A 71,289-nucleotide genomic window follows, 5' to 3' on the forward strand; every position below is an offset into this window, starting at 1 on the left:
TGGATTCAGAAGTACCCAAATTCAAGGGGCAGCTAGATAGCGCAGTGGATAGAGCACCGGCCCTGGATTCAGGAGTACCTGAGTTCAAATCCGGCCTCAGACACTAAATACTTACTAGCTGTGTGACCCTGGGCAACTTGCTTAACCCCAATTGCCTCACTAAAAAAAAAAAAGGAAGTACCCGAGTTCAAATCCAGCCTCAAGACACTTGACAGTTACTAGCTTGTGTGACCCTGGGCAAGTCACTTAATCCTCATTGCCCCTCCAAAAAAAAAAGAAAAAGAAAAGAAAAGAAAAAGAAAAAAAAAAAGAAAAAACAAGTGAGTAAACTGAGACAAAAAAGGGTAAGTAACTTGCCCAGGGTCACACAGCTAGGAAGTGTCTTGAGGCTGGATTTGAATTCAGGTCTTCCTGACTCCAAGTCCAGGGATCTATCACCTGTACCACCTAGCTGCCCCAAGCATCACTTGTCTTATTTATAAATCAGTTTAATAATCTTTACATAGTCTACCTCCAAAGTAGCTTGGCATAGAGGATAGGGTTTTTGTTGTTACTGTTGTTCATTCTTTTCAATCATGTCCAACTCTTCGTGATCCCATTTGGGGTTTTCTTGGCAAAGATGCTGCAGTGGTTTTCCATTTCCTTCTCCAGCTCATTTTACAGATGAGGAAACTGAGGCAAACAGGATGAAGTGACTCGTCCAGGGTCACACAGCTAGTAAATGTCTGAGGCCAGATTTGAACTCAGAAAGATGAGTGTTCCTAACTTCAGACCCAGCATTCTATCCACTGCAATGCCCCCCAGCCATTCAGAGCATAGAGTACTAGCTTGAAATCCTAAAGACTTGGGTTTTAGTTCTTCCTCAGCCAGTGACACTGGGAAAATTCCCTAATCTCTCAGTCTGTTTCCCCATCTGCAAAACAGGGACAACCATAATAGACCCTACCTACCTCATCGGGTTGTGAAGATCAAATGAAAAAGGCTTCATAAACCTTAGAGCTTTAAGTCAAGCTTAGTTATTATCATCACACAGAGAAGAGAAGGAATGCTAGGCCTGGAATGGCTATGTGACTCCAGACAAGTCACTTAATTTCTTCATGCCTCAGGCTACCAACTCCCCAGGATTTATCTACTGAGCTGCAGACTAATTGCAATCTGCACTCCATCACACAGACAAAATTACAACTTCCATTTAAGAAGGGTACCCGGGCCAGCCTTGTCTCATTCTTCTTCAGGCTCCACAACCCCCACCCCCACCCCCATACTCCCTCCCCTTCCCAGCTTTTTTTTTAAATGTGCTTTCTCTTTTAGAATGTAAACTTCCAGGGGGCCACTAGGTGGCGCAGTGGATAAAGCACCGCCCCTGGATTCAGGAGGACTTGAGTTCTAATGCGACCTCAGACATTTGACACTAGCTGTGTGATCCTGGGCAGGTCACTTAACCCTCATTGCCCCGACAAAAAAAAAAAAAAAGTAAGCTTTCCGAGGACAGGGACTCTGCTTTTCTTTGCATTCCCGGTGCTTAGCACAATGCCTGACACTCAGTCAACTTTCATAAGTGCTTGTTAACTGATTGCATCACAGATCCTTCTTTATCTTTGAAAAGAATCCCTGAATAAAGTGGTATTTCAACCCAATTTATTGTTTAGGGCGGGGCTCTGAAACTTTTTCCACTCCTGACCCCTTTCCGCCTGAGAAATTGTTCCTTGACCCTGGGTGTATAGGCATATAAAATAGGTTTACAGAATCTTATACTGTTGCCAAATTTTTTGTCACTGTTAGTGGCCCCTTGTGGGTAGGAGATCCACAGTTTAAGAAGCTAGGCCTGAAGGTATTTGAAACTTTATCCTTAAAGGGGCAGGGGGGGGGGGGGAGAAACCAACTATGGAAGATCAGATAGTTCAAAGTTGATCTAGGTAATATAAACATACCATAAAGTAATGTTACCCAAGACCTGTGTAATAAATAGCCTAATTTGGCCTTTGCCATAGAGAACAAAGAGAGTGGAGTCGAGAGGAGCTTTTGAAAGGGGTTCTTAAGCTTTTTTAGGGCAGCTAGGTGGCACAGTGGATAGAGGCCCAGGCCTGGAGTCAGGAAGATTCATCTTCATGAGTTCAAATCTGGCCTCAGACACTTAGCAGCTTGGGTGACCCTGGACAAGTCGCTTAACCCTGTTTCCTTCAGTTTCCTCATCTGTAAAAATGAGCTGGAGAAGGAAATGGCAAACCATTCCACTGTCTTTGCCAAGAAAACCCCAAAAGGGGTCACGAAGAGTTGGACATGACTGAAATAACGAAAAAGCTTTTTTATGTCAGACCCCTCTGAATGTCTAGTGAAGCCTATAGACCCCTTCTCAGATTAATGCTTTTAAATATATAAAAGAATATATAGGTGGATTTCAGAGAAACCTGGAAGGACTTGCATGAACTGATGATGAGTGAGATGAGCACAACCAGGAGAACATGGTACACAGTCTCATCAACATTATGTGTTGATCAACTGTGATAGACTTGATTCTTCTCAGCAATACAATGGGACAAGATAGTTCCAAAGGACTCATGATGGAAAAGGCTTTCCAAATCCAGAAAAAAAAGAACTGTGGAATATGGATGCAGATTGAACCATACTATTTCTTTTGGTTTTGGTGCTGTTGTTTTTCTTTTCTGAGGTTTTTCCTTTTTGCTCTGATTCTTCTCTTATAATATTACTAATGCAGAAATATGTTTAATGTTATTGTACATATATAACCTATATCAGATTACTTGCTGTCTTGGGGAAGGGGGGAGGGAGGGAGAAAAATTTGAAACTAGAAATCTTATAAAAACAAATGTTGGGGGGCGACTAGGTGGCACAGTGGATAAGCACCGGCCCTGGATTCAGGAGTACCTGAGTTCAAATCCAGCCTCAGACACTTGACACGTACTAGCTGTGTGACCCTGGGCAAGTCACTTAAGCCCCATTGCCCCACCAAAAAAAAAAAATGTTGAAAACTATCTTTACATGTAACTGGAAAATAATAAAAATACTTTTACAATTTAAAAAAAAAGAATATATAGGATTAGCTGTGTGATCCTGAGCAAGTCACTTAACCGTCATTGCCCCACAAAAACAAAAACAAAAATATAGGATTATAAAGGAAATCAATCATGTTGAAATAAAGATGTAATTTTTTTCCCTTTGAAGTTCACAGAAATCTAGACACAGATCTCTGGGGTCTGTGCACCCCAAATTAGGAGACCCTGAGTTAAATTAATGCCAAGAAAAGCTCTGTATGGGCATAGGCTCAAAGACCAAGCAAATCAGGCCACGGATTCATAGACTTTGAATTTGGAAAAGCCATTTACTCCAACCCCTTCATTTTACAAATGAGGAAACTGAGTCCCAGATAGGTGATGTGGCCTTGAATGGACTTGCCCGAGGTTACCTAAGTAGTAACTAGCAGAGATGACCGTCTAGCTCATCAGCCTGCTTACTCACCTGGTAGTATCTGGAATCTCTAATCCTGGACTTTACTCCTGACCAGTCCTTTCAAAGACCTTCCCTTGAACCCTGCTTTAGTGGCTATTGTCTTCAGAACCTTGAATCTGGCCCTTCCAGCACCCCTAATCATCTGCCTAGCTCTGCCTTATGGCTTGTTTCTAGGGTGACCCAGACTTTGAACTTTTCAAGGGCTTCTCATCTGGAACTTTCCCACCACGGCCCCACCCCAACTCCCTAGATTGCAGGGAGGGTGAATCAGTACTGTGCCCCTTGCCTCTTGACAGTCCTTGGCGGTGGGGTGGGGGGCTGGGGGGGGCCTCTAGACTCTTTCCCCTAAAACTCACCATTCTTCAGGACTCAGTCTATGACATGAATGTCCATGAGCTCCTATAAGAATGCTTTTCCCTGGGGCAGCTAGGTGGCACAGTGGATAAAGCACGGGCCCTGGATTCAGGAGTACCTGAGTTCAGATCCGGCCTTAGACACTTGACACTTACAGCTGTGTGACCCTGGGCAAGTCACTTAACCCCCATTGACCCGCAAAAAAAAAAAAGAAAGAAAGAAAAGAAAAAGAATGCTTTTCCCCAAACTCCCAGACAGATCTAGATCTACCCCCCTTGCCTTGCTGGGAAAGAGGCCCAGGCCCAGCCTGTCAACTGAGGGCCCCAACCTCAGACAAGGCAGGGAGAGAGAAGAGTGGAGTTTAGGTCTCTGAGCTGGGATCTCGAGCCCAGCATGGGGGCACACTCAGAGACACAGGCGAGTTACACAATCGCATACGCCATTACACAGAGGTTATGTGCATTTGCACACATTATAGGACCCTGGATTAAAGCTGCAGGGAACCTTAGACATCGACTGGTCCAGTCTGTTCATTTTACAAATGAGGAAGCCTGGAGAGGCAAGATAACCTGCTCACAGTCATAGTCACACAAACCAACCCCAGGCAACCACACTCCGCCACACCCAGAGAAATGTCATATAAAACCCAGTGACCCTCTGGGGTCCAGGATTGCGGTGCAGGCAGCCTTAGCCAGTTTTCAGACAGGAATGTGTATGGGGGGGGGGGGAGAAGGGTTGGGTTGGGAGCGGAGGGGGGGGGGGAGGGAGTCAGGGATGAAGGTGTGGATATGGGCTCCTCTCTAGACTAGGATAGGGAAGCACAGAATAGAAATGCACCGATGGGGTCAATGTTTCTGATTTTTTAGAATTCTTGATTATAAACAATTCTAGACCTTTAGAACAAAACTTGAAATGAATACCAAATGTTTCTGATTTTTCTGACTTTTCTATTCCAATTAAATGCTTTCGCTGCTTTAAGGAAAAAAAAAGACATTAGTGAGATATGCCTCTAAAAAGATGCCACACACAAACCATCTGAAGGTTTGTTTAAGTCTCATCTAAAGTTATCAGGTAAAGGGTATTATGTGAAAAGCTCTAGATTTGAAGTCAGAGAACCAGTGTTCCAATCCCTGCTCTGCCACTTGGGGCAGTTCCCCACCCCAGTCTCTGTGCGCCTCATCTGTAAAATGGGTGGTTTGAAGTAAATGGTCTCTAGAATCCCTTTCAGCTTTGAATCCTAGGATCCTCCGTGTACTGGGAAAATAACCCAGGCCTTCTGAACCCACCCCCTCTTAGGGAGGGTGAGGGTAGGAACAAAGATGGTGCATGACCTTAGGGCAAAGGAGCTTTGGGTTGGGAACCTGCTGAAGCTGACTCACCTGTGACCTCAGGTAAGCAGCCACCTCTAACCTAGGAGGAATTCTTTCTCACCTTCCACCTAAAGGGAGCACAAGGGTGTGATGAGGTGATAGTATTTGAGAAAGGGAAAGATCCTGAAATCATCCAAGGAGATCCGAGGACAGTCCCCTTCCTCACCCCTCCACCCCCTTTTGGTTATTCAGTCATTTTTCAGTTCTGTCTGACTCTTCATGACCCCATTTAGGGTTTTCTTAGCAGAGATACTGGAGTGATTTGCCATTTCTTTCTCAAACTCATTTTACAGATGAGGAAACTGAGACAACAGGGTTAAGCGACTTGCCCAGAGTCACATAGCTAGGAAGTGTCTGAGGCTGGATTTGAATTCCGGAAGATGAGTCCTCCTTACTCCAGGCCTAGAGCTCTATCTATCTAGTTGTGCCCCAACCCCACTACCTACCAAACACAGACACACACATACTCACTCACACAACCAGGCTCATGGGATTATGGAATCATAGATCTAGGGTTGGAAGCAACCCCAGAAGGCCATTGAGTCCACCCCTCCTCATTTAAGGGATAGGGAAACTGAGTCACAGAGTGGTTAAAATGACTTGTCCATGACAAGAGAGCCAGTAAGTATCTGAGACAGGATTCAAGCTCGGATCTCCAGTCACTATGCCACCTTGCTGCCTAAGTGACTTGTCTTAGGTCACACAACAGGTGGGTGGTTTGAGGAAAGATAATAAACTGTGGTGGGAGGAGTGCCGGCTTTGGCTTTGGGAGACTTGAATTTGAACATCTGCTACCTTTGTGTCCATTGGCAAGTGTCCCAATCTCACTGAGCCTCACTTTCCTTATCAGTGAAATGCAAGTGGTAACACCCACCTCACTGAGGAGTTCAAGTAATCCCTTCCTTAGAGGTCATCTAGGCTATTATGCAGATGAAGAAACTGAGGTGCAGAGAGATCAAGTGATTTAGAGGCTGCTAGATGGTACAGTGGATATACACCTAGCCTCAGTTTCCTCAAATGTAAAATGGGGAGAATAATAGTACCTATCTCCAGGGCAGCTAGGTGGCATGGTGGATAGTGCCAGGCCTAGAATCAGGAAGACCTGAGTACAAATCCAGCCTCCAATACTTAACTAGCTGTGTGACCCTGAGCAAGTCACTTGATCTCTAATAGCCTCAGCTTCCTCACAATAGCACCTACCTCCAGGGTTGTAATGAAGATTGTGAGATAATATTTGTAAAGTGCTTAGCATTTCACCCAGCCCATTGTAGGCATTTAATAAATGTTTGTTCCCTTCCTTTTTCCCATTTGCCTAAGATTACATGGCTAGGAAGTAGCAGAACTGGGATATGAATCTAGTTTACCCAACCCCAAACTCAGACCTCTTTCCTCTCCACCAAGCTGCCATTCAAAGTGCTTTAGATGAGGGGTTGGACTAGATGGTTCTAAATTCCCTGAAAATTCTAGATCTGTGATCCTAAAAGGTATATAAGTATGAGCGGTTATCCCTGGGATCCATCAGAGTACAAACTGTCTTCTCGAAAATGTTTATCTCCATAATGTCTGAGTGCTCTGCACATAGGTGCTCAATTTGTGTGTGTGCTTCATCGTTTCAGTCATGTATGACTTTTTGTGACCCCATTTGGGGTTTTCTTGGCAAGGATATCAGTTGGTTTGCCATTTCCTTCTCCAGTTCATTTTAAGGATGAGGAAACTGAGGCAAATAGGGTCAAGTGACTTGCCCAGGGTCAGTGTCTGAGGCTAGATTTGAACTCAGGAAGATGAATCTTCTTGACTCCAGGCCTGGTACTCTATCCACTGCAGCACCACCTAGCTGCCCAGCCCCTCTAAGACACCTCAATTATGTGCAGTGCTTGAAATAACTCACTATTCCCAAACCAGCCTGTTCTCCATTATACCAGAGTCTAAAGAGTATTTGTGTGTCTCCAGAGGTGACCTGTGTATTGTGTGTGTTTGTGTGTGACTGTGAGGTAAGGGCATGTGGAGGCTGCAGGAATGCCATCCATCACACTCACCAAAGCGCCCATTTATGTAGCGCTACATTCTACAGAGACCAGAGGCCTCACTCTCCTACAGAGATAATCCAACAACTCTCCAGGCTCTCCCCAAGGAATGGGTCTATCTGGTCAGGGACAGCATTCTCTTCTTCTTAAAGGGGATGTCTATTTTACCAGTTTGCTCACTGGACTACTCCAAATTTCCCCAGATTGATAGGTTTTGTTTTGTTTTGTTTTGGCAATTGGGGTGAAGTGACTTGCCCAGGGTCACACAGCTAGTGTTAAGTGTCTGAGGCCAGATTTGAACTCAGGTCCTCCTGACTCCAGGGCTGGTGCTCTATCCACTGCGCCACCTAGCTGCCCCTCCCCAGATTGATAAGTAACCACACTGTTGGTATCAAGGCAGAAATACTGAAGCTCCCCCAACTTCTAGATGGTCTGGACTACCCACGCCCCAGCTCTTCCCTCTCACCAGTCCCACAAGGAAGTGGTAGCCAGTGGGTAAATTCTGGGATTTGTGCAGGTTTCCCCTGTGACATCTCTGAGAATGGGTCCCCAGACGGGGAAGAGTTTAGGCTCACAAGGGTTGGGGAGGGTTCTGTCAGATTCCCTGGGGCCCAGCCAGTTTTACTTCTCTTGTCCTTCCACTCATCCTTGGAAAAGCATCTTGGCTCTCAGTCCCCATTTAGATTGTTCCGGGTTAAAGGGCAAGTGTTGTAATAAGATCACAGAAACCTGGGCAGAAAGGGACCCTGAAGCCCCCAGCTGGGAATTTCTGCTAGAGGCTGTTTGGGCCTGTCCTTGGGAAGGGGGTGGGGGTGGGGGTGGGGGTAAATTCTCTCTTACAGCTAGGACTAGTTCAACAGGCAATAGGGAATCTCTTCTTTCCCTTCCCACTGGCTCTGCAGGCTAGACCAGAAGACCGCAGGGGAGGATGGGAGAAAATCAGAACACAACAGACCAATAGGATCACCAAAGAAAGGGGGAAAAATGGAGTCATAGTGTAGATCTTAGCAAATGAAATGCAGAGAGGAAAACAGCTAGGAGGGCTGCCTGGCCCTCTACATTACCACATTTGCTTATGTCACGCAATATTTACATGTTAATGAATTTACTGCTACCATTTGTAATAAATAAGTCTGTTTATTCTCTCTTTACTTGATTCTCATATATGTTTCTCCTCTTTCTCTTCTCAGGAATATGCTCATGAACCACTGGCCCTCCCAGGGTCCTAAGCAAGAAGGGATTGGGGAGCACTAGTTTCTTGGGCCTCCTGGAAAGGGACATCCCTCCCTCCCCAGTAGAGTGGGGTAAGGTGGGGCACAGTGGTTCAGGGGCCAGCTGGAGTTGCCAGCAAGAAAGATGAGGTTAGACACACACACAAGGACTAGCTAGGTCCTCAAATTAGGGAAAGGATGTAGATTGGGATGAGGACTGAGGCCCCAAACACGGACACCAGGGAGAGGCTGAGGTTTGTGGGTGTTTTTTTCTTCCCTGCGAGGTTTCCTACTGATTCCTGTGGGATAAAAGGGCTATCCTATGAGAAGGCAGGGGAATAAATGAAATGACCCTGGAAATTCTAAGACAGCATTCTCTTCTGAAAGGGGAATTCTATTTTATAAAGTTGACCTCTATACTACTCCAAACTCCTAAATTAGGGGTCACAGTGTGCCCTCACATGTGATTGGAGGATGGGCCATGGAAATAGGGCTTGGGAGACAAAAATCTGACCCTTTCTAAGACTCTGGAAAGTGGGATTTCTCTGCAGTTTAAAGAGGGATCTTCACAATACAAAGGAGAAGTAGGGACCACTCACTCCAATCCCGCTACAGACTCCAACATTTCTCCTCGAGAGCAAAATAACCCATCCCTTCCTGAAAGAGAGGTCCACACCTATGTCTCATACACATGACCAGTGTGATGTGGCCAAAAGAAGCTCCGCCCTTCATGCTTCCTTCCCACCTGGCCTTCTCCATCCTAGTCCCTCCAGGTGAACCAGGCCCTGTCAGCTGGAAAAGGCAGGTGCTCAGATGGTCTGGAGAAGTTGAGGAGGAAAACCTAAGCCCCCGCTGCTGAGACAGCAGGGAATATTGGGCCCAGAGCATGAGGTTAACTAGATTTTCCAAGTTGGTAGAGATCTTCAGCAGAAATTAGATAGGAGATCTAGCTTTCCTTTCTCAAGGCCAATCCCAATACCTCCCAGGTGAGGTTGGGGAAGAACAGTGCTCAGGGGTCTGGGAGATATAGTTGGGGAGTCTTCGGCAGTGAGTTGCTGTGTACTTGGGGGAGGGCAGGGGAGAGAGAGAGAGAGAGAGAGAGAGAGAGAGAGAGAGAGAGAGAGAGAGAGAGAGAGAGAGAGAGGGAAAGGGAGAGGGAGAGGGACGGGTTAAGCCCTGGGAATCTTTCACAATCGATTCCATTCTGGTCTCCAGGAACATCCAGAAAGAGGATGGTGCCCATTTTCCCCTGGGCCCTGGTATCATGTGCTTCAGTCTTCCCCAGGCTTTGAGGGTAGCACCAGGCAGAACTAACTCCTAGGCAGGTCTGGACCAATGGCCACTTCATTTAGATGGTGCCACAATAATTCTCCCATCCCTGGATCCCAGGATTAAGTGACTCATCAGTAGGAAGGGGGAGATCTATGCTAGCCCTGAGGAGAACAAGGGACTAAATAAACACATGGCAGGGGAACCTTGGTGCTCACCTAAGCATCAGCTTTTCTCATTTATGGACTGATGGGCACCTTGGGAGGAGGGGCTTCTCCCGTTCCCCCCCCCACCCTCCTAAGCATAGTTTGGTCCCTTAGAGAAGGGTGGAGAGGGCACCAGGTAGGCCAATAGCTAACAGGCATGGGAAAGGTGGGCAGCACCTGGGCACCAGGGTGCCCCATAAACATACCTCACCCTGACAGTCAGTATCTTCTTCAGAGCTGATGCTAGCTTACATTACCCACCTGGCATTTTATCCCAAGGAGTGGACACAGCTTCCCAAGGGAGCCGGGCTAAGGGCCATGGGAACCTCTACAGAGGATGCCCAAGGACACCTCCCAGCAGAGGATGAGGTCTGAGTGACTAAGGATTGTGGAATGGGGATGCAGATCCCTATGCCAGAGGTGGGCACCAGGGTTAGTATACCCAGCTCACAGGCACCCACTGCGGTTCTGTCCGCAGCTTCTCCATTGCAGTCTGAAGATCCCGGAAGGTCCTCTCAAGGTTGTCATTCACCAGAGTGAGGTCAAAGTAGTGCCCGTACCCTCTCTGGATCCGGCTGCTCTCTTCAACCGTCCGCTTCAAGTCTGCCTCCTGTCCAGGCCCAGGAAATCCGTTGAGTCAGATGCTCTCTCTACATTCTACTCCTCCCTCCCTCCCCTGGATGAGAACCCCACCCCCATTACTCCCCATTGATGACCCATGCCCAACGACAGCTGGGTCTGGTGCTCCCTTCCCTCTGTGGTGCCAATCAAAGTGATCCCTGACTCCCTATGCTGAGGGAAGGTAATCTCCAGGGGAGGGGCCTTCCTCTCCTCTAAGTAATCACCATCAGCATCATAGCCCCAAACACTCTCCATACAGAGCCTCATGACAACCTTGTGAGGCAGGTGCCCCATTTTATAGAGGAGCTGACTGAGGAATCAGGGAAGTCAAGGGTTTGGGTCAAGATCACACAGTTAGCAAGTATCTGAGTTAGGATTCAAACCCAGGTCTTCTTGCTCCATATCCAGAACTCTATCCACCGCATGAATTCAAATAGTGCCAAGCAAACCCCATCTCACACCCTAACAGACTGACTCACCTTATCATGCCCTTGAGGCCTACAATCATTCACCCTGGGCTACATCCCCAGCTATCATGGTAACCCCAGAAGTGTCCTTCCCAACCTGATAGTGTTCCCTGGGGACCCAAGACTTTGTTGTCAGAAATCAACCCTGTGCCCACCAATGGAGGAGAACCTGAAGATCAGGGACAAAGCAGAAACTGACCAGCTGAACTGGGAGACTGGCCTGGGGTAGAATCAAGGGGGAGCGAGAGAAGGCTCTTCTCTGTAACCCTGTCCCATCCCCAGTCTTTCAGTAGAGCTCCACTCCCCCATCTCCTCTTGCCCGGTGGACATTTCAAACTGGGGGTTGCATTGGCATCTCAAACTCAACATGTCCAAAACAGCTCATTCTCTCTGTGTCCTGGTGCCCATGTGATCCACCCCTTGGCATTATCCTCAAACCTCTCTACTTCACTCCCTGCACTCTTTATCTCCCACATTCATTTCTTCTTTCTGCTCACACAGCCACCATCCTGGTCCAGGCCCTCATCACCTCTCACCTGGATTACCGTAATAGCCTCCCAATTGTTCTCCCTGCCTCAAGTCTCCCCCCTACAATCTAGCCTTCACTCAGCTACCAAAAGTACAAGTCTGGGGGCAGATAGGTGGTACAGTAGATAAAGCACCGGCCCTGGATTCAGGAGGAACTGAATTCAAATCCAGCCTCAGACACTTGACACTTACTAGCTGTGTGACCCTGGGCAAGTCACTTAACCCTCACTGCCCCCCTCCCCCCCAAATGATCATGTCATGTCATAAGGTCCAGTGACTTCCTATTTTTCCAAGATCAAATAGAAACTTCTCTGCTTGGCCTTTAAGGCCCTTTACAACCTGGCTCCAATGTTTTTCCAATCTAATTACACATTAGTCCTTTTCACATACTCTAAGATTCTGCCAAACTGGCCTCCTTTCTATTTGCTGTTGTTGTTATTCATTTGTTTCAGTTGTGTCTGACTCTGTGACCCGTTTGGGGTTTCCTTGGCAAAGATATTTCAGTGGTTGACCATTTCCTTCTCCAGCTCATTTTATTTGTTTGTTTTGTTTGTTTGTTTGTTTGGTGAGGCAATTGGGGTTAAGTGACTTGCCCACACAGCTAGTAAGTGTTAAGTGTCTGAGGCCAGATTTGAACTCAGGTCCTCCTGACTCCAGGGCTGGTGCTCTATCCACTGCACCACCTAGCTGCCCCTCCAGCTCATTTTACAGAAGAGGACACTGAGACAAACCAGGTTAAATGACTTGCCCAGGATCACACAGTTACTAAGTGCCTGAGGCCAGATTTGAACTCAGGAAGAGGAGCCTTCTTGACTCCAGGCCCAGCACCCTATCCACTGCACCACCAAGCATTTTTAGAAGTCCCCAAAATAGGCTGACAGGGGCCAACATAACTGTTTAGCTTAACTGGGCTTCCTTTCTGCTCAGCAAAGGTTGGTTTTGTTTGGGTTTTTTTGGTAAGGCAATTGGGGTTAAGTGACTTGCCCAGAGTCACACAGCTAGTAAGTGTTAAGTGTCTGAGGCCAGATTCAAATTCAGGTCCTCCTGAATCAAAGGCTGGTGCTCTATCCACTGCACCACCTAGCTGCCCCCTCAGCAAAGTTTTCATTTGGGTCCACTAACCTTAAGTTCCAAGTTCCTCTTAAATTCACTGTCTCCTATGCTCTCAGAAGACATCCTTGGTTCCTCCTACTTTACAGAGATCTAGACTATCCAACTTGACTCCCCTCCTCTCTGCTTCTCAATCTTTCTGTATCTTCACCCATTTCCTTCTCCACTTCTCTCCCAGGGGAAGAAATAGCCCTTCTGGCCAATGCTAACCCTGTCACCTGTGCTCTCCAGCCTAGTTCTGTCCATCTCCTGCTAGACCTTGCTTCATTTATTAACCCCATTCCTTGCATTTTCTATCTCTCCCCCTGTACTAGTTTCTTCCCTTGGACCTGCAAACATGCTCAGCTCTGAAAAAAAAATGCACTTCTCTCTTCGATACATCCCAAAGTATCCTTTTATTTTTTATCCCTCTTTCACTGCTAAACCTCTCAAGAAAATACTCTATACTCATTACCTCCACTTCTTCCCCACTTACAAATTCATTGCCCAGACCCTTACTAGTGATTTCTATCCTCACCAATCCACTGCTTTTCTCTCTAAGGTCAAAACCAACCAGCCAACAAATCCAATAGCCTTTTCTCTGTAACCTCTCCACATTTGGAATTGATTTTAACCTTTCTTCTGGTGACCCTGGGCAAATCACTTAACCTCTGCCTGCCTCTGTTTCCTCCATTGTAAAAGAGGGGATAATAATAGCAACTCTCTACCAGGGTCGTTATGAGGATCTAATGAGATAACATTTGTGAAGTGGTTAGCACAGTGCCCGGAACATAGTAGATGCTTAATAACTGCTTGTTTGTGCCTTCTTTCCCTAATTACTTCCTTCCCTCCCTCCTTCCTCCTTCCCATCCTTCCTTCCCTCCATCATTCCTTTCTTCCTCCTTCCCCCTCTTTCTTGCTTCCTTCCTATTCTTCTCCACTGTCATTTGTTAGCTCTACCCGGTTATCCAACCAACACCTCAAACAACACATACAAAATTGAATCCATCAGCTACCCACCAAACCCATCCTAACTCAGGCAGTGGTACCACCATCTTCCAAGTTACTCAGGCTCAAAACATTTGAGTGGACTCTGGCCTCTTCTCTTTTGCTCTCCACCTTAAATGCGTCACCAAGTCCTGTTCATTTTATCTCCTCAATCTCAAATATGCCCCCTCCACCTCCACTCCCAAAGCCATTACCCTAGGTCAGACCCTCATCACTTGTCACCTTGACCCCCCTCCATGGTCCCCTAATTTGTCTCTGTCTCCAATCCATCTTCCACTCAGATGCCAAAGTCATCTTTCCAAGGCTCCGTTTTATCCCATTACTCACATACACAAGAATTTTCAGTAGCTGCACACGCCTCTCTAATAAAGCTGAAACTCCTCAGCCTCGCACTTAAGTCTGTGATGCAACCCCAACCTACCTCTACCTAGTATGCCTTTCCCTTCTATCTCCAGCTGTCAGAAAATTTGACCATCCTTCAAGGACTCATTCAAATGCCACCTCCCCCAGGAAGACTCTGCTGATCTCCCAGACCAAGAAGGCATGCATCTCTCATCTCTCATCTCTCATCTCTCATCTCTCATCTCTCATCTCTCATCTCTCTCTCTCTCTCTCTCTCTCTCTCTCTCTCTCTCTCTCTCTCTCTCTCTCTCTTTCTCTCTCTCTCTCTCTCTCTCTCTCACCTAAGCCTCCACTAGGGCAACCATGAAGCCAATGTTTAATGAATGTTTGATGAATGATTGATAGGATGAATGTCTGCCCATACTTCTCTGGGCACCCCTTATGTACCACCCAGCCTCCCCACTAGTCATTGGATCCCTATTCCCCATTGTACCCTGAGCATTTCCTGTACCCCTCCCATTGGGCTGGTCCATCCATCCCATCCTTGTACTTGCTTCTTCCCAGCTACCGTACCCATTTATCCACTTCCCTTCGAGGTTCCTCTCACCGTGAGTTGCTTGGTGGCCACCCCACTCTCCAGGGCAGCCCGGTTCATGGCACGCAGGGTCTCAAAGTCAGGGGCCTCAATGAAAACCACATATGGGACAAACTCAGCAGTTCTTAGCACCTTCACTGCCTGGGGAAGGAGGCAATAATTTTTAATTTTTATTCCCCTCCCCAATATCATATCTTTCACCCCAGGGGGATTTGTATAGTGCCCTCCCACTTCAGGGTTCAGATGAAATATGAATTGGGAGATGGGGTCCCCAATTACCTTGGTAAAAAAATACCAGAAAGGGTTTCAAACCCAGAGTTTCTAGGGATTTGGGGGGAGGTATATAAAATTACAAAAGGTCTCTGGAGGATGGGATATTGCCCATGGTCAAGGAAAGCATTAGAAGTATATGAAGGGGGGGCGGCTAGGTGGCACAGTGGATAGAGCACCAGCCCTGGAGTCAGGAGTGCCTGAGTTCAAATCTGGCCTCAGACACTTAACACTTACTAGCTGTGTGACCCTGGGCAAGTCACTTAACTCCAATTGCCTCACTTAAAAAAAAATGAAGGGGGCAGCTAGGTGGCGTAGTGGATAGAGCACCAGTCCTGGATTAAGGAGGACCTGAGTTCAAATCCAACCTCAGACCCTTGACATTTACTAGACCCTTGACCCTGAGCAAGTCACTAAGCTCCAATTACCTCCAAAAATAGAAAAGGAGTGGATGGGGGCAGCTAGGTGGTACAGTGGAGAGAGTACTGGCCCTGGAGTCAGGAGGACCTGAGTTCAAATTCGGCTTCAGACAATTGACGCTTACTAGCTGTGTGACCCTGAGCAAGTCACTTAACCCCAATTGCCTCAGCAAAAAAAAAAAAAAAAAAAGAAGTGGATGAAGTCAGAGTAGAGTTTGCTCCAAGAAATAGAGACCTAGATATCTCAGAGTATCCATTAGAAAAAGATGAGAAAGGAAGAGTCATGGGAAGGGTGTGGGGGGCAGGGGGAAGATGACCTGGGGTTGGTAATAGAAGCGGAAAGGTGGTCATAGACCATACACTGAATACAATCATACAGATTTGTATACAGAATTGTAGATTTAAGACCTTAGAGGTTACCTCATCCAATTTCCTCATTTTACAGATTAGGAAACTGAGGCTCAAAGGTGCTAAGTGACTGACCTAAGGTAATAGCGGTAAGGAAGTAGTCAGGCTGGAATTCAAACCTAGGGTCTTGGGGATGGTGGTGTTATTAGGGGGTGGGGGGGTAAAGTGTTACCTCTGGGTATTAAATAGTGTTAGGGTACTAGAAGATTCAGCTGGTGCCTGGGATTAGGAAAGGCCCCTTTGGGGATGAGGATGTGGCCCGCAGTCAGGGAGCTGGCCAGCCTGTAGCGGAGGAGGGGAAGCAACAGCTTACCTGGGGATTGACGTCCAACACGCACACCTTGCCAGCACTGAGAACATTTCGAATGGAATCAATCCGAGTGCCGTACAGGTTTCCCTCATACTCTCCATGCTCAAGGTAGCGGCCAGCACGAATGTCGGCCTCCATCTCTGCCCGGGTCACAAAGCTGTACCCCTGGCCTTCCCGCTCGGTGTCCTTGGGCCGACGAGATGTGTCTGGCAGGCGGGGAGAATGGGAAAGGTGCATGAACATACACTGAGGCAGCTAGATGGCATAGTGCGTGAGGTGCTGAGCTTGGAATCAGGAAGACCTGAGTTCAAATCCTGCCTCAGACACTTGCTGTGTGACCCTAAACAAGTCACTTAACCACTCTCTGCTTCAGTTTCCCAGTGTGCAAAATGAAGGAGCCAACTTGCACTGGTGGTATAATTCCTCTATGGTCCCCACTCTAACTAAGGATGCTCAGGACCCCGGAGGAAGTAATGCCTTATATTTGTGTGAACTTGGGAAAGTCTCTTATATGCTTATATTTCATCATCTTAGCACAGTGCCTGACACATGGTTTTTGTTGTTCAGTCATGTGACTCCATCTGGGATTTTCCCAGCAAAGATACTGGAGTCGTTTGCCATTTCCTTCTCCAGCTCATTTGACAGATGAGGAAACTGAGGGTGCCAAAAAGTTAGGTGATTTACCCAGGGTCATACAGCTTAGGAAGTATCCGAGACCATATTTGAACTCATCCTGATTCCAGGCCCAGTCCTCTATCCACTGGGCCACCTAGCTGCCCCTAAGGAATACCTAGGCTGCCTCTAGATGCCACGGATAGAAGTCATAAGGAGACAGATTTGGGTCAATAACAGGAGATAATCTTCCTATAGAGTAGGACTGTCCCCCCAGATGGCTTCTCCTGTCCCTGGAGATGTAGAAATGCACAGAAGTTGGGTGACTGGAGTGTTGTAGAAAAGATGACCTCTGAAATCCCTTCTGACTGGAGAGTATAGACATGTCTTGTTTCTTAAGCTAGACCACCTGCTCCTTGAGGCAGCTTAGTGTTTCAGTGGATAGAGCGCTGGGCCTGCAGCAAGGAAGACTGGAGTTTAGAGCTAGCCTCAGACACTTCCTAGCTATGTGATCTGGGAAAGTCACTTAACCTCTGGCTGCCTCAGTTTCCTCATATGTAAAATGGTGATAATAATTGCACCTACCTCCCAGGGTTGTCATGGGGACAAGGTGAGATGTTTGTAGGGCACTTGGAAAACCTTAAAGCGGTGTATGAATACCAGCTATCATTATGATTATTGAGGGGAGGGGAGGGGCTAAGAAGGTTACATCTCAAGGTTCACCTGGATCAAAACTTCTTAAACTGTGAGTCACAACCCCACATGAGGTTACGTAACTGAATGTGGGGGTCATGAAAAATTTGGTAACAGTAACAGGTTACATGTACCTATTTTATGTATAACCGGGGTCGCGTAAAAATTTCTGGAGTGAAAAGGGGTGGGCAGTGGAAAAAGTTTAAGCCCTGACCTAGATCAATGCTGGGAAGCAGCCCCCGACTTAATGCCGCAGTGCCGCCTTTTTCACCAGAAGAGGGAGCTCTCTCACCAAACAATCAGGCTGAACAGCAATAAAAATGACAGCTGACATTTCATAGCCTCAGGATTTAGAACTAGAAAGGACTTTGTAGTGGGCAATTAGGTGGTGTAGTAGATAAAGCACGGGCCCTGAATTCAGAAGGACCTGAGTTCAAATCCAAACTCAGACACATAACACTTCCTAGCTGTGTGACCCTGGGTAAGTCATTTAACTCATTGCCCCACAAGAAAAAAAAAAGAAAGGACTTTGTAGATCACAGAGCCCAACTCTGTCATTTTACAGATGAGCAAACTGAGACCCAGGGAAGGGAAGTACCTGGCTTTTGCTCACACAGAGAACATGTAGCAGAGTAGGCATTCATTCCCAGATGTATTTGACTCCAGGTCTTTCTAATATAATTATAATAATAATAGCAATGATGATGATAATATATTATTATAACATATAAAAATCCATATGCATATATACTGTCATATAATATATATCATATACAATAGCTCGTGTGCAGCTAGGTATCATCATGCAAAAACCTTTTTCTATTCAAGTTCCCTTTTCACTGGAGAAATTTTTACTTGACCGGGAGTATATAGGTATATAAAATAAGTACACTTAACCTTTTATTGTTGCCAAATTTTTGTGACCCCCACATTCAGTTACATGAACCCATATGGGGTCCTTTGGTGAAGTGGATAGAGTGCCTGGCCCAGAGTCAGGAAGACTCATCTTCCTGAGCTCAAATCTGGCTTCAGACACTTCCTAGCTGTGTGACCCTGGGCAAGTCACTTAACCTCATTTGCCTCAGTTTTATTTTTCCATCAATGAGCTGGAGAAGGAAATGGCAAACCACTTCTATATCTTTGCCAAGAAAACCCTAAATGGGATCAGAAAGGGTCAGACATAACTGAAAATGATTCAGAAAATGTGTATAGTATAGAATCACATATAATACACAGCACATTATATGTTCTATGTAATACTTTAGATATTGTATATAGATGTGTATTTACATAGTGCTTTCAGGTTTTTTAAGCACTTTACCAATAACATCTGATTTTACTCTACGAGCTAGGTGGGGAAACTGAGGCAGAGATTAAACATAGGGTCAAACAGCTAATAACATCTGAGGCAAGATTTAAACTCAGTTTTTCCTGACTCCAGGTCTAGCTCTACCTACCAAACCACCTTGCTGCCTCTAATAGACCACCTCAGTTTTCATACATTAACCAACACCACCATAAACAAACACAATTCCCACTTTAATTCAATCAACATTTCATAAAGTCCTTGAATTAGAATTGGAAGGAACTTTGGAGGTCAATCAAGGCCAACCACTTCCTTTTGTTTGGTTTTTGTTTTTTTTTGTTTTTTGGTGAGGCAATTGGGGTTAAGTGACTTGCCCAGGGTCACATAGCTAGTAAGTGTCAAGTGTCTGAGGCCGGATTTGAACTCAGGTCCTCCTGAATCCAGGGCCGGTGCTCTATCCACTGCGCCACCTAGCTGCCCCCAACCACTTCCTTTTACAGATGAAGAAACTGGGGCCCCAAAAAGGTTAGGTGACTTGTCCAAGGTCACACAGCTAGTGTTGAAGGTGAGATTTGAACCTGTGTTCTCAACTTCAGGTCTAGCTTTCTACCTACTTCTCCACATTGCCTCTTCCCACACCTTCTATGGACAAGGTGCTAATCTAGGTGCTAAGGAAGAAGCAAAGATAAACCAATGCCCCTGGGACTAGTAACTGAGCCTGGTAATTGGCCGGGTGCCCTCTGGTGCACACCCCAGGGTCAACTCACAGGGCACAGTGGTGCCGTAGCGGTCTTGGTCCCACATGATGAGCTTGTTCTTCAGGCTACGTCGCCCCACGCCCTGTGCTCCAATCAGCACCAGGGTTTTCCGGCGGAAAGGGGGCATCCGGGCCACTTCCTCATAGATCAGAAGCTCATGCCGATCGAACTCTGTGAGCACAGAGGACAAGGGCACCACCCATTCATTAGGCCAGCATGGGTACATCAGGGCCAAAGGAAGAAGTGGGCAGGGTCACAGAGGACTATTCAGGGAGAGGAATGCAATGGCCATGGGTGGTATCTAGGGGCCAGGTGGGCATGTGTCTGGAGGTAGAGAGTGCCCAGAAAGGAGACCTGAGGTTAGTGCCTGGGGAGCAAGGTAAACAATGTCTAAAAAACATTAAGGTATGTGTTTTCCATGCAGCACCAAGGGAGAGATGCTCAGGGGCTGAGGATAAGAAACAGGAAAAGATAGGCAGTGCCCAGGCATGAGGGTGCCCACCTGCATTCTTGGTAGTGAGATACATCATCCTCTTCTTCTTCTTGCCTGAAATGCTGCCACACAGGGCACCTGGCATTGGGGAGGGGGGAGAGGAGTAAACCTGGGAGTGCTCTCATCACATTCCAAAGCTGACAAGACCCTACCCCCAAAGGGCTTACCTGAGGTTGGTGTCATCTCCAGGTCCCTCTTGACAAAGGCCTTCCGTTTCTCTTCCAGCAGCTGGCTAGGGATAAGCCCGGCACTGCCCCCCTCTACATGGCATGCCTGAAACACCCACAAGGCTTAAGAACATTGGTGTCTCCCCTGCTCCCCTTCACTTTCCCTCCCATCTGGCCAGCTTCTGATACTCTGCTACTCCTGATATTCCTGGTACTCAGGAATAGAGCAGCCTCAGGGGGCTTGTTCATGCTTCCTCCTTTGCACCTCCTTTGTACCACCCCTCTGGTTCAACTAGATTAAAGTGGAGTAGCAGAGGGCTGATGGGAGGCAGGGGCAGGGAATGCCAGCATCCCTGGGGCAGAGGGCCTGGTTTCCATGAAGCAACAAGCACTGACAAGGGCACTCACTTGCCACCAGTTAGCATCATCCTGGTTAACAATCTGGAGCAGGTCGCCGGCACAAAAGCGCAGGCCGGCCTCCTTGCAGGGGATCAGGCTGTCCCTGGCTGGCTCATAGTTAAAGTGACATTTGACAAACACCTGGGTGGGGTGGGAAGTGAGAAAACACATATGGATCAAGGGCCATGGTAGGCATAGTGTCAATAAGGGCGCCCAGGGAAGGGAATGGTAGGGAAAGGATAGGTGCCCCTCCCTCTACCTCTAGGCCACCCAGGACCTGAGGAAAGTGCCACCCCCTAGCCTCTAAAGTCCCAGGGAGAAAGTAGAGGGGGAGGAATAAGAGCACACCCAGACAGCCCCACTCATACACACCAGCCCTTTCCTCTTTAAGGGAGGACGTCACTGTCTCTGCCTGCTCTACCATCCACTGCCAGGCTCCTTTCACTGCCCAGAACAAAGGGCAGTGGACTAGTTCTGTCTTTGTCCCTCCCATTTATGGGCAGGGTTATCGATCCTCCTTATCTCCCTCAAGACCCTCCAGTGGGAGAAGGAGAGAGGGATGCCCACACCAAGACTCGTCCCTCATTCTCCTTCCTCTCCTGCCCACTGGGCTTGGGTTGTGACAAAGCACTTTCCAGCACTGGGAGACAGCCAGGCCTGGGGAGTTTCAGTCTGATGGGAGGGGCAGGCCCTGGCTGCTTATGCTTAATGCCTGGAGGAGGACCCTTCTACACAGGCCTATATGTATACATGCCACACACACATAAACACACATGCATATATACAAGGAAATAAATATATCTACACATATACAAGGGGCAGTGGATAGAGTGCCTGGCCCAGAGTCAGGAAGATTCATCTTCATGAGTTCAAATCTGGTCTTAGACACTTAGTAGCTGTGTGACCCTGAGCAAGTCAGTTTCCTCAGCTGTAAAATGAGCTGGAGAAGGAAATGGCAAACCACTCTAGTGTCTCTGTCATGAAGCATGAGACCTGACTGACCAAACAACAAGAAGTACTTAACATGTGATATGTGTGTACATACACAGGGACACACATATATACACACACACAAGGATGCACATATTTGTACAAGGATGTGCACACATATACACAATTTTGTAGGAGAAAACTGACATTGTTATACCAGTTGAAGGTTTGCAAAGTACTTTACATTCATGATCTCATTTGCTGACCAACAAGGGCCCTATGTAATAGGTACGATTTGAATCACCATATGAGGAAGCCGGAGCTCTGAGAGAATGACAGGCTGTGGTCACATAACCAGGAAGCTGTGGGCCAGGGGCGGGTTTTGAACCCAGGCCTCTGCTGATTCCAAAGCCAGCATTCTTTCCTCTGTCACATTTACTCTGCATATGCATGCGTACCCACACAACACACATATCTGTGCAATCTGAAGGCCTTTATTTCTTTTTCTTTTTTTTTAGTGAGGCAATTGGGGTTAAGTGACTTGCCCAGGGTCACACAGCTAGTAAGTGCCAAGTGTCTGAGGTCGGATTTGAACTCAGGTCCTCCTGAATCCAGGGCCAGTGCTCTATCCACTGCGCGCCACCTAGCTGCCCCCCATATCTGTGCAATCTGAATACATACCTGTAGGGGCAGCTAGGTGGCGCAGTGGATAGAGCACTGGCCCTGGATTCAGGAGGACCTGAGTTCAAATCCGACCTCAGACACTTGGCACTTACTAGCTGTGTGACCCTGGGCAAGTCACTTAACCCCAATTGCCTCACTAAAAAAAATAAAAATTAAAAAAAACTAAACTGAATACATACCTGTTATGTGCACAGGCTCTGTGCAGGGATCATAGTCTCCCCCCATGAGCAGAAGTAGGTATAGGCCATATAAACCCTTTCAGCCAGAACATTCAAACATACTTGCATACACACCTCATCTCCAACGCACACACATTGGGGGAGGGAGAAGGGTCCTCCCCTCAGAACAGCCAACAATGTGCGGGGGGGGGGGGGGCAGGCAATCAAATATAGAGGGAAAGATACCAGGGTCTAAGGAGGGAGAGAGGGTGATGGGGACAGGGGCCTGAGGTTAAGGCACAGGCGCCCACTGGATGCCCACCTGTCGAGGCAGGTGGGGCTCCTGGTAACTGGGCAGGATCTTGAGGATGACGCTACCACTGGCACTTCGGAGTAATTCCTGCAGCCCCCGGGGGTCACTGCCCACAGGCTGCCCATTCACCTCCTTGATGACATCACCCACGTGCAGCAGGCCCTGCTGAGCCACCATGCCCCCATGCAGGATGCGGGCAATCACCAGCTCTCCACCCTCCACTCGGAACGTCACACCCTGGGCAAAGCAAGAAGAGGAGGAGGGGGGTGGGTTAAGGGGCAGACACAGCTCTGTGCACCCTGATGATTAAATGCCCTGGCCTCCTCTCCAGAACCTGTCACTGCCACTTCCCACCTCAACGTCCTGCTCAACTCTCAGGAGCTTGTGTGTGGTGGGTTCCCCATCTGGCTCAACCCTCAGCCCAAGGCCCTCAGCTCCCCCAGAAGAGCTGCTTCAAACAGTTCCTCCTCCTCTACTTCCTCTCCTTCCTCCTCTTCTTCCTCTTCCTCCTCCTCCTTTCTCTTCTCTCCTCTTCCTCTTCCTCCTCCCCTTCCTCCTCCTCTTCCTCATTCTCTTCCTCCTCCTTTTCCTTTCTCCTCCTCTTCCTCTCCTCTTCCTCCTCTTCTTCCTTCTCTTGCTCCCCTTCCTCTTGCTCTTCCTCCCTCTCCTCCACTTCCCCTTCGCCTCTCACCAGTCCCCTGCACTAGAAGCCAAGGTTGAGAACACTCCTCCCCCTTCCCTATTGATCAGCTGGAGTGAAGCAATTAATAAGGCAACACAAACTGGAAGAAGAGGAAAATAATCATTATTAATAGTAATAAGAACAATAAATAATGGAGCTTATAAATCCCTTCAGGGTTTGTAAGCCTTTTACATGATCTCATTTGCTGCTCAAAGCTCAGCTCAGACTGGGCTCCTTCCTAAAGGAGGCCCTTGGGATTACCACAGCTGCTGCTGCCTCCACCACCCCTAAAGTTACCCTGCACGTAGTTATTTTATATCTACGTACATGCCCCTTCTCTCTTCCACTAAACAATGTAAACTCCTTGAGGGAAGGAAGTGTTTTACTTTCATCTGTGTTGAGTGTAACCCCAGTGCCTGGCACACAGTAGGTGCTTAATTGCTATTTATTGAATGATTAACCTTCACAAGTACTACCGGTATTATTATCCCCATTTTACAAATAGGGAAACTGGGGGTAGCTAGGTGGCGAAGTGGATAAAGCACCAGCTCTGGATTCAGGAGGACCTGAGTTCAAATCCAGCCTCAGACACTTGGACACTTACTAGCTGTGTGAGCCTGGGCAAGTCACTTAACCCTCATTGCCCGGAAAAAAAAACAAATAGGGAAACTGAGGCTTGAAAAGGTGAAGAGTCTTATTCATAGCCACACAATTGGGCATCATAGAGGCAGGACTGGGACCCAGGTGCCGTCCTCTTTCCATTGTACCACATGGGTTTCTTCCTGCTTCTCTTTACTTGCTGGCCGCTGGCCCTGGTGCTGGAATTTCTGCATTTTCTCCCCCCTCATATGAGCCCCTGCTTCCCTCACTAGCCCTCTCCCCAACTGCCTCCACCTCCCCCAACTTTCCCGAAGCCCTTCCCATTCAATCCCTCCTTTGCTCTGCTCTATAGTCCCACCCCGGGCATGGCGAGGGCATGCCCTCTCTGTGCCCACTGCTCTCCTTGATGGCCCTTCACCCTCTCTCCTTTACCTCCTACCCCAGCGCCCTCACCAGGTGCTCTCCTGCAGTCTTTCGGATGCCCACCATTCGTACAGCATCTGGGGGGACAGGCTGGTTGTTGAACATGGGGTCCAGGCCAGGGCTGGGAGGCGGTGTCTCGTAGCTCTTTGATGCCACTGAGTCATGCGTCTCCAGGAGGGACTAGGGAAACATGGCAGTCAAGATAGAGCAGAACAATATGGAAATGTTTTACACGATGGCATATGTATAGCCTATATCTGATTGCTTACCATCTCAGGGGGCCAGGAGGAGAGGGAGAGAGGGATAGAATTCGGAACTCAACATTTTAAATTAAAATGTTGGGTTTTTTTTTTTAATTGGGGGGAGGTGGGGAGAGAAGGATTAAAAAAAGAAGAAACAGCAGTGTTCAGCTTTCCCCTACCCCAGAGGCCTTCCTATCAGTCCTCAGATGCCCCCTCGCTATCAGAATCCATCCTTCCAACACCTCTGTCCCAGGTCTCCCTCGTTTGAGTCATACTCTCTTCACCCAACCTCCTCTCCTCCATCCCATCCCATTCCTTTTCTTTAAAATCCTGCTAGATCAGTGGGCAGCCAGGTGGCACAGTGGATAGAGCACCAGCCCTGGAGTCAGGAGTACCTGAGTTCAAATCCAGCCTCAGACACTTACACACTTACTAGCTGTGTGACCCTGGGCAAATCACTTAACCCCAATTGCCTCACCAAAAAAAAAAAAAAAAAAAGGGAAAAAAAAATCCTGCCAGATCAGGCAGCTAGGTGGTACAGTAGATAAAGCACAGGCCCTGGATTCAGGAGATCCTGAATTCAAATCCGACCTCAGACACTGGACACTTACTAGCTGTGTGACCTTGGGCAAGTCACTTAACCCTCATTGCCCCACAAAAAAAAAAAAAAGAAAAAAGAATCCTGCCAAATCCCTCCAGGGACCAGTTGGGGCCCTGACCAGATCCCCTCCATCTGAGCAGGTCCCATTCAATCAAATCTTTAGACACACAACAAGCACCCTCTAGAGCCTAATCAAACTTCCCCTCCCAGGTCCCCTGTCCTTCCCTCCTGGTGACTCCCTTTACTCAGCCAGATCCAACTTCCTTCTCGGCCCAATCCCCCAGCCAGGGCCCATGCCCTACCCCCAGGGCAGCATTTCACCAGCTTTGATGCCAAGCCTGGGGGCTCTGCTGCAATTCTTTGCCACAGAAAGTGACCTGGCCCCAAAGAGATGGCAGCCTGGGCTTTCATCAGTGTAAGGGGTTCAAGGTGTGGAAAAGTCTTGAGGCTTTGCCTAAGCCTCTCCTCCCATTCCAGGCTCCCCACCTGGAAGTGTGGCTCTTGGAGGATGTGGGCAAGCTCAGCGGCCGTGCTGCTCTGCTCGACCAGCTCGGCCAGGTCGTGCAGGATCTCCTGAACCAGCTCCAAGTTGTTGTCCCGAACTGCCTCCAGCTTGGTCTCTTCCAGGCGCTCATGGGCCTGGTGGGAGGGAGGAGGAGAGAAGAGCCTGCGTTATCTCTCCCCCAGAGGAGCCCCGTGAAATCAAAGACCCTTAGAGGGGCCCCTGTCCCTGGCACTTGGAGCGCCACCTCCTCCCCCTGCCAACCAATTAGCAGTCTGGTTGGCAGAGCCCACCCACCCCCACGCACACCTTTAGACCACTCATATACCCACACTCCATCACCTACACAAACTCACAGGTGCACACACTCACCCCTTTCCTCTCTCCCTGACTAGCGGTTTCTTTTCTTAGCTGACACTCAGATCAGGACAAGGAAAATTGAATGGTCCCTTCAATTCCTCAGTAGTTCTGTGTCTTCAGATTGCTCTCACAAAGCTTCGGCAGTTCATGAAGAAGCCTTAAAACCATGCCCTTGTCCCCTCCCCATTCCAGGCATCTCAACAGACTATTTGGTTGGTCTAAGCCTAATTTTGGCCAGACTGCTTCCCATTTTCCCAGCAATTTTTATCAATTAGGAACTTCTTTCTTTAGTCCTTTGCATTTTCAGGTTTATTTCAACCTCAATACTATAGGATGGGGGAAGGCATTGGTGAATAGGGCAAATGACTTGCCCAGGCTCACACAGCTAGTAAGCATGACTAAAACTCTTCTGTAATAAAGCATCTGTCAGAATTCTCAACCGTGCAGAGCAGTGTGACAGGAAGACTGCCTTAAATGAAAATCTGGAAACTTTACTAAATGCTTTCTTTTCCTTTTTTCCTTCCTTCCTTTTTTTTTTTTAAAGTTTATTTTTGCTCCCTGATATCCTGGCAGCTCTGATCTGTGAGGAAGCATAGTGTGATTTTTTTTTTTAAGCATCAAGAAAGATTCAGAAAGCCTGGATTCTGGTCCTGACTTAGACTCATTAGCATTAGCACGTGACCTAAACTGACTTAATTCACCCCCTCTAACCTCAATTTTCCTATCTGCAAATGGAGATCGCTATTACTTTGGGTACCCACTGTCTACTTCCTGGGGTGATATCTTTTCTGTATGAGGGATTAATTATATCATCAGAGAAGGGCTAGGGAACGCACCTATGATTTCATTGCTACAGAGAACCCCAGGTGATTCCCTCTCTCAATACAGGTGGACACCTCTCCAATTTGTAATCTGAGAGAGTTACCCAGGACAGGTGGGTGAAAGCCAGGATAGAGACCTGGCCTCACAACCAGGAAGACCTGACTTTCAATCCCACCTCAGATGCATATTAGCTGTATGACCCTGGGCAAGTCACTTAATTTCCCTGGGCCTCAGTTTTTTCATATGTAAAATAGGAATACATTTTACATCACAGGGTTCTGAGTATCAAATATTATCAAACGAGATGACATCATATACAACAGGCTGGGGAAACTTTATTAGAGCCCTAAGAAGTTAAGTTGCCTGAGCAGGGGCCACACATGTGAAAGAGGTGGGACAGGTCTTCCTGGTTCTGAGGCCAGGTCTCCATCCACTATGTGACTATTCACTATCTTATTATCAGGGAAGGAGAGAATAAAGGAGGAAATGGGGAAAGACATAGATGGTAGGCTCATAAAAAATGCAGATAACATGAAGCAAGGAGGGCTAGTTATACACACGGATGATGGTGAAAGAATCCGAAAAGACACTGACAGGCTAGAGCATTGGGAAGAGTCTAAAAAGATGAAATTCGATAGGAATAAATGTAAAGTGTAACACTTGGGCAGCTAGGTAGCACAGCAGATAAAGTGCCAGGCCTAGAGTCAGGCAGACTCCCCTTCCTGAGTTCAAATCTGGTCTTAGACACTTCTTAGCTGTGTGACCCTGGGCAAGTCACTTAGCCCTGTTGGCCTCAGTTTCCTTATCCTTCAAATGAGCTGGAGAAGGAAATGGCAAACCACTCCAGTATCTCTGCCAAGAAAACACCAAATGGGACCATGAAGAGTCAGATGTGACTGAAATGACTGAACAACAAACACTTGAGTGCAAAATATCAACCTCCATTGTACAGGATGGAGGAAGGCATAGATAGGCAAAAACTTGTCTGAAAAAGATCCAGGAGGTTTAGTGGACCACAAGTTCAATAGGAATCATCAGTTTGATGTGGCAGCCAAAAGAGCTATGTCAGTGATGGGCCACATTGAGGAGCAGAACTTTCAGGGGTAGGGAGGACCCTCTATACTTTACCCTAGTCCAACCATGTGTGGAATACTGTGTTCAGTTCAACATGCCATATTTTAAGAAAGAAATTGATGAGCTGGAGAGAGTATGCAGAGAATGGAAACCAAGATGGTGAAGGGACTTAAGTCTATGTTACATGAGGAACATCTGAAGAAATTGGGAACATTTAGCCCAGAAAAGAGAAGACCCAGCAGGATCATGGTAGCTATGTTCAGGTATTTGAGGGGGTGTTGTGTGTAAGTGGTGTTAGACATGTTCTCTTTGTTCCCAGGGTGCCCAACCAGCTTAAGTTCTAAAAAGGCCAACTTTAGGCTTGACATCAGAAAAATGTTCTAACAATTAGAGGCCCCCATCGAAAAGTACATGGGCTGCTTTGAGAAGTGGTGGTATTGTTGTTGGATTGTGTCTGACTCTTCGTGACCCCATTTGGGGTTTTCTTGGAAAAGATACTGGAGTGGTTTGCCATTTCCTTCTCCAGCTCATCTGACAGATGAGAAAACTGAGGCAAATAGGGTAAAGTGACCTACCCAGGGTCACATAGCTACTAAGTATCTGAGGCTGGATTCGAACTCAGGTCTTCCTGACCGCAGGCCTGGTGCTCTATCCACTGCGCCTCCTAACTGAGAGGTTGTAGGTACCCCTTAATTGGAGGTCTCCAACCATTTGTCAGGTATATTATAGGAAGTCATTCTTTCTGAACATGGGTGAGCCCAGATGGTCTCTGAGGTCTCTCTCAATTCTAAAATACTCTAAAATGTGCCACCTTCCCTTTTCTGGAGATGTGGAGGCCTATGGGTATAAAATGTTGCATATGCTGTCAGACTGGGTCCCTGTTTCAGTTGGTTTGATTTAACTGTTTTTCCTGGTCACACGAGGTAGAGAGAGAGAGGAGGAAGAATATATTTAGAAATGACTAGGACATAAAAAATGTGTTGTTATTCAGTCGTTTCAGTCATGTCCGAGTCTCTCTGACCCCATTTGGGGTTTTCTTGGCAAAGATACAGGAGTGGTTTGCCATTTCTTTCTCCAGTTCATTTTACAATGAAGAAACTGAGGCAAATGGGGTTAAGTGACTTTCCCAGGCGTCACACAGAAAATAATTGTCTGAGCCTGGATTTGAACTCAGGTCTTTGAGATTCCAGGCCCAGCGCTGGGCTCCTCTGAGCCACCCAGCTCACCCTGACTACAGAATTGTAAGACCAGGTATCACTACCACGGGGTGTTTCCACTTCATCCCAATCCTGCAGATTTCCAGCTCACTTTTCAAGCAATCACTAATTAATTTTCATGACTAGGTTTTGGCTCAAAATGCCCTGACTGAGACTGACTACATTAATGTGCATATTGCTCCAAGTGGTATAGGATAATTAAAAGTGACCACGAACAGATAGTTGCTTCTCCCTGGTCAATCTCACCTTTTCCAAGCTCAGACAAATCTCCACGGTTCTCCATTTCCAGACCAGGCCCACTGCCAAGATCCAAGGCAGATGCCATCAGCTTCCTCTAACCCAGCATTTGTGGAGCCCCCCCCCCCCACCCCCGCCGCTTGGAGAGTCCTCCCTGCCTCACTGCCCTCCACCCCACCCCACCCCACCCCACTGTCTTTTCTTTTTGCCCTGTGCCTCTGGAACTGTGCCCAAAGTTTCCCGGTGTGTAATTCCAGCCAGCAGGTATTCACGAATAATTCTGGGAAATCGATGTCACTTACTGCTTGGCACAGACACACGTGTAACCTTTGAGAGGCACTCCCTGCGCCAGCTGCTTCAGAAATCAGAGCAAAAGTCATTCAAGGTGGGGCAGATTCATTCACAGGGTGACTTCAGTTATAAGGGTATAGGAAGTCAACTGGCACACTGCCCATCTCCATGCTTGGGAACCTAGTCTGAGTTTTGCTCTCTCTGCTTTTTATGAGATTCCCCCCCAGGCCCAGCTTCTACCAGAGTTGGGTTTTTGTTGTTTTTTTTTTCCTGGAAGGTTTGTAGGCCTTTGGCCAAATACATTGACGTTCTAACCCGTAGACCACAGATGCTCACATGCTTAAGTCCTCACTTATTCATTCACATACAACTCTCTGGCACAATAACAATCCAGTGGTCTTGGTGTATGCCATTTCACTGCAACTAAGGATGTCTGGTCCCCTTCCAGGGATTGCAGACCCAACAAGGAGTCCCTGAGAAAGAAGGAAAGGGATGGACACCCTGCTACCAGATCCTGGGGTGAGCCCCACAGCCTGGGGGATGGCAGCTGTGCCCAGATAGAACTCTGAGACAGGCACAGGGAGTTGGATGCTCTTGGCAGAGAGACACCATTTGGTCCAAAGATGGCAGGGGGTGGGGGGAAATTGGGTTGGATCCTGGAGGTTTCAAACATAGACACACAAATGCATACAAGTCACACAAGCATACCCAGTCACATAATAAGAAGGGGTTATTAGTACTATCAGTTATTATACCGATCCCCACAAAAACTGTCTAGGGGAGGTGCATTCCTACCTACAATCATCTAACTTGGTGCCTCAAGAGTGGGTGCCCATGGGGCAGCTTGATGATGCAATGGGTAGAGCACTGTGAGAAAATTATTAATAATGTGATATTTGGGGGGGGACTCAGGGACCCCCCCACACAAAGGAACTCTGGCTGGTTTCCTAGAGCCAGCCCAGACTCAGTACAATTGCAAAAGAAATGTAGATTGACCTTCCGGACTACCTAAAGGAAGTTAACTCACCTGGGTGACCTCCTCAGTCATGTCAATCAACAGACTTGAATGTTACTGGCCAATAAGCATGGGTTAAGGTGCAGTGACCCATCTCTACCTGAGAGAGGATAAAAATCCTTGGGGCAAGGAGGGGGTTGCTCTCTTCTCTCCCCTGCTCTTCTCCCCATCCTGGAATTTTATGCTGGGCCTGGGATGCCGGAGGAGGCAGCCATGCGGCCCCCACTCTCTTTTCTATCTAGGTAGGTATGTCTTCTGAACTCTAATTCTGAGCCATGTGTTCTCTCTCTCTCTCTCTCTCTCTCTCTCTCTCTCTCTCTCTCTCTCTCTCTCTCTCTCTCTCTCTCTCTCTCTCTCTCTCTCTCTCCTAACACTTAATATGCTTTAAGAAATGCTTAATGTGGGGCAGCTAGATGGCGCAGTGGATAGAGCACCAGCCCTGGAGTTAGGAGTACCTGAGTTCAAATCCGGCCTCAGACACTTAAGACTTACTAGCTGTGTGACCCTGGGCAAGTCACTTAACCCCAATTGCCTCACTAAAAAAAAAAAATGCTTAATGCCCCAAACTGGTTCAGTAGCCTCTAATTTATGAATAAGTAGCAATATATTAGAGACCCCAGCTAAGTTCCCTAAAACTTGAGACAGAGATGGGCACCCCCATATAATTTCTTTTCTTTTCTTTTTTTTTGGGTGAGGCAATTAGGGTTAAGTGACTTGCCCAGGGTCACACAGCTAGTAAGTGTCAAGTGTCTGAGGCTGGATTTGAACTCGGGTCCTCCTGAATCCAGGGCTGGTACTCTATCCACTGTGCCACCTAGCTGCCCCACCCCATATAATTTCAAATGACACAGCACTGACCCTGGAGTCAAGAGGACCTGAGTTCAAATCCCCAACCTCAGATACTTACTAGTTGTGTGACCCTGGGCAAGTCACTTAACCCCAATTACTTCCACCAAAAGTAAATGAGCACAGAAGCACATCATCCCAGGCTCTCTCCCTTTGTGTCTAGATTTTGAAGTTGAGAGCTTCCCAAGGTCACAAGGTAGCACATCCAAAAGCTTGTCTCCTAGCACAAGGACTAAGTTCTCCACCCCAATCCCCCACCTACCCCATGTACCAAACGCCCATGCGCACACCCGCCTCCTTGTGGAACTGTACCTTCGCCAAGGATCTTACTATTGGACTTTCCATGATGCCTCGAAGGAAGATCAGGTCTAACTCTGCAGCTCCCGTGGCATTGGGAAAGGTCCCCAAGTTGTCCAAGACTTGCTGCATAGCTGTGGGAAGATGGAGGGGGGAGAACGGAAGAGAGGTGGGTGGCAAATTCAGGAGGGAAGAAGGAGCAGCTGGGGCAGAAGAGGCAGGAGGGGACCCCCCACATCTCCAGCCCTCTTCCAGGAGAGTGCTCATGGGCAAGCAGGGCACTGGCCTTTGTATTCCCAGGGCCTAGCACATGGTACATGCATAATAGATGCTTCTTGATGGGTTGTCCACTGAGCCCAGATGGGCACAGCTTATTCCCAAAGGACAGAAATGTTATCAACGAATAGCTGGCTAAAACATCCTGTATGGGTGGGGGCTTAGCTACCCTGCTACCCATGGAGCAAGATGATGCCCAGCACAAGCACCTGAAGATGTCTTCCTGGTCTCAGGAATGAGGGGGAGTGGGGAAAACTGGATGCTTCCCGGGCTCCCTCCCCCCCTCTTCCCCCTCCTTGAGTGAAGTCAAGTATAGCAGATGAGAGACTGTTAGCACAACCAGAAGAGGAACTCAGGGTGTGTGTGTGTGGGGGGGGTGCTGAATGTTTGTGTGTGATGGTGTGTGTGTGCTGGGGTGTGTGTGTGTGTGTGTGTGCTGAGGGTGTGAGTGTGTGTTGGGTGTATGTGTATGTGCAGGGTGTTTATGTGTGCTGGGTGTGTGTGTATGTTTGTGTGCTAGGGGTGTGTGTGTATGTGCAGGATATGTGTGTGTGTGTTGGGGGTGTATGTGCAGGGTGTGTATGTGTGTGCTGGGTGTGTGTATGTGCAGGATGTGTGTATGTATGTATGTGCTGGGTATGTGTATGTATGTGCAGGGTATGGGTATGTGCTGGTTGTATGTTTGTATATATGTGTGTGCTGAGTGTGTATGTATGTTTGTATGCTGGGTGTGTATGTGTATATATATATATGTGCAGGATGTGTGTGTGTGTGTGTGTGTGTGCTGGCTGGGTGTGTTGGAAAGGAGGTAACAGGAAGTAGTGTCGAATTCCAGGCTCCACTCCTACAGTCAGGTGGTTCCAGGAACTAAGGCTAGGTTGGTAGCCATCTCTGCCAGGGTTCCACTGACTAAGGATCAATTAGATCTTAACCTACTCCCCCCCATGCCACCCCTTCCCCCTTGTCTATTTCCAGTTGGACTCCAATGAGGAAACAACTAGGGCAGCCCCATGGTCAGTAGGGATAGCAGGGCATGGCCTAATGCTGAGGAGGCCATCATGTGGGGGACAGGAAGACCTGAAAAACTGACATCGTCTGTGTGACCACACGGTAAGTCACTTTTAACTTCACAAAGCAGTTTCCCCACAACAGGTCTGTGAGGATTTGAATTGCAAGGACTATCATTTCCATTTTACAGATGACAATACTGAGGCTCAGAAGAGAAGTGACTCAACTTCAGTTCCATTCTCCATCTCACCCTCCCCCAAACCAACAGCAACACCATGTGTGACCACTGGAAACCCTGGGCACCTGCAGAGGACTGGCATGTCCAGACACGCCAGAGCCCATGGTGGTATGTGACTCTGAGCACTTGTGGACAGAGGCCAGAGAGCAGCCTAAGTCATCATAGAGAATATGCTTATCTAGGTGCTGGGGATGTGCATAGCCCAGCCATGACCAGGGACTCGAGGACATGGGTGGGAATGACAGGAATACTAGAGCTGAGCCAACTAGTGCCCACTGTGGTCCCCAAGGTACGAGCTGAGTGTCTGCAGGCTAGGCATGGAAGAGGAGGGAGCTTTGGAATGAGGGAACATTGGGTGCCCCCAGCTGGGAGCAGAGATGGACAGGGGGTATCATTACCCAGCACCACCATGCCACCCACACCAGCATCTGCACCAGCAGCCGAGGGGATGGGGGTGGAGATGGCCCCTGGCTGTTCCTGTCACTGCTCCCCTCCTTTAGGGAGGGACTGTGGGGGATAAGGCAGAGTCAGTGCTTGATCAGAATGGCAGCAAGGGGCTGCCCCTCCCCCAGTTCCCTCTTTTCTGCTTCCCTCTTCCCCCTGTCTCATTTTCCATCAAAATGCCTTCCTCATCCAACTCTTTTACCTAATCTTTTAGGTTTCTGGACCTGATGCAACTCAATTCTCCCCATCCCTCCTACAGGTCTTCTCTCTCATTCCATGTATTCACAACAAGTACCACGACACAACTCAGGACAGTTATGAGAGGGAGGCAGCACAGGACCTGAGTTCAAGTCTTATCTTTGCCACTTAATAGCTATAGAGCAGATCTTCGATCTTCCAGTTCCTTCTCTAAGCCTCAGTTTCCCCCTCTGTAAGAGGAAGGGATTGGGTTAGATTCCCTCAACTATGAAATACTCTTCCAGAGCTAGGGAAGGAGCAGGTATGAACTGCCTCACCACTCACTCTGCCAGTGCCTCCTGGATGGGGTAGCTCAGTTCTCACCTCCTATCCCCTCATGTCCCTATTCCCTCTTAATACACTTAATGCCCCTTAGGGATAGGCCCTTTTTCCTGGTTTAACAGTCCTTCCTTTCCAGGTGCCTCTGTGAATCTGACCAATCCCTAGTACATACAAGAGTGGAGTGGTCACACCTTTTCAAGAGAGTAAGGGTAAGTGTGTTCAGCCCATGATGAATTTTTACTAATGGCATAGGCTAGTTTTCCATTCTGTCTTTTTAATCTCACTTCCTAGCACAGCATCCTGCACATAGTAGGCTCTTAAATGTTTGTTGGGTTGGATGAGATTGGATGGAGGTCACAGACAGAAGAGCTGATAGAGAATTACCCATCTGGCTCCCCTCTTTAAACAAATCCCCATGCCCCTTACTCAGACACACACAGCAGATGCCACCTTCACCAGCCCCTACAGACCAAGTAGAAAGGGATCCCCCTCCTCTAACCCAGGAAGATTGGGCAGGAGGAAAGTGCCCTCTGCCCCCACTCCCCTTGCAGCTGTTCTGAGTGGCCACATCTGGTAACACCAGCCCCAGCCCCAATCCCACCTCTTCCTCCCCTACCTTCCCTCCGGAGCTCTGCTTCCTCCGAAGAACCCAGGGATATGCCCTCCAGGGAGGCACCGCTGCCTGGGCTGCCTGCCATAGCTGCCTGGCCCCCTCCTGTTCCCTGCCCCCCAGCTCTGAGTGCTGCAGTAGCTGCTGCTGTATGCCACCCTCCCAGCCTGAAGGTACTAAGCCTGGGGAAGGAGGGACCCCAGGAGCCCCTTCAAGGGGCTAGCCAATGGTAGGGCTCAGCTGCCTCTGAGGCTTTCCTGATTGGCAGAAGCTGGGTGAGGAGGGGGGAGATGTGGAGTCGCTTCTTCTAAGGGGAAGCCCCTCCCCCATTTAGGTCTGTGAAGAGGTTGGGGAAAACAGGCATGGTTCCACCCCCCCACCCACCCAGGACTGGCACAGCGCCCAGAAGACCACCCCCTCCCCTCTCTACCTCTCCACAACTCTGAGACCAGAAGACCTAGTCATGAAGAGGGAGGGGGACCTTCGTCCTCAATTTCTCCTTCCTCTTCGATCTGCTTGAAATATCCCACACCCCAAATCCCCCCACTTGCAGGGCCCCCCCACCACAGCTCCAGAAGCTTCTATTCCACTTCCCTCCCTAGCCCCAGGATCCCTTCCAAGCTCACCTCCTCCCAAATCCCTGATCTCCTCTGCCTTTAACCCAGCCAGAGAAGATGGCCCAGGAATGACCCCCCAGCTCTTGCCAAGGACTGATGGGTACTGAGTCTGGCACAGAGATGGGCTTCATTGAGCTCCGCCCCTGACTCCCCCTTCCCAACCAACACAATCAGAAAGCTCAGTCCTCACTCTTCCTCCTCAATCATCCCCCCCGCCCCCCACCCCCAGGAAATGGGCAAGGGGTTGCCAGTCTGACATGATTGGCATTTTAGAATGGAGGAGGAAGAGAAAAGGGTGAATTCCTAACTCTCTTCACCATCCAGAAGGGCCATGAGTGAAGGAAGAATGAAGGAGCCCTTGCCATTTCCTGCCCTGCTCTCTCCGTTCTGTGCCTGAGATGCCCGGGGAGGGCGGTCACCAGGGTGCTGCTGCTGTTCCCGAAGGAGTGGCAGTGGGTCGAACTGCACCCCTGGTTGCCATGGCAGCAGGCAGGATTATACATTAGGACATTAACCCAGGGATGTGAAGCAGATTTAAAGGGACAGCACTGCCTGGAAACAGTCCTGCAGACCCCCAAGTTTCCCTCCCCCTCCCCTTTCCCTTTCACCATAACCTTGAGAGAAGGGAAGGAGACTAGTGAAGCACACTGAGGTGGATGGAACCAGAATAGCAGGGGTGGATACCAGGGATGAGCCCACCCCACGTCACTCCCCCATCCACTCACGCCCATCTGAAGAGAAAAAGCATGGCCATGCCTCCAAGTTCTTGGGGATCAAATAAGGGACCAAAGAAGGTACCTTTGGGGTATGTCAGGATGTGATAGAGGGGGGAGGAGGGCAGAGCAGGGACCTTGCTCGCTTTAACCCTTTGTAAGCCACTATCTACCAGAAGCCCAGCTGTCTTTAAATAAAACAAAAGAAGTAGGGAGCCCACTCACGTATTTTTCTAGATAATCCAACAAAGCAGAAAGGCAAGGGCAGGGGAAAGTTAAATAAGGAAGCATCTGTCCCCCAGATAGACAGGAATATTGGACCCCAACTCCGCTGCCCCTCCCCAAGTTGTTTTCTATCTCTAATAAGCCTGTAATGAAAAATACACCGGGAAAGCTAGGTGGCACAGTGGAAAGAGTGCCAGGCCTGAACTCAGGAGGACCTAAATTCAAATCCAGCCTCAGACACTTATTAACTGTGTGACCCTGGGCAAGTCACTTCACTCTGTTTGCCTCAGTTTCCTTATCTCTAAAATGAGCTGGAGAAGGAAATAGAAAACCACTTCATTATCTTTAAGGCCAAGAAAATCCCAAATGGAGTCATGGAAAGTCAGACAAGGACCAAACAACAGAGGTCCCTTCTGGCTCTAAATCCCATGATCCAAATAGGTCGGACAAACTGCTGTTAGGGGTGAGAGGCAGTGAATGCAAGTTGTTGAGAGTGAGAGGGCATAGTAGAAAGAGTGTTGGGTTTGGAGTTATGAGATGAGTTCAAATTTTAGCACTGTTACTACCTGTCTGACCTTGAAAAGTCTATTACCACCCTGGGTCTCAGTTTACTCATTTACAAAATAAGGGGGTTGGGGCAGCTAGGTGGTGCAGTGAATAGAGCACCCGGCACTGGATTCAGGAGGACCTGAGTTCAAATCTGGCCTCAGACACTTAACGCTTACTAGCTGTGTGACTCTGGGCAAGTCACTTAACCCCAATTGCCTTACCAAAAAAAAAAGAAAAGAAAAGACAAAATAAGGGGGTTAGACTAGATGACCTTTGAGGTTCCTCCTGTCCTACACATGTGATCCTGGGAAACCAGTACCACGTGGCATCATTAGTCTAGGATTCTAGGTGAAGGAAGGAGCCCCAAGTAGCACTAATTTCAAGGTAGGGACCCAGAGACATACTTTCTCCTAAATATCCCTTTCTCCTCTTTACTCCTAACCCAGAACCAATGCCCTAGGACCCCTGAAGAAGTCCCTTATGGGAGGTGTCTGGGGAAGTGACAGTTTCCCACCCACCCCTTCTCCTGGCTAAACTGTCTGCTCCTCCCCAGCTCTGTCATACCCCTACTGGGCAGTGTTGGTCCCTCAGCTTCACTGGGCAGAGATAAAAGCCTCTGGCATGTCCACTCACCCCCACCCCCTTCTCCCCATGCCATTAATGGATTTACTGGATGGTCCAGGATTACTGTCCCTAATGATCAGCTCAGGGGGATGGGTTTAATTAGCCCATAAGCAGCTTACAGAAGGGCCCTCAAAGGCACCAAGAGGGAGGCAAGAGTTCGGGCACAGGGGGAGCAGGCACAGAAGAGGGCACAGATCAAGAGGCACCCCAGTAGATGGGGCAGCAGGATCCCCGAGACACAGGATACAGGTTTATACTTCTCCATCCAGTGACAGAGCAGGCACCAAGCCTGATGTGGCATAGGGGAGAGGGGAGGCCCAAGACCTGCCCGCAAGAAAAGGAAATCTATAGATGAGGCTGGGGATCAAAGGATCAGAGTTCGAAAGCCAAATGAGGCAGCTGGGTGGGCCAGTGGAGAGAGTCCTTGGTAGTCAAATTCTGCCTCAGACACATAGCAGCTGTGAGACCCTGGACAAGTCACTTAACCCTGTTTGCCTCAGTTTCCTCATCTGTAAAATGAGCAAACCACTCCAGTATCTTTGCCAAAGAAAACCCCACAACTGAACAACAATATGGGATGTTAAGCTAGCTCTAGGGAAACTGTTGTCTTTCTTTGGTGCTGCTTCTCATAGACACCTCCATTCTGCCTAGATGGTTGCCTGGCTACTGCTAGTCTCTGAATTCTGGACTCTCTTAGGTAGGGGCCCTCTCCAGACCCTCTGTACCCACTGTTAATGCCTTCCATTGTCTAAAAAGGGGAGTCCTAACCGAAGGGATGTCCTACCCCCTTACCAGACTCAGAGTTGGTAGCAGCAACTGGCATGATGAGAATAGCTGTGGTTGTCAGGCAACTCTCCTGTGGGGAGAGAGAAAAGATCATGAGAAAACAAGAGGTTGGAATAAAAGAGAGGAAAGGGAGGGGAAAAGCATTGCCATGTTGGGATAGGTCCGGTAGTGGCCAGGATGTCTGCTGCCCATCACTCCCTATCTTGATACTCTGACCCAGGACCTCTGAGAATGGCCAGGATGCAATAAGAGACAGAGGAGAGAAGGGCTAGTGGTACAAAGCCCGATGTACTGCCCTATAGAAGAATCCCAAACCCTGTCTGTGGGGAAAAGGAGCGAAGCTTATGCTACTTGTTACCTGGGCGACCATAAGCAAATTTATCAGCCTCAGTTTTCTCATCTGTAAAACGAAGGGGTTGGACCAGATGGCCCCCAACATCCTTTCCAGATGAAAAATCTACAATCCAGTTAAGATCAATTTTCTCTGTGACTCTTGAAAGGGCAACTGGGAGCAAACCCAATACCCTCCCACCCACCCCACAGAAGCAAACTTTTCTATCAGGGAGGCATCTTTGCCAACTCCCTACCCATGCCCTTTCCGAGATCTCAAAGGCCTCTATAAACTTTAACAGAAATAGAGTGATGCCATGGGAATAGTGACAAGCAAGTAAAATCACAGTCATCTATGAAGCCTGGAGTTACCAATTTCCTGTTGATGCCCCCTCTGACTGGTACCCAAACTCTAGGGCCTGTGTCAGAGGATTTTTAAAAAATACAACAGACTTGGGACAGGGATAGAGAAGGGGAGATTTTAGGTACCCCCACATCCCCTAGGGCAGAAGAGAATGGGAACAGTATACCGAGTGATCATCCTCCCTTCCCCCATCAAAGCTTTAAGGGAGGGGTTGGGCTGCCAGATAAAACGCTAATTCCCAGTTGTCATAGCAACAGGAGCCTGTGGCTCATACAGTAAGGGTGAGGGAAATGGGGGGGCAGAAGAGAAGCTCAGAAGTCTGTTGGCAGTGCCCACTGTGGGGCACGATGCCCGATGTGTGCTATGTTCTGTGTCCTGGAGAGGAGAGGAGATATGCCTGAACTTTAGTGCCTCTGCCCAGGGGAAAAAAAACCAAAAAACAAAAAACCTTTTCACATACTTATTTGGTCACTCCAGCTTCTCTTTTCCACCCCAAAAAGAGTGGGCCTCTGCACCTGAGGTGGTCCTATGCTCAGCTGCCCACTGTCATCAGGAGGAGGAGTGAAAACCCCTCTTGTTAGTCCCTCTCTGCTCCCAGGAGTCCAAGAGCAGGGTTGGAGAGAAGGTGCAAGGAAAAGAAGGACTCTCGAGCCAACACTCAGCCTGGAAGGGATCTGGGGAGACCTCATTTCTTTTTTTTTCTTTTTTCTTGTGGGGCAATGAGGGTTAAGTGACTTGCCCAGGGTCACACAGGTAGTAAGTGTCAAGTGTCTGAGGCCGGATTTGAACTCGGGTCCTCCTGCTTTATCCACTGCACCACCTAGCTGCCCCCGAGACTTCATTTCACCAGGCAGAATGCCAGCCAGAGCCCCCCTTTGCAGTACAGTGGAGATAACCCTTGCTTCCTCTACTTTCGCAGTGGAATTTTCTTCACCTCCCCAATGCCTGCCAGTTGGTGGTGCCCGAATAGAGAGGGGCCCAAAGGTAACTCAAGATAGCTCCGTCCCCAAAAGGAATGCCTGGTAAGGGTGTGCAGGGTGTGGTAAGAGAGCCTTCTAGCCCATGACCCAGTATTATCGGGCCTATCCCCATAAAGTTCTGGATCAGTTCTGGGTGGAAGGCTGTTTCCCACGATTTCAATTCCCCTTCTCTTCCTTCCTTCCCCCCAACCCCCCAGGTCAGCCCCAACCCTCTTAAGGGAGTGGAGTAAAAGCTGTGGTGAAGCAGAAACCCCAGTGCCAGTTCGGCCGGCCAGCCTGGTCCAATGCCAAGGTCTTAGGTCTCGAACACAGCAGGGGAAATGCTTCCCGCGTTCTAGAAAGTCAGGCACAGGTGTCCTCTTTCACCTTCTCCCCAATCTATAGTCACACCTCGGAGCATCAACAACCCCTCCTACCACCACCACCACCACCACAAGTGATTCCCTGAGAACGCCCCGTAGCAGGGAGAGACCAGCGTTCCCCAGAAGCGCCCCGCCCCAACCTTCCCAGGCCCCTATATATTCTCTGAAAGACTCAGTTGCCTTAGCTGCAAAAATGGAGGTGTGGAGTAATGCCTGATCCTTTTAAATCCTCCGATTGCTACTCTGAATGGGAGGAGGGAAGCTGGGAGGGGAGAGGGGACTCAGAGAAAAGAATGGCCTTACTATACCCCCGCCCTCCCTTCCACGGACAACCGAGATAAAAGAGAAGCTGAACCGACCGAGGTCACGTGGGCTGAGGGCTTGGCTCCCCCAGTCAAAAGGACTGACTGGCCGCCAGGTTCCCCCGTCCCAATCCCCGCCTCCTCTCCTTCCCATTTCTACTGCTCCCAGCCCCCCCCCCACCCCCACCCCTCCAACCTCCAAACACTCCCGGCACTAGGACCTTGGGAAGGGGGTGCGAGTGTTGTGCACGAGAGAAAGAATCAGCATCTTGAATGCCTCTGGGAGAAGAACAGATGAGGTCACAGTGTAGTCCTCCTCCCCCGCCTCAGCTACCATATCCCCTCAGCATCCCCCAATTCTGGGTTCCTGATCCCCCCTCCCACCTTCCCTGGTCATCCCATTCCAAGTAATTAAGAATAACCTCCCCAGCTCCCAGCTCCACTCTCAATAGAGATCAATCAATCCCCCAAACCCAAAGGCACCCGAGGAAAACCCGCCCCTTCAGGGTCGTCCTCACTGGCGGACATAAGGTTCCAAAGAGACCCAAGGAAGTCTCTATCCCTAGCCTTCCATCCTCGATCCAGCTCTGCTCTTCCCCCCAAGTCTGGGAGATGAGAGGACTGGGGGGGGCGGGGTAGACGGGGCAAGGCGACCCTTATGTAACGTGGTGTTCTGCCAGTCCTGATTAAAATAGCACTTATGGGGTTCCCAGGGCCCCAGATGCCACTCGGATGTCAGCTCCCCAACACCCATGCCTCTCGACGTCACCTCGGAGACCTTCACATGGTGGGCAGAGGAGGTCTCCCGGTGCCACCCCCTACGTCCCCATCCCTCTGGAGTCTTAGGCAAGGAGGATCAACAGGAAGACAGCCAGACTGAGGGAGGAGGGCTCACATGGGATGTCAGCCCTCTCCTTATATTCCCCCTCCCCCTCAGGGAGCCCCGGGAAAAGGGTCTGGGGTAGACGATTCCTCGGGGAGGGGCCAGATGGATGACGGGCGGTGGGCTGTCGGTATGGGGAGGGGGTGGCAGAGGCGGGTGCCAGCGCCCCCTTGACTAGAATCTCATCCTGTGCATCTCAAGGATGCACTAGGACAGAGGAGAGGACAGAGGCCCTAGGACTGTGTGCAAGGGTCCAGGGCTAAGGAAGGGGTGAAGGGGACGGGAGGGGGACGCCTACCTGCGCCCCGGGGAGTCCTTTGCTCCGGGTAGCTCCGGCTCAGTCTCGGTTCTCCGCGGCTCTTCGAGCTTGTCAATCTCTCCTCGCTCTTAAAGCGGCAATGCCTCTTAGGAGAAGAGAGGGGGCGCGCGTCGAGCGGGGGTGGGGGCCTTCGGCTGGAATAATGGGCGGAGGGACAGAATCTAGGAACCCGGGTGGAGAGGCTAGGCGGGGCATGGCCAGCGACCGGCTTCCCAGCTTTGAGAAAGGAGCCGAAAGGGGAGGAGGGGAAGGAGGCGGGTTGAGCCCCGAAACCTTCCCTTGGTATTTAGGGAATCTCTTAAAGGGGCGATGAGGAAGTTCGGACGATCTCATCATACCCACCCTTCTACCAGGCTGTGGGGAGGGGGCGGGAACTTAAGGGCTACAGAAGAGGTTAAAAGATTCACTCACCTTTTTTCTCCCTACATCAATTTTCCCATCCCTCCCAAGAAAGGAGTGGGGGTGGGAGGAGGTGGGAAATACACACACGCACACAGAGCCATTGAATCCAACTCCGTTTTACAGATGAAGAAACTGAGGCACCCAGTAACTTAGTGACTTGCTCAGGCGCTACTGAAGCAGAATTTGAGCCCAGGTCTTCAGGGAGCTGGAAGTTCTGTTCTAGCAGAACGCTGAGAGCTGGGGACACCAAGGGTCCCATACTTTAAAAGTAGGAAGAATTGGTTTTCAAAAAGGGTTTAGGGGGCAGCTAGGTGGAGCAGTGGATAGAGCATCGGCCCTGGAGTCAGGAGTACCTGAGTTCAAATCCGACCTCAGACACTTGACACTTACTAGCTGTGTGACCCTGGGCAAGTCACTTAACCCCAATTGCCTCACTTTAAAAAAAAAGGGGGGGGGGTTAGAACCGGGAGCAAGAAGACTAAGGACAACTTCTCTGTTCGAGCACGCAAGAGAAAAAGACAAATAGCCCTGAGCTTGGAGTCCCGGGACTTGCATTCGAATTCTAGCTCCGTTATTTTACTAGCTAGGTAACCTTGCGCAAATCACTTCCTTTTCTAAAACTTAGTCTCTTAAACTGTCAACTGGAAACGACTAGATGACCTCTAACTTAAGTCCCTCCCAGATCTCCAGCTGTAGGGCCCCTGAAGATTGCCCCATTGCCTCCTTCCACACCCCGCCTCCTGACACCTACTCCTGGGGTGGACAAAGAGTTAAACAGCCTCACGCCCCGCCCCTAGCCCTACACTAAGCCACTGGACGCATGCTCGGTTCTAGGGCGTATCCGTAGTGGACAGTTTGGAAGCTTGAGCCGGGTGTTCGATTCCACTCTCTGTCACTTACGCGCTCGGGAATTTCGGGCCAAATAGCTTCCTCTCTCTGGATATAGGTCTTGTCGCTACATACTCCCCCCTCCTTGCTAATCATTGGAAATTTTTTAACCTCCTTCTTTACTTTTAGAGCCGGGGCGGGGGAGGGGGGGTGCAGAAATGAACTCTCTAGAAGGCTTTGACGGCCGAGCCCGAGGCATAGAAATCTGAAGATCCCAGGAAATAATAGAATCAGACCGTTAGAACTGAAAAAGACGTAGAGGCTACCTAGCCCAACCCCCTCCTTTTACAAAGGAGGAAACTGAGGCCTAGGGATATTTAGGGGCTTGTTTAAAGTCACGTGGGTAGTATCAGAGGTGGGACCCAAGTCCTAGGGCCTCTGATACTCCACTTAATTTGCTTTCCATCGCTTCACATATCACAGGGATTCTAAGGTGAAACCTTGTCGAAGAAAGAGAGTGGGGATTTGGGATGGAGATGAATGTCCTCTTCTCTTGGGCTTACTGGACAAAGGGTGGTGTCTAACCTAGGGTCATAATATAAAAAACAAAAACACCATTTAATGATATCCTTTTTTATTTTTAACATGTCTTAGTTTCCCCCCCTGTATTCCTCCTCCTTCCTTCTCCCAGAGGGAGGTCCCTTATTTTAAACAATTTGGAAAAAGAAAAAGAGGAAAAAGGGGGTAGGAGGAAGCAAAACTAATCAATACATAGATACAACCTAACCTTAAATACAATGTTAATGAGAAAGTATTTATGAAATGCCTACTATGTGCTAGGCACTATGATAAGCGCTAGACACTCAAAAATTTGAAGAATGAAGAGGTTCTGGAAGTCTCAGGAAAATCTGTTTTAAGGAACCAATCTTTGAAGGGGAAAAATAAAACATTTTTAAAAACACAATAAAGACAGATATTAATGGAATTGTGGCTAAACCACGTATAACTGCCTGCATTCTATACTGGCCTCTATCTTCTCCTTAGGGAACTCTTATTGACTCTCAGCTTTTGGGGGGTAAACATAGGTCCCATCCAGGGAAGGGCAGAACTGAGTGAAGGGTTCTATAAATGGGACTCTAGGGGCAGCTAGGTGACCCAGTGGATAGAGCACTGGCCCTGGAGTCAGGAGGACCTGAGTTCAAATCCAACCTCAGACACTTGACACTAGCTGTGTGACTCTGGGCAAGTCACTTAACCCTCATTGCCCTGCAAAACCAAAAACCAAAAATAAAAACAACAACAACAACAACAACAAAACCCACCTCATTGATAGTTACAGCTGAAGGTCTGGGCCAAAAGAGGAAGGAAACAAGCCAATAGGCAGGGAACCATAATGGGCGCCCCAAGGTGCTCAAATTCTTTCTTTCAGAAACACAGAAACAACTGAGCTTCAAACCTAGAGTCTGGGGGTGCAGTTTTTACTGACAGGTTTCTTTGAAGTTAGGAACTCCTGCTTACTCTACCCAAAGCTGATTGGTCACTGCTCAGTCATTTTTGGTCTACTAAGATCTGGGGTACTAAGGGTTTAAGTGATTTGGTCACAGGACCAATAGTAATGGGTCAGAAGAGTTCTGAAGCCTTCCTCCAAGGTCAACTCTCTATCCACTGCACCTCTCTCAGAATCTCATTAGTACTACTAATAATAGTGTGACACTTTAAGGTTTGCAAAGTGTGTGTATGTGTGTATGTATATATGTATGTATGCATGCATATGTATGTATGTGCTCATTTGATCCTTACAACAACACTGGGAGGTAATTGCTATTATTATCTCCATTTTAGAGAAGAGGAAACTGAGCTTGAGGGAAGTTAAGTGACCTGCCCAGTGTCACACCACCAGAATATGTCTGAGGCAGGACTCAAACTCTGGTCCAAGCAAGAACAAATAGTTAAAATAGGAAATTACTGTACAAAATGACTAATGTGGAAATGTTTTACATAATGGCATATGTATAACCTACACTGACTGCTTACTGTATCAGGAAAGGGGAAGGGGAGGGAGGGAGGAAGGAAGGGATAGAATTTGGAACTCAAAACTTTAAATAAAAAGGTTTAAAAATTGGGAAAAAAATAAAATAGGAAGCTACTAGATAGCACTAATTCCTCTTTCTGGCTGATATTTCTTGCCTTCCCTCACCCCCTTCCCCCCAAAAAAACCCCTTCCAATCAATCTTGTTATATTTTTAGGGGTCTCTATTTATGAAAGCCAGTGTCCCAGGACCTCTGTTACCTCCCACTCAAACCTAACTGAATTCATCTTTAAAAGTTGATTTCAGGGTACTGTGCTATGCTGCCTCCCTGGGTCATCTTTTCTGAAAGCTTACTCCGGGCACAAAAAATGCTAGTTATGGCTCTGTCCCCAGAGAAGTAGGTTATATATTTCGAGTTAGTGGCAGAACCAAGTTTAAGCTCAGGGCTTATTTCTCTGGAGCAATCTAATCATTCAATCTGAGTAGGAACTGTTTTATTCTTGTTTTCCTGTAGCCCAGTCCCTAGAACAATGTCTGGTACATAATAAATAAGAACTTGATAAAGACTTGTTGATTGTTGATTAGTCGATAACATATTTACATGTGAAATCACTGAAACTATGGGATATTTGAGATAATTTGATTCCATATAATTCAATAAGCATTTTTAAGCCTCAGCTATGTTCTTAGGTGCTCTGTATGAGATCTCAGAAATATAAATACCAAAAATAAAACCATGCCTTCTCTTAAAGTGTTTACGCTTTGCTAAAGTAAGCCATACATAAAGAGATATGAAAATACAAGGTTTATGCAAAGTAATTTTTGTTGTTGTTACTGGGGGAGGGAGGGAGGGAGGGTGTGAGGATCACTAACAAGCAGCAGAATGATCAAGAAAGACCTCTGGTAGTAGGTAACACTTATGCTAAGCCTTGAAGGGAACCAGGGATTCCAAGAAGCCAGGCTGAGGAAAGAAAGCAGGCTGGGCATATGAGGAACAGCAGCTAGGTGGTGAGGTGGATAGAGTGCTGGGCCTGAAGTCAGGAGGACCTGAGTTCAAATCCAGCCTTCAACATTTATTAGCCTGTGACCTTGGGCAAGTCACTTAACCTCTGTTTGCCTTAATTCACTAGAGAAGGAAATGGCAGACCACTCCAGTACTGGGGTCAGACACAACTGCATAACTGAAGAACAACACTCCACTCTAATTAAAAAAGAACAAGATAAACCTTCAATCTAAAGTAATGGAAACAGAGAGAGTTAGGAAATCTGCAAGAGTATCATTTCATTCAAGAAAAGTTTATTAGGTATCCAGTGTGTATAAGGCACTAGATATTATAGTTATTTTGGAGGTAGAATTGACAGGGTTTGGCAACTGGTTGGATATGCAGGAGATGGTTAAGGAGAAACATCAAGGATGGCTACTGAGTTTTAGAACCTGGATGACTAGGAAGATTGATGATGACCCTAACAGAAGTGAGATTGTCGAGAGGGAGGAGAAGATGGCCCCTCCCTCCTAAGACCTAGAGCTGGGATGGAGACTAGAAGGCTCTTTTTCTCAGTTCCCACCACACTCTTGGCACATGCATCATAGAGCGCTGACTGGAGTCAGGAAGACCTGAGTTAAAATCCAGCCTCAGATACTTACTACTTGTATAAACCTGGGCAAGTCACTTAACCTCTGTTGTCTGCCCCAGTTCCTTCAACTGAAAAATGAGTATAACAATAGAATCTAGCTCCCAAGGTTGTTCTGGTGCTATATAAATGCTAGCTATTATTATTTGGATTCTCTGTGTACACTAAGAGTACCACAGAAGGCACTCAGTCCAGAAAGGGGGAGACATGGGACCCTGACCTGACAATCTTTCAGAAGAGGAGGACCCAGGTAGAAAGGAGTCTACAAGTTCCTATGATGTCTAGCTGGGGCAGAAGGAAGAAACAGGAGTCTAAACTAAAGTCCCTTTTGGGCCTGCTGCCAAAAAATAAGGACTCTGTACCCCATCTCTGGAGGGAGATCCTAAAGCCCAGGGCAGGACTGACCCAGAGGAAAGTAAGGAATTCATAGTATAAATCTAGAGATGGAAGTCAGTCAACAAGCATTGATTTATTAAGCACTTATTATGTGCCAAATACTCGTGATACAAAGAAAGGCAAAAACATGCTACCTACCCTCCAGGATTTCACTTTCTAATAAAAGAAAGGACCATAGAGCTTCTCTACTCTTAGCCTCCCATTTTACAGAGAAGGAAAGTGAGTCCCAGGAAAAGGAAGGAACTTGCCTATGGTCGGTCACACATTTAAACCTGGGACCTCTGACTCCAAATTCACCACTCTGGCATGTGGCATTATTCCACTTAAATACCATACATTCCTCTCAAATTACTCACCCCACCTTCCCCAACCAGATGAACCAGGTACCCTAGCCTCAGCCTTAAGACAAAAACTGACCCCAAGTCTGTTATTCTAAACGCTGCTCTCTTATTTGATGATATATGGGGGCTGGGGTTAGGAGTTAGTGGTTAGAAATAAGGGAATGAATTCTGCATAAAATGGTGGGAAAGGGCTTCCACTCTGCTGTTAGGAAGGGAATACCTTCTCCCCAACCCAGCACTCACTTTGTCTCTTTCCAACTCCTGTTCCCAGCCTTCCATTAAGGAACATTACCCACTCACCCCGCACTGTCATGCCCACCGTTTCTATTTTTGACTCATTGGACAGGGCAGTACTAAAGGGCTCTAGAGGGACTTGTGAAGAAGGAGAAGTGGCCCAATTGGTATAGGAATCTGATCAGACTTCAATGGAAAGAGGTTTCCAATAGATGGAGCATTGGATCAGCTGGAGTGCTTAGTGTGAATGCCTTGTGGGCTAGGCTAGGAACTGAATTAGCTTAGTGCACCTCTAGTAATCTGAGGAAGGCAGGTGTGATATAAAGGGAAGAGTAGTGAATTTAGGGTCAAAAGATCCAGATTTGACACCTGGCTTTAACCATGTGAACTTGAATAGATAATTACCCTTTTCTGGATTTGTGTTTTCTTATCTGTATGTAACAAAGGTTGAATTAGTTTATGGGGGCAACTCAGGGAGTATGTATCCTGGAATTTTATGTTGTTATTTAGTCATTTCAGTCATGTTTGACTCTTTGTGACCCCATTTGGGGTGGTTTGCCATTTCCTTCTCCAGATTGTTTCACAGATGAGGAAACTGAGGAAGACAGGATTAAGTGACTTGCCCAGGGTCACACTGCTAGGAAGTGTCTGAGGCTGGATTTAAACTCAGGTCCTTCTGGGTTCCAGGGCTAGTTCTCTATCCACTTCACCACCTACCTTAAGGGAACTCCAGAGACATGGTGACTAGGCAAGTCAAGTCAACAATCATTAAGCACTTACTATGTGCCAGGCATTGTGCTAAAATACAAGGAGAAAGAAAGTCAGTCCCTACCCTCAAGGAGCTTACATTCTAATAGGGGAAGATAACACATCAAAGGGGGCTGAAAACAAGGAGTAATGGGAAGAGAAGGTGCAGGCCCATGGCCCAAGTAGACAAAGTCCAGAGACTATGGAATGGAGCCAGGAGAAAAAAGACATGGTTCTCCTGGGTACTTTTCTTAAAATGGAGGTTCTGGGATAGTTCAATTTGAGGAAGCACACTTCAAGGGTAAGGAGGCTTCTATGGAATGATGGGAAAAGGCTGGAGAGTCAGGAATGCACCCTGGAGAGGAATATGCACTAGGGCTAGGACAGCAGGAAGGGGGCTGGGGGTTCCCTTAAAGAAAACTGCATTGTACACTCTCTCCCTTCAACCCCTGTCCCCCAATTGCTCAAGCCTTTCCCATGGCATTAAGTGACCGAGACTTCCAGGGTAGGGTGAAGGATGAACTTGCTCTTCCTCAACCAGCAACATAGTGATCACTAGAGTAGGGGGAATTCCCTTAGGCAACCTTATGCTGGAGACTCTGGCTGCATTTCCTTTCTAAAATAGGTTACTAAGCATAAATATCAAGGTAGGTACATCCAGGTTTATAAGTATCTTGTGAATTTGATAGGTCTGGAGGTAAAAACTAACTGAAAACAAAGGGAGTTTCTCCATGAGAGAAGATGACCACCAAGAAAAGGAAACAAACCAAATGAAATGGAGTGAGACAGTGCAGAGCTGAGGTGAAATGAAAAATGTCTAATCAACTGTTATGTTCTGATGAAATTTAAGTATCAGCCTTCCAGCATGCTATACCACTAGTTATAAATTAAGGAATCCTGTTTACATCATTATGTCAATCTATACTATCAGTCTTTTATGTTTAGCATAATAAATTATCTGTGCCCAGGGTCACACAGCTAGTAAGTGTCAAGTGTCTGAGGTCAGAGTTGAACTCAGGTCCTCCTGAATCCAGAGCCAGTGCTTTATCCACTGTACCACCTAGCTGCCCCAAGAAATGAAAATTTAAAAGAAATCACACATATGTGAAAGTATAAACTATCAAGTCTTCTTGTTGTTGTCATCACTGACCTCCAGTTACTCCTATGACATCATCCAAGCCTTTCTCTAAGCACTTCATGCCACCCACCCATATTCTCTACCTTGATGGGTGGGGGGTAAGCCCCCCAGGAGTCCGGACATGTTCATCATGTACCATTCCTGCCACCTGCATGTCCCCTTCTCAGTCTTTTGCCCAGAACAACTGAAGCCACCTTGTTCCCTGCCCATGCTTTGTGTGTGTGGGTATAAGGGTGAAGAGATGGGCCAGGAGCCAGGCTGAGCAGGAGAAAGAATGCCAGTATGGAGATGGTGGAGCAAAGGGAGCTCAGCCAGGAAGTTGGCATGGCTACCAGGGTCCCTTGGCAAGGAAGTATGCTCACTGTTGGGTCAAAGAGCTGGAGAGACCTTGTGTCTTTCCCTGAGCCCTCCCACCACCACCACCAAGAATCCAGCCTCCAAAGAGGCTTGGCATATGCCAAATAGTACTTGAGACGGCATCGGGAACCCCATCCAGGACCAGGTTAAGAGAGCAAGAGAAGAGATCTCAGGCAGGAGGGGACTCGAGGTAATTGTAATAATAAATAATTTTAAAAATAATAGCTGGCATTTATAGCATGTTACATACCCACTGTCTCATTTGATCCTCATAACAACCATGTGAGGCAGGTTCTACAGGTATTATTATCCCTATTTTATAGATGAGGAAACTGAGACCTAGAGATGCCATGACTTGCCTGTGGTCACACAGTTAAGAAATGTCAGAGGAGAGAAACTAGATTTTTCCTTACACTAAATCCATCAGTTCTTCCCACTGTACCATTCTCCCTCCATTGTGATTACTAGTCAGAGGTGGGGGAGGGGGAGGGAACAGGACCAACCTGGAGCCAAGTGCAATGAGCAGAATGAGATCATGGATTGGGCTCCTTGAGTTGTTTTTTGGAGTGCTGACACCCTAATCAGTGGGATATGCTGGGAAGGATGGAGGATTTCACCACTTTCTGCCCTGGCCTTCTGTTCAGGGGGCACAAATCCTTCAACCTCAAGGACACAACTGGAGTCCTTCATGATCAAGAAACAGAATTTCAAAGCTGTGAGATCTGATAGGGTTGTTGTGAGTAAAAAAAAAGGCTTTACAAATCACAGAGGACCTTATCGAAATGTATCACTGCTACCATTTAAAGATAGGGTGGCAAAGTGGGTAGAGGGCTCAATTTGGAGTCAGGATTGGAGTCCTGCCTTGCTTCAGAACTTTATTAGCTGTGTGACCCTGGAGTAGAGACTTCTCTCTGAGCTTCAGTATCTACATCTGTAAATGGGGATGATGATAATAATAGCACCTACCTGGGACTCTTAATTTCTTTTTTCCATGGGCAATGAGTGTTAAGTGACTTGCCCAAGGTCACACAGCTAGTGTCAAGTGTCTAAGGTCAAATTTGAACTCAGGTCCTCCTGAATCCAGGACTGGTGCTTTATTCACTGCGCCACCTAGCCGCCCCATCCGCTTTCATTCTTCAACCTCCTTTCTTATTCCCCTACAACCCTTCCCCTCTCCCCCTCCTTTGACCTCTGCCCTTTGCCCCCTCCACAGATGACAGGCTTCTGTAGATGGCCTCTCTTCTTGGTGGTGGTGTGTCTGCTGCTGATGTTGACAGGCTGGGGGGCCTGTGCAGTAATGCAGGTTCCAGACTATCCTGGGGAAGATGCCAATGTGGAGCAGCTGGAAAACTTCCTGTTGAAACTCGGCAAGGAGCTGGAGGCTATCAACATGTCCCCGTGAGTGGGGATGGGAGGGCACCAGGGCAGCTCTTGATTTGTGTATCTGTGTATGTGTGTGAAAGCAAAGTGTGCCAATGGTGGGGGGGAAGTAAGAGAAAGGGGTCTGTGTGCAGGATTGTTTGGGAATGCTGGGCATGATGTGATGGGAACCATTGAGGTCAAGCTAGGCAATGAGCCCTCTATCTCTCTCCCTGGCAGTTACCGAAAGAGGAGACGCTAGGAGATCAAGAATCATTTCCCCAGGCAATGGCTGAAGAGCCTTGTGCCATGTTCGGAATTCTGATGAATCAAGTGGATCCCAAAGGCTGCAACAGGGTGGGGATATATTGGGGTGGGGAAGGAGAGCTCCTCACAAACTACAGATTAGAGATCCAATTAGAATGTTAGAGGTTTAAAAAAGTGAGATTCCCCCCCCACCCCCAATTCTTCCCCTGGTTCCTGAGGTCCCTGAATGAGGATACTTGCTATATAGACTTTCCAGATTATCACCACCTGTGACAATGTCTTCCTTTCCTCCCCAAAGCCCTGTATCGCACGCACGCATACACACACACACACACACACACACACACACATGCACAAAACTTCTTCATTTCAAATATTTTCCAACCTCTTCTGCACTTTCCTGAGGTTTTCTGATACAAAATACAGCTTTTTAAAAACAGAAGTGGATAGAGATTCCAGAGACCTCTAGCACTTAGAAACCATGTGATACTTTGCAAGGCACATCAATCAGCCTTTTCTCCAGTTTTCTAATCTGTAAAATGGGAATATTAATGTTTGTACCACCTTCTGCACAACACTGTTATGGGGGAAATGCTTTATAAATCTTACAAATCTGTAGAAACGTGAGTTGTTATTATTGTTTCCTTGGGGGCATCAGGCCCATGACCCACCAAGCATAAGGTATCTCCCCAAATAGAAAACTAGTTGTCGTGCCCTTCTGAAGCATGAGATGCTGTGTGGCTGTGAATCATGGAACACCAGGATTCCCAAACAACCAGAGTATTTGTGGGTGACCCAAAGGGTGATAGAGAGGAGTGGAGGGTCTCGGTATGCTATGTGCTGTAGCATATCACACGTACAAGAATTGAATTAATAAATGAAAAACAACTTCATTAAGTATTTACTGTGTGCTCAGAATTGTTCTAAAGACTGAGGATACTAATAGAAGAAACAAGACAGTCCCTCCTCTCAAGGAGCTCATAATATAATTGGGAGAGACAACACGTAAAAGAAATTTCAGCCGCAGGGCAGATGGCAAGGCCCAAAGGTCCTTCTGTTAAGTAAGTAGTAAAGATGACAGTGTTAGGGGGTTACAGGGCATAGAGACAAGAGGGATGGTGAGGCCTAAGGGATTATAGGAGATGGTAACAGGGTCTTGATAGAAAGTCCTACCGCTTACCAAAAGAAATGGAATTGTTGATGCCCATCTCAATCGAGCCCAGTTAGCAGTCAGGCAACAAGGGCAAAAGGGACAGGAAAGGAGGAGGGTACTCCAAAGGGGGGAAGGGGGAGCTCTCCCTAACCCTGGATGGGTGCAGAGAGATGGAAGGGGAGAAGCAAGAAAAGAAAGGAACACATCACCTCCCTTTCCCCCAAAGGCATCTCAGATGGGTTCTGATAGTGTGGCCTGAAAGATACCATTCAGGAAATGTATATAGGAAAAGGAGGGTGGGTCAGTCTTGTACTGAGAACAAGAGATAACAGAGAGGATTAGTCCTGAACTGCTACCCATGACATGTTAAAGGACCTAAAGAAAGACCTATGATGCATTGTATAGATCCCCTTGAGAACATTTATTTATTTAAATAGGTGGCCATCTACACCAGTGGAAAAAGATCATAGATCCCCTGAAGCACTGATGTATACTTTCATCCAATTTATACTTTTTTCAAATAAATTTTTATTGATTGCTTTTGCTTTTCGATTCATTTCTTCCTGTATCCCTCACCCCTCCCTGCTCTCAGAGAACCATCCTTTATCACAAAGAATTTATAATTTACAACTAATACAATTTTTGCCTCTTAGAAATCCAGTTCTTTTACAAATCTACAAGCCCCCGTTTAAAAAAAATCTAGCAACAGTCATTACTTTTTTTATATATTCCATGCTTCAAATATACATTAAAGTATCTTAAGACACTTAGAAAATGGACTTTCTTCCTCTTATTTATATCAAAAGGAATAGAATTTTTTACTTTTTTTTTGGCAGGGCAATGGGGGTTAAGTGACTTGCCCAGGGTCACACAGCTAGTAAGCGTCAAGTGTCTGAGGTCAGATTTGAACTCAGGTCTTCCTGACTCCAGGGCCGGTGCTTTATCCACTGCACCACCTAACCACCCTGGAATAGAATTTTTTAAACCTATGATAAATATGCATTTTATTATGTAAGTGTATTATGTATGTATGATAGATATTATTTTGGTTTTGTTTTTTAATATTACATGCATTACATATATACATAACATTACATACTACAAAATCTTGGTCGCCTAGGGCCCCAATCAATCAATCAATAAACATTTACTAAACACCCACCATGTGCAAGGTACTGTGCTAAGCCCTCTTCATCCCCCACTAGCATCACTGTCTCTCAGTGAGACATCACTATCTCTCCATGTTTCTGGGAATCCCAGGGAGGGGGTGTAAATGTTCCAGTGTTGTTTCTCATCATCACCAGAATTCTCACCCACCACCCCAGACTTCTTTAATGTATACATGAGAGGAACAACAGGTGGAATCCATGGGAGAGATTCCCCAGGTCTCCAGAGAAACTGGCAGAATGCCCAATTGAAGAAGAGGAAGGTCATGGTGGGTACCCAATGCAAGGCAGGTATCTGGAGTGAAGTCCAGGTTGGGGGGTGGAGAGAAGGAAGAGAGGGGATACATCCAGAGAATAATGCAGCCATATACATAATACTAACTTACATTTCTATTGCTCACTAAGATTTACAAAGCACTTGCCTCATAACAACCCTGTAAGCCAGGGAATGCAAAGATCTCCCTTTGTTGTTTTGGAAACTAAAATTTAAGTCATTTGCCTAAGGTCACATGATTGTAAGTGTCAAAGCTGGCATTTGAAACTCAAGGTGTTCCTGATTCTAATACAGTGTTCTTTGTACCGAATTCTGTGGCCTCTCATGTACGTCACCCAGTGATACACGTGGCCAGGCTTAATGATTGCTATACAGATGTAGATATTTATCTGTTTATATTTATACTATGTATAGACACATCTGTATGTATGTGTGTGTACATATCTGCCATAGTTGTTTTTTCAAAACATCAGAGAAAGTATTATCCCAATATCTCTTCATGTGACCTGTCAGGCTCTATTAGACTAGAAAGGCTTCAGATAAGGTCTTGGGAACAGACTGTTCCTACTGTCTGAATACCAGCCCAACTAAGTCTGGAGAGGCTCATCAGCTAATCACAATTATAATTACTGCTATCCCATTGAGCACCTTAAGGTCTGTCATATATTAGACATGCATGGCCCTGTGAGCTAGGTGATATAAGTATTATAATTCTCATCATACAGATGAAGAGACTAAGAGTCTGAAAAATTACAGTGTATTTTTTTTTGCAAGGCCATGAGGGTTAAGTGACTTGCCCAGGGTCATACAACTAGCTAGTGTCAAGTGTCTGAGGCTGGATTTGAACTTAGGTCCTGCTGAATTCAGGGCCGGTGCTTTTTCCATTGTGCCACCTAGCTGCTTCTGGGTCTGAAAGATTAAATTACTTAATCAAACAATCAATCAATCAAGATTTATTAAGCACTTACTATGTTCCAGGTACTATGCTAAGCACTGGACTGACTCCTCATGTAACTATCAGAGATGGGGTTTGGATTCAGCCAAGTCTAATACTCTACACTACCCAGTCCCTAGGTGAGGAATCTTCTAGAATATGAAATACAAAAGAATATAAGACGGCCACACTTCATTTGGGACACCTTTAGCTTCTGTGGAAATAACGGCAGAGGGATGGTCAGTCTCAGAATATTGGGATCACCTATAAATAATCATTTAACTGTTGGTACTCCAGATAGGAGAAGGAAGTGTGTCATAGAGGCTAGAGTGGTGTGTGTGACTCTGAGCAAGTCACTTACATCTTTGTTTTAATGTAATTGGCTTCCTTTGTCATCCAATACATTTTATTTTATACCTTTAAAAACATTATCAGGGCAGCTAGGTGGTGCAGTGGATAAAGCAACTGACCCTGGATTCAGGAGGACCTGAGTTCAAATCCAGCCTCAGACACTTGACACTTACTAGCTGTGTGACCTTGGGCAAGTCACTTAACCCTCATTGCTCCACAAAAAAACCCAAAACCATTATCCTGAAAAGGGAGCCATAGGCTCTCGCCAGATTGTCCAAACTATCCATGACACATAACCCCTACTTGAAAGTGTGTGTGTGTGTGTGTGTGTGTGTGTGTGTGTGTGTGTGTGTGTATACACAGACAGTTCTCCTTTACATAAAGCTATTTTTACTTGATGGGAATTTGTCTATGGATGTGGGGAAGAGAAGAAAGGAGGCAGGAAGGGGGTGCAACCCTGGAGGTAGAGGGCGGACACACAGTTCAAAGACACATGGGGGTGGAGAACAGAAAAGGAAGAGCAGAAAGAACATGCTGGCCCAGCTAATGGGGGTTAGGACAGAATGGAAAGAAGGGGAGGGGGAAGGGGAGACAGACACATGGGGGCGGGACACAGACACAGACACAGGTAATGCCTAGGGGGCAGGGACAGACATGCAGTACCTGAGCTGGACAGACAGTACCACAGGCAGTAGGCTGAGAGGCAAAGGTCTCTTCTCTTGCTGCTGGAGGCCCCATTTGCTGCTGGTGGTGATATTTCTTTTATTTTTAAAAATATTCTTTTTATTTTTCTTTCTTCTTTTTGTAGGGCAATGAGGGTTAAGTGACTTGCCCAGGGTCACACAGCTAGTAAGTGTCAAGTGTCTGAGGCCAGATTTGAACTCAGGTCTTCCTGAATCCAGGGCCGGTGTTTTATCCACTGCACCACCTAGCTGCCCCCTCTTTTATTTTTTTAATAAATATTTTTATTTAAAGTTTTGAATTTCAAATTCTATCCTTCTTTCCCTCCCTCCTCCTTGAGGTGGTAAGCAATTATATATAGGTTATATGTGTACGATTATGTATGTTAACTTTTTTTTTTTTGGTGAGGCAATTGGGGTTAAGTGACTTGCCCAGGGTCACACAGCTAGTAAGTGTTAAGTGTCTGAGGCCGGATTTGAACTCAGGTACTCCTGAATCCAGGGCCGGTGCTTTTATCCACTGCGCCATTTAGTTGCCCCTTGTGTATGATTATGTAAAACATTTCCATGTTAGTTATTTTATATAAGAAGACTCGAATAAAAGAAAAAAATGAAAGTGAAGAATAGCATGCTTCAGTCTGTGTTCAATCAAATCAGTTCTTTCTCTGGAGGTGGGTAGTATGCTTCCTCAATAGTCCTTTGGGATGGTCTTGGATCATTGTATTGCTGACAACAGCTAAGTCATTCACAGTTCTTCACTGAAGAATATTGCTGTCTCTGTGTACAATGTTCTGGTTCTGTTCATTTAACTATATATCAGTTCATGTAAATCTTTCCAGGTTTTTCTGACATCATCCTGATTTTCATTTCTTATAGCACAATAATATTCCATTACAATCCATACCACAGCTAATTTAGCCATTCCCCAATTGATGGGCATCCCTTTGGTTTCCAATTCTTAGCCACAACAAAAAGAGCTGCTATAAAGATTTTTGTACAAATAGGTTTTCTTCTCTCTTCTTTTGGGATGTCTTTGGGATATAAACCTAGCAGTGTTGTTGCTGGATCAAAGTGTATGCACAATTTTATAGACCTTTAGGCATAGTTCCAGATTGGCCTCCAGAATGGTTGGATCATTTCACAACTCCACCAACAGTGGATTAGTGTCCCAGTTTTCCCACATCCCCTCCAACATCCAACATTTTCCTTTTTTGTCATATTAACTACTCTGATAGGTATGAGGTGGTACCTCAGAGTTGTTTTAATTTGCATTTCTCTGATCAATAGTGATTTAGAATATTTTTTCATATTATTATAGATAGCTTTGACTTCTTTGTCTGAAAACTGGGTGGTGATCTTTCTGCTGGTCTATTCTGTCTTCGTTTGGAGGGTTTCACTTTTTGGAGGGGGGGGTTATTTTTAGGATTTTGGGTAGGGAGGGAACAGGGAAGACCTTGGAGCTCCTAGCAGAGGTACAGGAGCATAGAGGAAGGAGTATTGTACAATTAACATAGGTGGTTTTTTGAAATGCCGATTTTGTTCTGAATTCTTTACATAAAGTTGAATTTACATAATGTGAATTTACTTAAAGTGAAAACTGTCATACATATACACACATATATACATATACATATATATTGCCTTGAGCATGATTTAGTGATTGGCTCCCAGTTACTTTATGTATTTTTGCATTTATTTTAAATAGAACTCCTCTGGGTAATATTTCCTCTATATAGAGGAAAATTTCTATTTCTACACTGCTATATAGCAATACTGTTGATTTTTGTGAGTTTACTTTGTATCCTTTTACTTTGCTGAAGCTACAATATCTCGATTCTCTGGGATTTTCTAAGTGAACTCTCATGTCACCAAATAGAGATAGTTTTGTCTCATCTTTGCCCTGTGTTTAAGCCTTTAAATTCTTATTTGTTTTGCTGCTATTGCTAGATTTTCTATAACTGTGTCACGTAAGAGTGGTGAAAAGGAGAGTGCTCTATTGCTTTAAGGAAATGACTTCTTGAAATACTTAATCAGGCAATAAATATTCATAAAATACCTACTATGTGCCAGGCACTGTGCTAAGTGTTGGAGACACAAAGAAAGGCAGAAGATAGTTGCTGCCTTCAAACTAATGGGGGAGCAACATGCAAACAACTATGTACAAACAAGCCATCTCTATAGGTTAAATAGGAGATAATCAGCAGAGGGAAGGGACTAGAATTAAGAGGGATTAGGAAAGGGCTAGCTAGATGATGCAGTGGATAGAGCACCTGCCCTGGATTCAGGAGGACCTGAGTTCAAATCCAGCCTCAGACACTTAACACTTACTAGCTGTGTGACCCTGGGCAAGTCACTTAACCCCAACTGCCCTGGGGGGAAAAAAGAGGTCTTAGGAAAGACTTTCTGTAAAAGGTGCAATTTTAGCTGAAACTCAGAGGAAGGCAAGGTAAACCAGGAGGTGGAGATGAGAAGAGAGAACATCGTAGGTATGGGGGACGGCCAGTGAAAATGCCCTGAGCTGGGAGATGGAGTGTCTTGTTCATGGAACATCAAGGAGGCCAAGGTCATTAAAACAAAGAATACATAGAAGAGAACAAGGTGTTGGTTGGTTGTTGTCCTTCAGACTCAAAGAGGACCAAAATGACATCACTATGTTGGGGTAAAGGTATAGTGTGTCAGGCCATGGCTGCTCAGACCAATACAAGCTCAGAAGACTCTACCACAGGTTGGACACAAGTAGTTCATACAACATTTAGAGTGGAGATGACTAAATTTGCACAGCTCACATTTCTTTTGAGCTGCTACAGTTCTGCTCTGCTCATTGAGCACAGTGCCTTGTTGGATGCAAGCACACCATAGCGGGTGGTCCTGTGCCAGTGTCTCCCATGTCTCACAATCTATTCCAAAATTCTTCAGAGACACCTTTAGAGTGTCCTTGTATCACTTCCTCTGACCTTTGTGTGAGCACTTGCCTTGGAAGATTTCTCCATAAAATAGTTTTCTTTTTTTGGTGAGGCAGTTGGGGTTAAGTGACTTGCCCAGGGTCACACAGCTAGTAAGTGTCAAGTGTCTGAGGCTGGATTTGAAATCAGGTCCTCCTGATTCCAGGGCTGGTGCTCTATCCACTGCACCACCTAGCTGCCCCTCATAAAATAGTTTTTCAGGCAAACATACCTTTGGCAATTGAACAACATGGCCAGCCCATTGGAGTTTCACTCTCTGTAGTAGAGTTGGAATGCCTGACAGCTTAGCAGGTGATCTTCAGAATCCTTCTAAGACAATTCAAATATAAGTGATTCAGTTTCCTGGTATGGTTCTGGTATACTGTCCAGGTTTCACAGCATACAACAAAGAGGTCAGCACAATGGCTCTGTAGACCTTCAGTTTGTTAGGCAGCCTAATACCTCTTCTTTCCTACACTTTCCTTCAGAACCTCCCAAACACTGAGTTAGCTCTGGCAATGTGTGCATCAACCTATGTGGATATCCCTGGAAAGTATACTGCCAAAATAAATTAATTTCGCACAAGTGGCAAAGAATCAATCCATGCTCTGTTACATCTCAGCCTCAGAGGCTGCACTAAGTGCACAATTGTCTGCAAACAAAATGTCAAGCACCGACTCTCCCACCATTTTAGTCTTGACTTGTAGCCTTTTCAAGTTAAATAATTTACCATTGGTGTGGTAGCTGACCTTAATACTATTTTTCATCCTCATTGAAGGCATCTGACAACATTGCTAAAAACATCATGCTAAAAAGCTTAGGAGGGAGGCGGCTAGGTGGCACAGTGGATAAAGCACCGGCCCTGGATTCAGGAGTACTTGAGTTCAAATCTGGCCTCAGACACTTGACACTTACTAGTTGTGTGACCCTGGGAACTTAACCCCAATTGCCTTACCAAAAAAAAAAAAAAAAAAAGCTTAGGAGGAAGTACACAGCCCTGTTTCGCTCCACTGGTAACTGGGAAATTGTCCATTGTCCATTATCCAGAGCCTGTGCAAACACGCCATCATGAAACTGGTGTATAATACCAATGAACTTCTCTGGGCAAGCAAATTTTGTCGTGATCTTCCACAAGCCCTCACAAATGACAGTATCAAAGGCCCTAGTCAGATCAATCAATGAATGTTGTGTACAGACATCTGTTCTGTTCCTGACATTTCTCCTGGAATTGTTGGGCAGCAAACATCATATTGACCATTCCTCAACCCTTTCTGAAGCCAGAGTAGCTCTCAGGTAGATGATCATCTTCCAGGTGAAAGATCAGGAGAACCCTGGCAAGAATCTTGCTGACAATGACTAAAAGAGAGATACCCCTGTGATTGTCACAGAACAACCTATTTCCCTTTCCTTTATAGAGATGGCCAATGGAGGCATCCTTGAATTCCTGAAGGATAATCTCCTCCTGCAAAATTATCCAGAAAACTTTAGTCAGCTTTTATATGAGCAGTGGATCTCCTGCCTTGTAAATCTCAGCTGGAATAGAATCAGCACTAGGCACTTTACCACATGAGAGGACCCCAAAGCATTGAAAACTTCTTCTTCAGTTGGCAGTTTGGCTAAAGAGGGATTGACTTCAACCTGAGGTATACAATCAATGGCTTCAGCATTAGTTGATAATAGTCTTTTGAGAGTACTATGAAAGTGTTTAACCCATCTCTCCAGGATCATGTCCTTATCACTAATCAGTGTGGTTCCATCAAGTCAAGTAGTTGTAGTTGAGAAGCACCATAGGTCTTTGGCCCATAAATAGCCTTCAGGGCATCATAAAACTGCTTTGGATTGTTACTATCAGTGCAGAACTGAATTTCATCTGCCTTCTTATTGAACCAAGAATCCTGCATCTCTAAGCTTCAATTGTATCTTACTTCTGATGAAGTTAAACACTGCTTTCTTAAAGACAGACAAACTATCCTAATGGTAAACTCTGTGGAATTCTCATTTTTCATTTAACAGCTTCTGAATTTCCCCATCATTTTTCTCAAACCAATCTTAATATTTGTGAGTGTCCTGGCTCAGATGAGTAAACGCAGTGCTGTATACCAAGTCTTTGAAAGCTGCCCACCCCTTTTCTGTTCCACCGTTGTCAACTGTGTATTGGCTTATCTTTCCCTCTAAGTAACTATTCATGCTCAGAGAAGCACTCTAATCTGTTGACATTGTCTTTTGGTAGGCATCTTGCTTTGGGGCTGCAACTTTTGTTGAATGCCAATATTTAACTTGGAGAGATAAGCAGTCCAGCACTTTGTGCCCTGTGATGGGTAAAACTAAATTTGTGTGGTCACCCTACCTGTCCCCTACATAGGGAAAGCTAGCTAGGACAACAGTTTAGGCAATGAACATTTATTACAATTTATTAGAGAACAAGTGTCTCTGAAAGAATAGGAAAACCGGGGCAGCTAGATGGCACTGGCTCTGGAGTCAGGAGTACCTGAGTTCAAATCTGGCCTCAGACACTTAACACTTACTAGCTGTGTAACCCTGGGCAAGTCACTTAACCCCAATTGCCTCACTAAAAAAAAAAAAAAAAAAGAATAGGAAAACCTATCTACCCTTGAGGAGGAATCAGAATTCAACCTGTCTCCTTCTTCAGCCACCACCACCACGAGGTTCCAACCACCAACTGACAAAACAAACTGCCTTCCACACTGCTTCAAGCTGATTGGTTGAGGGTGGTCTCATGCTCACTCAGCAGGGGGCCCCTGGTAATAATATTCTCACAGCCCCACACCGCCTTCATCGCTCTCACATCCTGTCTGTCTTCTCCTTACAATAACATGGTCCATTAAATGCCAATGTTTGCTTTGAGGGTGTATCCACGAAGTTTTAATGCATTTAGGCCAAAAGAAGACAGTGTTGGTGATGAGAAGGTTATGATATATACAAATCTTCAATAGTTGTGACTGTTGCTATTGCTGTCATTCCTCCCAAGGACTCCCTGTCATGTCTGGTAGGCTGTGCCTACTCTGGCGTTAAAGTTAACAAGAATTGCAGGTTTGTCCCCTTTTGGCATACTGGTGATGGTCTTCAGGACTTCCTAAATTTTGTCTTTGACTTCATTAGAATTTGTCATAGTGGAAGCATGTGCACTAATGAGGGTGGCACTGTGCTTTCCTGCAAGTGGCAACTGCATCATCATAAGCCTGTTCTTCACTCCTTTTGGGAGGCATCACAATCTTGTTGACTAGATTAGTTCTGATTGCAAAACCTACACCAGCTTTATTTCCCTCCCCATCCCTGTGGCCACTCCAAAAAAACATGTATCCAGTTCCAATGTCAGTAAGTTGGCCTTCATTTGAAAGTCTTGTTTCACTCAGGGCTACTATTTGGATGCAACACCGGACTGAGTTCTTTTGCAACAAGCTGTTACTCCTTCGAGTCTACTGGATTTCATGTTGTCCATAAGTGTATACACATTCCATGTGAGTGGAATCATCTTCTTGAAAGTTTTTATACATTTTTTTATGTTTCTACCACAGGGTGAGTTTCTACCTACCAAGGTAAGCAGGCCAGGGTTGAGTGAAGCAGACACTTTTAGGGTGCCTTTTTTTGTAGGGCAATGAGGGTTAAGTGACTTGCCCGGGGTCACACAGCTAGTAAATGTCAAATGTCTGAGACTGGATTTGAACTCAGGTCCTCCTGAATCCAGAGGTAGTATGCCACTGCACCACCTAGCTACCCCCTAGGGTGCCTTTTTAATTTTTATTTATTTTTTCTCTATGGCACTTTTTTTTGTGGGGCAATGAGGGTTAAGTGACTTGCTCAAGGTCACACAGCAAGTAAGTGTCTAGTGCCTGAAGCTGGATTTGAACTCAGGTCCTCCTGAATCCAAGGCCAGTGCTTTATCCACTGTGCCACCTACCTGCCCCCCTAGGGTGCCTTTTATAGCCTCTACCTCACAATAGGAGATGAGCATGAGCAGTGCAACCTTTCAAAAAAAACCTGCTTAGACACCCAGAGTGCTACCAAATCCCACTGCTGCTTCAGTCCAATGAGAAAATGACCCCATGGTTTGGGCTGCCTTGTGCAGGGTTCTGACTACAATTCCCAGTGTATTATTCACCTGCTGCTTTGTCACTTGTCTGTCAACATGGGTTTTTGAGGCAGGTAAAATGGTAAAATGGTATAGGTGATATCTTTTGACTCGAGCATAAATTGGATTTAAGTGGGACAGAGTTGAGCAAAGTCATTGGCCTCATGCTCTCTTTCAGAGTCATTAAAGTCCAGTGGCAAGACAAAAGTCAAGATGATTGATGATGCCTTGGGATATAGTGGACGACCTTGGCATTTTCGACAGTGCTTGCTTCAGCCAGCTTCATGGTCATTGGAACAAATTTATTCTCATCCACCCATTCTGGGGTAGGGGGAGTCTTCACATACTTGGGGTAGACACCCCTCCCAACTCACCAATAGGTTGAAGGCCCATCAGTTACCCCCAAGCTGGTTTACCCTATCTGCCAGTAAAGCCTGGGGTGTGACTGCTGCCTCTGTTACAGCTTGTATGGAGTTGACTAATTGTGAGTTGTACAAGCCATATGAAAATCCACATTCATGTAGTTGTCATTAGCTTGTTGAGACACATGCTTTACAACAACACTCATTATAGTCAGTGGTCTGTTTTCCTTCCCATTATGAATCTAATTTTTTTTTGTGGGGCTATGGGGGTTAAGTGACTTGCCCAGGGTCACACAGCTAGTAAGTGTCAAGTGTCTAAGGCCAGATTAGAACTCAGGTACTCCTGAATCCAGGGCTGGTGCTTTATCCATGCACCACCTAGCTGCCCCCTGAACCTAATTTCTTTTATAGGTTTATAACCTGGCAATAACAATTTGTTCCAGGCTGAAATTGAACCAATGAGGCTACAATCTAGTAGTGCTTTTGCTTCTATCAATTAGGGGGAGGGGGGACTTTTTTTTAGTGAGGCAATTGGGGTTAAGTGACTTGCCCAGGGTCACACAGCTAGTAAGTGTTAAATGTCTGAGGCCGGATTTGAACTCAGGTCCTCCTGAATCAAGGGGCTGGTGCTTTATCCACTGCGCCACCTAGCTGCCCCTGCTTTTTTGCACTATTTGTAGATTTATGTTTTTTCTGTTTGTTTGGGTTTTTGAGGCAAATGGGGTTAAGTGACTTGCTTAGGGTCAAACAGTTAGTAAGTATCTCAGGCCAGATTTGAACTCAGGTCCTCCTGACTCCAAAGTCAGTGCTGTATCAACTGCACCACCTAGCTGTCCCATCTTTGTAGATTTATATTCATGAAGGTATGGGAAAATGAATAGATGCTGAAACTGAGGAGGAAGAGCAATCCAGGCATGGGGGACAGCCAGAGAAAATGCCCAGAGCCAAGAGGAATCTTGTTTGAAGAGTAGCCAGGAGGCCAGTGTCACGGGATCAAAGAGCATGTATGTATATGTGTGTGTGAGTGGTGAGAGAAGCTTGAGGTACAAGGAGACATGAAAGGATGGAGTAGCCAGCTTATGAAAGGCTTTGAACATCAGAGGCTCCTGGAATTTAAGGGAAGGAATTTAAATCCCATTTGATTCTGGGACTTAAAGGAAGTCAGTAGTTGGAGGTAAGGAGAGAGAGGCATGGGGGGGGGCAGTCAGAGAAAATGCCCAGAGCTGAGAGATGGAGGGTCCTGTTTGAGGGAATATAAGATATAAGACTGGAAAGGGAGGGGATGTGCCTGCTTTATGAAGGGCTTTGAATGCCAACTAGAAGATTTTATATTTAATTATGTAGGTGATAGAGAGCCCCTGGAGTTTGTGGAAGGGGGGAGGGAGAGAGAGAGGGAGTGACATAGTTAGAGCTGTGCTTTAGGAAAATCATTTTAGCAGCTTAGTTGAGGATAAACTGGAGTGGGGAGGGTTGTGTGGCAGGCAGACTGACCAGCAGACTATCGCAATAATCCAGGTATGAAGAGATGAGGACCTGCACCAAGATTGTGGCAGAGGAAAGAAGGGAGGAAATTAGAGAGAAGTTGCAAATATGAAATCCACAGAGCTATCCAGCAACTAGAGCTGGTAACAGAATCTACTAATAGCCACAATAGCCAAGGTGAGTGAGAAGCCAACCCTGAAAAGCAACCTACTTGACCCAGACCAGCAGTGAATTGACCCAGCATCCAAGACACCATGTCCTTCATGACTTGCAAGAAAGACAGCAATCCATTTCATCAATTTTGTCACCCAAGGAGGGAAATTTGGTTGGGGACAGTGTTTTATAGCAACTACTTTAAGTTTGAGCCCATTCTCTCCAGGGAGGGGAGATTGCTCCCAGATTGGAATGTTTTTGTACTTCAGTTCCTGCTATAATTTCCCAGTAAATATCCCTCTGCAAAAGCTAATTGATCTTTTTTAAAAAAGCTAATTGATGTCAATTGATTAATTGGTGTTGGGGAGATGTGAACCAATTAGATGATATTAAGAAGATATTAATTGATCAAATTATATTGGTGGGAACAGATGGGAGTCAGATGGGAGCTAAGGATAATGAAACCCCAACCCCTCAGGGTTACCTCCTAGAGCTCTGAGGAGAAAAGTAGGTAGGTAAGCTCTGAGGACCCAACCCATCAATGTTTGTGAGGATTGGGAGAGTGAGCCCAGAATCCTATGGGCTACACTGCACATTTCTCATATATCTCTGGTTATTTGCATTTACTCATTAAAATGTGAGTTCCTTGAGAACAGAAACAGTATTTACCTTTCTTTGTGTCTCTAGTACTTAACAATGCCTGCCATATAGCAAGCACCTAATAAATGCTTGGACAGCTAGGTGGCCAAGTGGATAGAGTACCAGGCCTGGAGTCAGGAAGATTCATCTTCATGAGTTCAAATCTGGCCTCATTTAACCCTGTTTACCTCAATTTCCTCATTTGCAAACTGAACCAGAAAAGAAAATGGCAAACCACCCCAATATCTCTGTCAAGGAAACCCCAAAAGGCATCATGAAGAGTTGGATGTGACTGAAAAAAAAACAACTGAACAATAAATGTTTGTCAAGTTGACTTAACCTAACTGAATAACAAGCATGGGGTAAGATCAGCTGAGAGCATGCATGGGAGATGAACTTCAGACATCCCATCCAGATCCAGTAGGTATTTAAGCCATTTCTGCCCTGCCTTTAAAGCTGGTGTAACCCAGTCCTTGGGAGAGTTTCCAAATGGACAGAAAGGCTCCAAGAAGCTGGGACTGCAAAGAATCTGCTGGCTGAGCTGGGATCTTCCACTACTCTCCTTCCTGGTGGTGAAGTATGTAGCCCTGACTGTCATATTTCTGGGAGGAAAGTCAGGAGATTGTGTGGCATCCTATTTCTCTCTGTGAGTCTTATGTAGCCCAGGGTCAGTTACACTACTATTTAGAGACATTGTCAAGAGGAATTTCAAGCAGTGATAATGTGACCTGCAGATTCAGCCTCAGAATCTGGTCTTCATAGTGAAGTTCAATTTATCTCACAAAGGAATATGCCCATTGATGGGCATCTTCATGACAAACTGGAATATCAGTTCCCTCATTTTACAGATAAGGGGACTGAGACCACAGAGAAGTCACTTCTCCCAAGAATTAGGCATATGTGACAATACAAACAAAAAATGCAGAGGTGAGAAAGGACAAGACATTTAAAATGTAGCACACCCTCCACAAAAGGATCTGGAGTTACTGGGATGAAGCTTGTTGGGTAGGATGTGATTGTGGTTATTCATCTTTTGTTCTCAGAGAGGACCAGTGACATCAGGAGGGGGATGTCTCAACTTGCAAGTGAATTGGATTGAAGTGAGGCAGGGCTGTGCAGAGTCATCAGCCTCACTCTCTCCTCCAGAGCCATCTGGGTCCAGTGACAAGACACAGATCGAGATGACTGGCAACAGCCCTCGGTGCAATGAGAGACCTTGGCCTTTTTAAACTAAGGTCTTTCCCAGATCTCAGTTTGTCTGAGGCAAAAGATGCCCTAGTTTGGGGCAGCTAGGTGGCTCAGTGGATAGAGCACCGGCCCTGGAGTCAGGAGGACCTGAGTTCAAATCCAACCTCAGACACTTGACGCTTAACTAGCAGTGTCACCCTGGGCAAGTCACTTAACCCCAATTGCCTCACTTTAAAAAAAAGATACCCTAGTTTGTCTTCACAAAAGAATCAATCTGGTTTGGGAAGATTCTCAGAGTTTCTGGCCAGAAAATAGAAATCTTCCATTTGTTTGTCTCCACTGCCTTTACAGGCAAAGGCCTCAACCTGAAGGAGAAATCTTGTGAGGGGTGAGATATACTAGGCAGGAGGGTGAGCCAGGTGCTTCTTGAGTTTCAAAAGAGACTGAAGCCATGGTGGAAGGGAGGGGAGCTGCTGGCACTGGAACCTGACTGTTGCTGCCCCAACCTCTGCCTCATACTTGAGACCAAGACAAGAGGCATGTCAGGACAGACCAGTGCTCGCCGAAACTTCCATCTGGGAGAACTAAACAGAGATAATGGTTTGCTGGCCCCTGCTTCTCTTCTCTCCTTGCCCAGGAAAACATGTTAAACAGAAAGCTTACCACTTCTCCAGAGTTTGTTTACATTTCTATTCAGTTGATATTGAAAACTTACATACGATCAAAGAATGGTCAAATCAGAGCAGACCTATCTGGGTTGTGGGGGTTTTTGGGGGGAGGGAGCAGGGCAATGAGGGTTAAATGACTTGCCCAGGGTCATACAGCTAGTAAGTTTCAAGTGTCTGAGGCCAAATTTGAACTCAGGTCCTCCTGAATCCAGGGCTGGTGCTTTATCCACTGCGCCACCTAGCTGCCCCTATCTGTTTTTTTATTAGGAAGAGGGATGCAATAGAAAAGAGTAAGGTCAGCATATTACAAAGAGAAAGAGAAAAGAATATCTCTCTAGGGAACTATCAGGACCGTCTCAAACGGAGGATTATGGAGCCAAATGAAAGAGAATCTTATTGATTTCTATTCTATAACATCCCCAAATGAGGTAAGAGCAAAGATCTGTTTTTCTCCTAGGCTGAGGGTGAGCCCAAGCCGTCACTTTTGTCTCTTAGGAGGTTGAGTGAGTAACCGTTTTACCCTGAACATGCCCAAGGAGACCCTTTGAATGGGTTGGAGTCTCTGGTGGGGCAACTAGAAAGTCATGCCCCGTGGGAGGGGAAGAGGAGAGACTAGAAGTGATTGGTAACACCTACATTCCAGATAGAGATGAAGAATCTTCATCCTTTTCCCCCTATGCTTCAAGAAGTGACAATGCAATTTTGTATCTAATAAGTATCAAAAAATCAACTCAAAGTGAAACAAAATAAACCAAACAAAAACCAACTTGTTTCCTCACAGACCAGGATCTGAAAGAGAGCTAGGGCTGGGACAAGGGGCTGATGCAGAATAAAACTAGTCTCTAGTGTCTTTTCTTACCTTCAAGCTGAACTCAGAAGCTAGGCTAGGTACTTGTCTCATTCATTCATTCATTCATTCATTCATTCATTCATTCATTCATTCATTCATTCAGGAAATGGCCATTCATTTTTACTTAAGTGCAATTCTTGGTTTAAATCCATTCGTTTAAATCACACACAAACTCACAAGCATTCAAAAGGGCACTTCAGAAACATGAGTTTTCAAAGGCCATCCTTCCTCTCTCTCACAGGGCTCCCTGACATCCAAAGAGGCAAGCCCACAGAAGGCCTGAGCGGGAGTGAAGGTGTCCTGGCCATACATGAGGAATCTGCACCAATGGGATGGGTGCAGAAAGGGCAGTCTTCCACTCGGGGCCTTCTCTCCTCCCACTCCAGAAGCTAAGCACTGGATGATCACAGTATTGGGACACCAGCCCTCCATTACTAAGCCAGGATGTGTCAGAGAGAGAAAGCAGGCTTTCTCCCATTTACTTTATTATTTTTTTGTGGGGCGGGCAATGGGGGTTAAGTGACTTGCCCAGGGTCACACAGCTAGTAAGTGTCAAGTGTCTGAGGCCGGATTTGAACTCAGGAACTCCTGAATCCAGGTCTGGTGCTTTATCCACTGTGCCACCTAGCCACCCCCTCCCATTTACTTTAGAGATGGAGAGGAATGAAGCTGTTACCCCAGTGTTTCAGTCTCCAAACCCAACCCCGAACCAATCTATTCATGAGTTGATAATTCTAGGGTGCCAAGTTCCTGGGGCTCCTCTCCAAGTGCTTTTTGCACTTGGAGTTTTCTTCTTGGGGGATAGAAAGCTTTGTCCCTGCAGGTAGGGAGGAGATCATCTATCAGGTCAGCAGTAATGGGCTCCACGTACTCAGAAGCAACCCTGAGCACCCCAATCCCATGCGGTTTTTTGTCATGGGGACGCATTGTATTACATTTCCAATATGACTACATCTTCCATAATGCCATTATGATCGACGCTCCCAGTACCTTAGTTCCTACAAGCTCTGTACTCGAGTGAATGGTATTTTATCACAGAGCAAGAAGATGTCCAGAAGAGGGGAAATACGTGGGTGGAAAAAGGACAGGGCCCCTGTCACAAACTCAGGTGTCTTGGCCCATTCTAGAGAGGCACCAAGCAAAGAAAGGAGTCCTGAGCTACCAAGAACACTTACATAGCCAGACTTCATCTCTGCAACTCTGCATCACCAACTGTCCGTGGGACATTTCCCTCCAATGTCCCTGTAGGCATCTCAAATCTGACATGTGCAAAACAGAATTCATTGTTCCCCCTCCACAATACCCTCCTTTCATTTCCCCCGGTCTCTTTTTATGCCTTCTTTATTTCTGTACAGGATATGCCACCATTCTCTTGGCACCAAGGCTGGCAACCTCAGAAGTCATCTTCAACTCCTCACTTCCCATATCTGGTTAGTTTCCAAGGCCTGTTCATTCTTCCTCCACAACATTACTTGTATTTATCCCCTTTTCTCTACTTTGCAGCCACCACCTAAGTTCAGAATTTCATCACCTCTCACCTGGACTATTATGATAGCCTCCCCACAACCAGCCTCATTCGCTCGTTCTCTCTCTCTCTCTCTCTCTCTCTCTCTCTCTCTCTCTCTCTCTCTCTCTCTCTTTTTGCAGGGCAATGAGGGTTAAGTGACTTGCCCAGGGTCACACAGCTAGTAAGTGTCAAGTGTCTGAGGCCAGATTTGAACTCAGGTCCTCCTGAATCCAGGACTGGTGCTTTATCCACTGTGCCACCTAGCTGCCCCCCAGCCTCTCTCTTTTGATATGGGGTTGGAATAAATCAGAAGTCTCCCCTGTGAGAAGCAAAATCAACAATGACCAGATAATAGGACAGACATATGGAGGAATGAAGGAACAATTACAGTTTAGATTGACCAACTAGATATCAGGATAGACATACCTAAGCAGTAAGGGGAGATAAAATTATATAGCAGAAAAGTCAATTAGGCATGGCTACTACCTGGCAGAAGGTAGGAGACAAAGATAACCCCAAAGGTCAGGACCATCATTTCAAAAAAATCCTCCTGGACTCTCAGGAATATGACAAGCATCCAAGCTTTCCCCACCCCACCCTAAAAGGGAACTTTACTGGTTTTGTTTTGTTTTGTTTTGTTTTTAGTGAGGCAATTGGGGTTAAGTGACTTGCCCAGGGTCACACAGCTAGTGTCAAGTGTCTGAGGCCGGATTTGAACTCAGGTACTCTTGACTCCAGGGCCAGTGCTTCATCCACTGCGCCATCTAGTTGCCCTGAACCTTACAGTTTTCAAGTGGACACCCCATCTATCTTCTATAAAAGCCCTTGCATCTCTGATCCTCCCCAAGGTAGCAAAAAGTACAGGACAATTTCCAAGTAAGGGTAACAATGTCACAGGTAGGAAGAGATGCATGACAAAGAGCAGGTAATGCAAAAAGCCACAGACTTGAGTCCTCTTTCCCAACACTGATAAGCATGGCTGAGAACAATAGGTTGCTGAGTCAACATAACTTTCGATGTACCCTCTCTGAAATTATTCATATTTATTCTACATAATTGGTTTATAATCATCTATGAACACAATGTCTCCTTTCCCCTATAGAATATAAGCCCTTTGAAGGCAGGGATAGTTTGGAGGGGGGGAGTTGGGGGGGTTATTTGTGGGAGTTTTTGTGGGGTTTTTGGTGAGGCAATTGGGGTTAAGTGACTTGCCCAGGGTCACACAGCTAGTAAGTGTCAAGTGTCTGAGGCAAGATTTGAACTCAGGTCCTCCTGACTCCAGGGCCAGT

General features: G+C 46.7%; 1 protein-coding gene and 1 long non-coding RNA gene across 7 annotated transcripts; one reads left to right on the plus strand and one right to left on the minus strand.

The window, feature by feature from the left end:
- Window positions 1–8,353: 8,353 nt before the first annotated feature.
- MPP2 (MAGUK p55 scaffold protein 2) lies at window positions 8,354–41,973 on the minus strand. 6 transcript variants are annotated; one of them, XM_043963160.1, is made up of 13 exons: window positions 41,810–41,973; window positions 38,297–38,360; window positions 31,715–31,815; window positions 25,507–25,659; window positions 24,208–24,357; window positions 22,482–22,709; window positions 20,397–20,528; window positions 19,989–20,094; window positions 19,831–19,899; window positions 19,338–19,499; window positions 15,963–16,165; window positions 14,565–14,693; window positions 8,354–10,512 (listed from the first exon to the last, which is right to left on the minus strand). In XM_043963160.1, exons 2-13 carry the CDS (start codon window positions 38,325–38,327, stop codon window positions 10,336–10,338), a joined length of 1,641 nt encoding a protein of 546 aa, XP_043819095.1. In that variant the 5' UTR covers window positions 38,328–38,360; window positions 41,810–41,973; the 3' UTR covers window positions 8,354–10,335. The 6 variants fall into 6 exon arrangements, with proteins under 6 accessions (XP_043819095.1, XP_043819094.1, XP_043819097.1 ...); XM_043963159.1 differs by having other exon boundaries at window positions 31,697–31,815; window positions 41,810–41,971; XM_043963162.1 differs by lacking the exon at window positions 38,297–38,360.
- Window positions 41,974–49,985: 8,012 nt separating this feature from the next.
- LOC122753403 lies at window positions 49,986–51,645 on the plus strand. Its single transcript, XR_006356283.1, has 3 exons — window positions 49,986–50,125; window positions 51,149–51,333; window positions 51,535–51,645. It is a non-coding gene; the product is annotated as an uncharacterized LOC122753403 (long non-coding RNA).
- The last annotated feature ends 19,644 nt before the right edge of the window (window positions 51,646–71,289 follow it).

This window comes from Dromiciops gliroides, chromosome 4 (assembly GCF_019393635.1).
Source record: "Dromiciops gliroides isolate mDroGli1 chromosome 4, mDroGli1.pri, whole genome shotgun sequence".
Classification (NCBI taxonomy): Eukaryota; Metazoa; Chordata; class Mammalia; order Microbiotheria; family Microbiotheriidae; genus Dromiciops; species Dromiciops gliroides.

Excerpts from the sequence above, each read along its gene's own strand:
- MPP2 (XM_043963157.1), bottom strand. The coding sequence starts at position 34,864 with ATGGCAGGCAGCCCAGGCAGCGGTGCCTCCCTGGAGGGCATATCCCTG. Across the intron at positions 20,095-20,396 it reads ATGATGCTAACTGGTGGCAA|GCATGCCATGTAGAGGGGGG; the intron begins GTGAGTGCCCTT and ends TGGGTGTTTCAG. Across the intron at positions 16,166-19,337 it reads CTACGGCACCACTGTGCCCT|ACACATCTCGTCGGCCCAAG; the intron begins GTGAGTTGACCC and ends CCCGCCTGCCAG.